Raw genomic sequence first — 72,089 nt, 5'->3', positions numbered from 1 at the left:
TAGAAGGCAAGGTGCCTTGGGCGCTAGGTGTGTGAGTTCTCCGTCCAGGGTTACCGAGGCGCGCCTGCAGACTCTCAACCAGGGTGGCTACCTGGGTGAATTGGACTGCTACATTCCGGCCCACAATAATCGTGCCACAAACCCTGGCAAGGGGATGTGTGCTTGGTCGGGCGCTCATGCCCAGCAAGGGGCACTGATGCCTTTGCACCAATACTTTAAGGATGTGGCAGACTTCTTCGGCCTCTGTCCGGCCCAGTTCACTCCTAAGGGCATTAAGTATCTGTCTGCCCTTTTCGTCCTTTATGCCTCCCAGAAGTGGGATATGCCTTCTCCCCACGAGGTCAGTTGGTTCTTTGATTTGAAGTCCACCCCAAGCAAGGCAGGTCGGGGTACTTCTATTTCTCTCAACCAGACTTCTAGTGGTTGACGGGCACCGATGATTCGACCATCAGCAAAATTGGGCGTTTTATTGATGAGTACTTCTTGGTGGATGGCGCGGGCATCACCCGTACTCGGTTCCAGCAGATTCCAACATATCACCACCCTCCCCTCACACTTGCTCTTAGGGATAGAGCTCAAAAGCTTGCTCAACTTCTGGGGGAAGACCGGAATATCATCCAGTTGACCTTTGAGGATAACTTTGTGAAGTACGGGCTCTATCCAAAGGATTTCATTCCTAAGCCAGTGAGGGAGAAGAAGAGGAAATCTAGTGCTGGACGGGCTGAACGTGCTCATAAGGAGAATGAACTCATTCAACTCAAGCGTGAAGCTAAGTTGAAGGGAGGTGCAAGGGCCAAGCAATATGCTCAAGAGCTCTTGAATCCTAAAGATGAAGCTGAGGAAGAGCAGGTGACTCCGCTCAAAATGAGGAAGAAACTTCCGGCCCAGCCCAAGCCTATTGAACATGCAATTCGCATTAGAAAGCCCATCTCTCCTGCTCGGCCGCCTTCTCCTGTGCTCGGAAAAGGGAAAGCTATTATGTCTGAAATAAGAGGCATGTCAGGTGATGATGGACTTCGAGGCCTGCCCGGGCAATCATCTTGCATACTACTCCATCTTGTTTTTAAGCTTCTTGACTATTATGCTTTATGTTTTTGGTGTCTGTTTTCTCTAACCATGTTGTTTTTGTTCCGTGCAGACATGTCTCAGAAGATGCATGATGCTCTGAAGAAGAGGATTGGCGGAAGCTCCAGCGCATCTCCTCCAGCCAAGAAGTCTAAAGGCAGTGAGGGGACCTCTTCTAAGGAAAAGACACCTGCCGGGGAGGTCATCGATCTTTCTGAGGATCTAACGGTTGCAAACCCCTCTACTCCAAAAGTTGCCAAGTCTAAGGAGACTCGAAGAGGGAGTTCGGACAGGTCTGACCAACCGAGAGGTGGGTCTGAGCTGGTGCGGACCCCTACTCCACCTTTGCCAGTGCTTCCAAAGGCCAAGAAAGGCAAGGAGATGCTCGCCCACTATATGAACCGGTTGGTTCCTGAGGTTAGTGAGCAGTTGGCCGGTGCTTACAATGACTCTTCTCTTGAGCTGTTGATGGGGGGGAGTCTTGAAGAAATTCACAAGGGTAAGTCTTTCTTGACGATTTCATTTAATCCTCTTTACTTTGCTCAAATACAAAAGTTTTTTCTCTGTGTAGGCCGGTCTGAAGTTGGCCTACACTTACTCCCGGGCTAAGTCTGCTTCTTCCAAGAACATGACTTTGTCAAACACCATGAGGGCGGAGGTGGACTTGGCCAGGAAGGATGCTGAAGATGCCAAGGCGGAACTCGGAGCTCTTCGGATGGAGTTGGGTGAAGCCAACTAGAAACTTTTTTACTGCCCAGAAGAAAATAGCTTAGCTGACTAAGGATCTCGAGGCTTCTGACCGACTTGAGGAGACCATTGAGACTTTATCTGTTGAAGTGAACAGCCTTCAAGATGAAAGGACATCTCTTCGAGCGGTCCTTCGTCGGGTGGAGGAGGAGAAGAAGTCTAAGGAGGAGGAGCTTACGGCTGAGGTGACGAGGCTGGGAGAGAAAGTTCATGCCTTGGAGACAGCTGGTCTTGAGCTCTTCTACGATTTTTGGAAGGCTAATCCTCAGGCAAACTTCGACTACTTAGGTGAAGCCAAGGACATGTACCTTGAGTTCTGTGCTTCCCAATTAGTGGCTTATGGTGAAACTGAGGCGGCTGCTTCTACCTCTAGCCAGAATGCTGATGTACCTCCCGTTTAAACAACAGATCCTCCAGCTCCTGCCGGCCCACAGGACCCGAACCAAGAGCCTGGGACTCCAGCTGTTTAAATACTACCTCTTTTTATCCTTTTATTTTTATCTTATCCTTTTCTAAGACATCATGACCGGCCAAGCGGTCTTTAAACTTGGAATTATTTTTTCAGTTTACAGACAACGGGCTGACCGGGTAGCTTTTAATCCCAGTATTACGTACTTTTGTTATCTTTAATGAATTTCATTCTCTGTTTATAATCATCGTGCAATTGTGACTGTTTTATCTTTACCAAATGCTTTGTACAGGTATAGGTGCCCCCAAGTGACCGAGCAGACTTATGACTCTTGATCACTTGTTTCTTACAAGTACATTTTTTATTTGTTCGGTGCTTTGTGTTTGACCAAACCTTTTGTACGCACTGGATGGTAAATTAGAAACATGCTGATAATTTTGACTCAATTTGAATTTTTAAATAACTATCTTTATTATTGATCGAAAAATGTATTTGTTTCCGTAGTAACTTACATCAGAGCTATTTGATCTAATCTGATCTTTTAGCTTAACATGAAATAAAACAAATTGCAGAAATAGAAATTGTACTTTAAATGGTGGTCACCTGACCTGAGTACTTTTTTCCTTTTGTCCAAACCTTTGAGCGTAGTTTGCCCAGCAGGCCATTCACTTAAGAGAAAATGTTCATTAAGTACTTATCGTGGTCATCCGACCTGGTACTTTATTGGTAGTATTTTCTTAAATGTTCCCCACTACAATATCGTGGTACTAGAACGAGTTGCATTTTTTCATCATACTTACCTAATTTGTATGCTCCGGATTCGAGAACTTCGACCACTTGATATGGTCCCTCCCAGTTAGGTCCAAGTAGACCTACCGTACTATCTTTGGTGTTTAAGAATACCCTTCTTAGGACCATATCTCCCACGAAGAATTTCTGAGCCTTCACTTGTTTATTGAAATATCGAGCTACTTTTTGTTGATGGGCCATCAACTTCAAGTTTTTAGTGGCTCGTCTCTCTTCGATTTCATTAAGTGATTCGACCAGGAGTACGTGATTGGTATCTTGGTTGTACATCAATCTTTTGTGGGATGGTGGTTCGAGTTCTACAGGCAGCATAGCTTCATATCCGTACGCCATAGCAAACGGTGTCTGTCCGGTTTCTATTTTCTCAGTTGTCCGATATGACCATAGAACTTCAGGAAGCTCTTCTGGCCAATTTCCTTTGGCATGTTCGAGTTTTTTCTTCAGTGTATCCTTCAAGGTCTTGTTGACTGCTTTAACTTGACCATTTGCTTGAGGATGGGCCACTGCGGAGAAACTTTTGATGATACCATGGTTCGCACAAAAGTCAGTGAAGGATTGGTTGTCGAACTGCTTGCCATTGTCTGAAACTATCTTGTACGACAGTCCAAACCGGCAGATTATGTTCTTCACAATAAAGTCTTGAACTTTCTTTGATGTAATGGTTACGAGTGGTTCGGCTTCTATCCACTTAGTGAAGTAATCAACCGCTACCACTGCATACTGCACTCCTCCTTTGCCTTTGGGTAATTGTCCGATCAGGTCAATTCCCTAAATGGCAAAGGGCCACGGACTTTGCATCTGAGTCAACTCGTTAGGTGGAGCTCGAGGTATCTTTGAAAATCTCTATCATTTGTAACATTTCTTAACATAGGCTTTTGAATCTTCAATCATCGTTGGCCAGAAGTAACCTTGCCTTAGAATTTTCTTAGATAAACTTTGCCCGGCGGCATGATTTCCACAAAATCTGTCGTGCACTTCAGATAGGAGTCGTGCAACTTCTTCTTGAGTAACACATCTGAGCAATGGCATTGACAATCCTCTTATGTACATAATTCCCTCTACTATGATATACCGTGTAGCTTTCCTTCTTATTTTTTGAGCTTCACTCCGATTATCTGGGAGTTTCCCAGAGTTGAGGTAGGGTGCTATTGGTGTCATCCAGTTTGGGGAAGTATTAATCATTTCGATTTCTTCTGTGCCAGTGATGCTAGGCTCTTCGAGGAACTGAATAGGAACCAAGTTTGCCTTGTCACTTACATTGCTGCTTGCCAATCGAGCTAACACGTCTGCAGTTGTGTCTTCTTCCCTTGGAATTTGTCTGAGACCGTAGCTTTTGAACTGTGCGAGAAGATCATGTATTTTGCTCAAATATGCTATCATATTTTCTTCCCAAGCCTCGTATTCTCCGGATACATGATTTACCACCAGTTGTGAATTTCTGCAGATTTCAATGTGTTCGGCTTTCATCTCCCGGGCTAGTTTTAGTCCAGCAATTAGGGCTTCATACTCGGCCTCATTATTAGATGCTTTAAATCCAAACTTGACTGTAGCGTGCAGGTGTTGTCCCCCAAGTGTGACAAGGGAAATTCCTGCACTAGATAGCTGATCTGTAGCTGACCCATCTACATGTAGTTTCCAGGTCGGCTTATCTTCATTATTACTTGGCTGAGGTGTTTGTACTGGCTCGGGGTTGCTTTCTGGTATGCTTTCTTTCTTGCCTGTGCATTCTACCACAAATTCTACTAAGGCTTGGCCTTTGATTGCTGTTCGGGGTTGGAAAGTAATTTCGTATTGGCCCAACTCCACCGCCCACTTGAGTAGCCGTCCAGAGGCATCTGTCTTTTGCAGTATTTGGCGCAATGGTTGGTTAGTGTACACCCGAACAGGATGAGCTTGAAAATAAGGCCTTAACTTTTTTGTTGCTAGAATATGGCAGTAAGTGAGTTTCTCTATCAATGGGTGGCCTTTGGCCTCAATGAGTCTTTTACTGATGTAATAGACTGGGTGCTGTATGCTGTTCTCTTCTCTGATTAGCACGGCACTTACAGCATGTTCCGTGACAACAAAGTATATTCCAAGTTCTTCTCTGTCCAGAGGTTTTGAGAGTACGGGAGGTTTTGCAAGTTGTGCTTTTAGCTCCTGGAAAGCTTTTTCACATTCCTCCATCCACTCAAACTGCTTGTTTCCTCGCAGGATATTGAAGAATGGGACACACTTATCTGTTGATTTTGAAACAAACCTGCTGAGTGCGGCGATCCGACCTGTCAAACTTTGCACTTCCTTGGTTTTAGTTGGCGACTTCATATCCAGGAGGGCTTGAATCTTCTCTGGATTGGCTTCAATTCCTCGGGCATTGATGATGAAGCACAGAAACTTTCCCGAGTTGACTCCAAAGGAACACTTTGAGGGATTTAGTTTCATATTGTATTTTTTGAGGACTTTGAAGCATTCGTCCAGGTCATCTATGTGCCCCCCAGCCTTCCTGGATTTGACGAGCATGTCATCCACATACACTTCCATATTTCGTCCGATCTGGTCTTTAAACATTTTGTTTACCGATCTTTGGTATGTCACTCCATCATTTTTTAGACCAAACAGCATTACTTTGTAGCAATATAGACCCATATCTGTTCGAAAACTTTGTATGTTCTTGGTTTGGTGGATGCATTTTGATTTGACTGTAGCCTGAATAAGCGTCCATGAAGCTTAATATTTCATGCCCTGCTTTGCATCTACGAGCTGGTCGATCCTTAGAAGTGGAAATCAGTCTTTGGGGCATGCTTTGTTGAGGTCTCTAAAATCAATACAAACTGGCCATTTCTTGTTCGACTTGGGCACCAATACGGGATTTGCGACCTAAGCTGGGTAGAAAGCTTCAATTATAAAATTGTTGTTGTGCAGCTATTCTACTTCTTCCTTCAGGGCTAGCTCGTTCTTTGTCAAGTAGCCTTCGTTTTTGTTGGACTGGTCGGAAGTTGGGATCAATATTCAGAACGTGCGAAATGATAGAAGGATCAATTCCAACCATATCCGCATGTGACCAGGCAAAAACGTCTAGGTTTGCTCTTAGAAATTTTATCAATTCTAATTTTAATTCGAGCAACGAACCCTTTCTGATCTTTAGCTTTCCGGTTGGGATATTTGGATCGATCTCAATCTCTTCTAACTCTTCCACAGGTTCAACATTGATGCGTGGGTCACCAAGTCGAGGATCCACATCTTCATCCTCGCCTTGGGAAGTTCCCTACTTGGAAATGTTTTTTCCCTTGTCTGTGCTCTGGCTGGAGGATACTTCCTTCTTAGCCTTGGCCACTGCAAGGTTATAACATTCCCGAGCAGGCTACTGGTTTCCTCTTAGACACCCTACCCTATTCTTTGTTGGAAACTTTAGGCATGAGTGGAATATTGACGTGACAACCTTTAAGTCATACAAGGCCGGCCGGCCTAGCATCACGTTAAAAGCTGAAGGAACATCTAATATAAGGAACTGTGCCTTGATAGTCATGCTCTTCGAAGCTTGTCCAACAGTGAGGGGTAAACGAATTTGTCCTAGAGGTGCGACTCCTTGACCAGAGAAACCATAGATAGGCACGAGACACGGGGTTAGATCCTTGAGCTGGAGTCCCATCTTTTCATAAGTAGTTTTGAACAAGATATTGGAAGGGGCTCCATTATCAATCATGATTCTGGCCACCATTTTATTGGCTATCTGGACTTCCACGACCAGTGGGTCGTTGTGCAGAAATCTAACTTTGACAGCGGCTTCATCATTGAAAGTTATGGTAGGCCCTCTTGCTCGTGGAACTTTGGGCTTCCTTTCTTCCATGGCCAGGATAACTTCTTTTTATTCGTGCTGCACTGTTTGGGCATACCTCTCCTGAGCTTTGCCTGAATCTCCAGCAATATGCGGGCCTCCAATGATGACTTGCAGATGTCCATCTACCGGTGGAGGTAGTAAGTCTTGGTTATTGTCAATTCTCTAACCCTGATCGGTCTTGACATACTTCTGCAAGTGTGAGTTGTTTTTCCTTATCAGGAATTCAATTTCCCGCTTCAGGCTATTGCATTCATTAGTGTCATGGTCATATTCTCCGTCGAATCGACAAAACTTTTTCATGTCCCTCTTGCAGACATCTTTCTTCGTAGGCCCGGGCTTCTTATATAGGGCCAGTGACCGAGTTGCCATGTAAACACTTTCTACGTCTTCAGCCAAGATAGCGAATGCGGTGTACTTTGCTTGATTCTCCTGGGGAGCTTGTTCGGATTTGTCAGTGAACCTTCCCTTCTTCCCATTCCCTTGCCTGTGGCTGTTGTTGGAACGTTTACCACTTGAGTTTGAATTATTTGGGTATGGGAGAGTTGGGCGGATGTTCCAGTATAAGGAGCTTTCGACTTGCCAGGCTTTTGCTCACCTTCTGCTCGTTGAATGGCTTCTTCGAGCTTGATGAAGCCTTCAGCACGGTCAAGAAAATCACTCATTGAGTCTACCGGCCCGTTCTTCCTTATGTCCTTCCAAAGTTCACCGAGGACTTCAATGCCCCCAGTATCGCGGATAACTTTCCATCTTCAGTTACCCGTGAAACTTTGGTCGCCTTTGTCATGAGTCTGCTGATGTATGCTCGGAGAGGTTTTCCTGGTCTTTGCTTGACTTCAACCAGGTCTCCTAGATGCAACGGAAGTTGGCGAGAGGAGGAGAAATGTGCATGGAATTCTGAAGAGAAGGCTTTCCATGAATAAAACTTTCCAGGGGTCAACTTGAAATACCATTGTTGGGCGGCTTCTGACAGGGTAGCTGGAAAGATTCTGCAACACACATCCCCTCGTACCCCTGGAAAATCCATTTGTATTTCGAAATACTTGAGGTGGGAAAGAGGATCTTCTCTTCCTGTGTACATTTTCCATGTTGGCATTTTAAACTTGTGGGGCCACGCCAGAAGATTAATTTCGGGGGAGAGAAAGGAGTTCCGCGTGCTCGGTCCAGCTCGAGAGCATTATTTCTCTGTCCAGCCATGCCTTGGAACATATTTTTCAGTTCGTCTAGCTGTGCCTGTACGGCTGGGCTAACCTGCTCGGCATTCTAGTCAATTTAAATCACGTCAGTATCCTTCTGAGCAGGAATTTGAGAACGGGCTCTGGGCTGCACGATCGTCATGACAATCTGATCGTCTATTCCTCTTCTTTTGTTCAGATCACTCCTTAGGTCCTGAGTCGTCCCAAACCTTTCGAATACAGAAGCGCCTGGCTGTCTTAGTGATTGATTTGCTTGATAACAGGCGGAATGGCACCGTTAACCTGGTTGGAACAATCGGGTATGACCTCTCCTGATGAATTACTAGACAAGGTCTGCCCGCCTACCGCTAGGCCAACAAGTGGAACTCGTGACCGGGGATTTGGCGGCTGACCATTTGTTGTCTGGGAAGTATTCATCGTTGGATCTTCGTCCCTCTCGCCCAGGGGGATGACACTTGGAGGTTGCTGACCTACAGTTTGGTAGGCTTTTCGTATCAGCACAGTAGCTTGCCGACTACGGTTTTCAATCTCTGTATGATGAGCCATTAACGCTTCCATCTCTTTGTCTCTCCACTCGGTAAACATACGCCTTTGTTCCTCGAACGCGAGGTTTACCACAGCGCGAAGATCTTCCTGATCATGATGTAGGGTATTGGCATGACCCTGCATGAGCCCAAGAGCAGAACTGAGGTTTTGTAACTTAGTATCATCTCTAATGGTCATTTGGGTGTTGGTAACAGGTGGAACGACTGTTTTATGAATGCCCTGGTTGGGTGCTGAACTGTTATTCCCAGTCTCTTGCACACCATGCACGATTTCATCTATCAAAGTTGTTACACTGTGACCCACGTTTGCTGGCTGTTAAGGATTAACAGCTGGCGAAACCCTTGCGTTTCCTGGGTTCGGCAATGTAGGATCCACCGTCTATGGATTGGCTGGATCAACCAAGCCCCTACAAGTTTGCACCACCATCGTACTTGTGGTTAGGTTTTGAATGAAGAGAGATTTTTGATTCTATCTCTCAATGAAAGCACCAAAATGTTGACCTCTCGCTTTTAGCCAACGACAGTGAGTCTTATTTATTAAGCGATAAGTGGTTTATAGCGATTGATATATAGTAAAGAAATGTAAAGACACAAGAATTTTATAGAAGTTCAGCCACGAGCAGTTCGGTGATAGCCTAATCCTCGTTATTTGTATTGACTCAAGAACAAGGAGAAAGGTTCCCTTTCTTATAGCTCTTACAACAATATCTCTGAATAGGAATTCTTAGATAATCTCTTTAGGGTAAAATCTCTCGTCCTTTGCCCAGTGAACATGCATCACTATTTATAGGGCTATAAACATGGAGAAGAAGTATTTCCCTTCTCGTTACAATGGATATAAGCAAAAAGATTGCATGATAAATGCAGAATACACTGATCATGGGATTTGGACAGCTTGCCATATCTCTGTGATCTGATCCCCAAGTTATAGGGATTTCTTTGATGACTCACGATGCGGAAGCTGAACTCACTAAGTGTTGATTGCTCTGCGCAGATTGCTAATCGCTTTGCTCCAGACATGCCTATGAGGCATCCTATTCAGACTATACCCTCCGAGCAGATACTCAAAGTTGATTCCACGTGTCACCATCATGTGATGCCACGTCAGAGTGCAAAAATTGGGATAACAGTTAACAAATTTTGAAATTTGAACTAGATTATTTTTAAAGATAATATTTTAATATCAAAATAAGATCATTCAAATTTTAATAATAAAAAAAATGTAATATCTGATCTTATAATTAAAATAAATAAAATAATCTAAAATTTCAAAATTAACCGTAAGGCTATTTTTGTGAAAAATAAAATTTTCAAAAATCAAAGCCTACTAACATCTAAAACTAATTTTAATTAATTGAAAAATTAATAAAAATTAATTTTATTCCGATAATTAGATTTTTAATTGAAAATTTAGATTCTACACAAAATTCTACCAAAATTTGAACTTTATTTTAATGAAAAACGATTTTTGAATCAAAAGATATCACCAAAACAAGATTGCACTAGGGGAGTACGCATTGCATACTCCCCATGCGCACAATACATTGCAAATGGGCGACAGAAGGGCTGCTAACAGCGTCATGGGGAACAAAACTCACTCAGGAGGGGCTTAGGACAGCCTTGTCGAATTCAGACATGGGCCTGTCTAAAGCCGCGTCAAACCCTATCCGTGCACGCACAGCGTATTGCTCGGTTTCAAATACTTTCATCCAAATTCAAAAAATTATAACTAACTCATAAAAAATCCAAATTGAGTTCTGTAAAAGCCTAAATTCATTAATTTTTTGTCTACTTTTCAGTAAAAATATTTCCAGAACAAAAAAAAATATTTTACAACATACATTGTGATTTCCACACAATCATCAAATACGCACATAAACCATCATGAAACCATCCAAATTGTTGACTTCGCTTTTAGCCAACGACAATGAGTCTTTTTTATAAGAGATAAATGATATGTCGTAACAAATATATAATAAAGCAATAGTAAGACACAGTAATTTTATAGAGGTTCAGCCCCGAGCAGTTCGGTAATAGCCTAATCCTCGTTATTTGTATTGACTCAAGAACAAGGAAGAAGATTCATTTTCTTATAGCTCTTACAACAGTATCTCTGAATATATAATTCTTAGATAATAATATATACTTAGCTTAGCTGCGTATCGACTTTCAATCTCTCGGTCCCTTTGCCCAGTGAACATACCTAACAATTTATAGGGCTGGGAAACTTGAGGAGGAAGAGTTTGCTCTCTCGTTATAATGCGCATAACAGAAAGATCGTGTGATCAATGCTGAATGCAAGGATCATGAGATTGAGTTTGAATACACTGATAGTGAGATCGTGTGTATGACGTATCCACGTAAGTTGATCCCTGAGTTATAGGGATTCAGCTGATGACTCATGATGCGAAAGCTGAATTCACTAAGTGTTGATTGATTTGCACGGGTCGCTGAATATCTTATTGAGGATGTGCCAACGAGGCATCCTGCTCGGTCTATCTTCCCGAGCAGACGCTCCAAGCTGACTCTACGTGTCACCATTCTCGTAATGCCACGTCAGAGTGCAAGATTTGGGATAACATTTGCCCCCAAGTCTGTACGGGACCTCTGAGGTTGCGTGTAGACTTCTTCTGAGTTGGTTCTACCTTTGGATGGGGACACGTGTCGAGCGTGACCGTTCAAGACTCGATGTGAAGCTGACTGTCGTCTCTTCAGTTTTTGGCTAATAAATGCTCTGACAATTAATATTTCGAAATCTGATTTTCTCTCTCCACGGCGGACGGTTGCACTCAATTACTTTTGATTTCCCATATTCATTTTTGAGGCGGGAAGGTGAGGCCTCTGAGGTTCCTTTGAGACAGTTACCTCTTTTCGTGACTTGCCTATAAATGCCCACAGCATTGGCACATAAACTCATTTCATCACCCTTCTTTGGTAAGTAAGCTCCAGAGCGAAAAGAAGGTTTTGTGGCTTCAAAGTCCCCTAAGTGCCTTCATACAACTACTGGTTGGCTTGACGTTGTTCGAACCCAGATACTCGGATCTTGAGTAAGTTTCTGATTTCCTTTATGCTTATCTTTGCATGTTTACATTTCGAATGCAACTTAACTGTGCTGTAGAAAAATTCTTAGGAAACCCTAGGGTTAGAAACTTCTCCGATTTTTCTTTATCATGTCTTCATGTGGGTTTACAGCCATAGAGCTTGTCGCTGAACCGCATTGTGTCCACCTTTCATCTTGCTTATTCTAAGCTTCATGAACTTTTTTTCCCTAACTCAAGAAATTTTTTTGACTTCTTGAGTTTTGACCTTTCTTTAGACATAGCCGTTCTTTAATCTGTTGAGTACTCCTAGTCGACATATTTGCTTGTTTATCGTTTGATATTCCGTCCAACACTCGTCTCGTGTGTTGTCTTTTGTAGATGAACTCAGGTGAGTCTTGGGAACTTGGACATCAGATCAACCAGGATTTGCTTCAACTTCTGCACGAGGATCACCCTCGTCTTTGTTTTAGCCCTCCTTCTAGTGAAGGACATTCTTCTGACCTTGTACCCAACCATAGGATGATGGCTCGTACAAATAAAACCACTCGTCTGGCTGACGCTAGTGATCCTCAAGTGGCTCATCTTGCCACTCTGCCCATCGCCGAACAAGATTCGACCGTCCTGATGGAGGAGGATCACGAGGGGGACGCTGAGGTCTAGGAGGTTGAGGAACTAGACGATGCGTGTCAGGGCAGTCCTTCTGAGGCGGAGGGAGAGGAAGAGGTTGAACCCCCAAATTACGGGGAGTGCAATGAGGCTGGGCAGCCAGTCGATGCTGACGAAGATGTCCTGGTCGAGGGTGTTAACTACGTCAGTGAGGAGCTTGTTGCGGTGGTTCCTCAGAGGAGGCAGGGTGCCTTGGGCGCTAGGTGGGTAAGTCCTCCGTCCAAAATTACGGAGGCGCGCCTTCGAACTCTTGACTAGGACGGGTACCTGGGCGAGCTGGACTGCTACATTCTGGCCAACACTAATCGTGCCACAAACCCTGACAAGGGGATGTGCGCCTGGTCAGAGGCCCATGGCCAACAAGGGGCATTGATGCCCTTGCACAAGTACTTCAAGGATGTGGCTCACTTCTTTGGTCTCTGCCCGGGCCAAATCACTCCTAAGGGCATTAAGTATTTATCCGCCCTCTTCGTCCTCTACGCTTCCCAAGGATGGGGTACTCCTTCTCCCCACAAGGTTGCCTGGTTCTTTGATCTGAAGTCTACCCCCAAACAAGGCAGGTCGGGGTACTTTTATTTCTCTCAGCCAGGTTTCAAGTGGTTGACCGGCACGGATGCCAAGGCCATCAGCAAAATAGGGCATTTTGTTGATGAGTACTTCATGATGAAGGATCCGAGCATTACCCGAACTCGGTTTCAGCAGATTCTGACATATCACCGTCCTCCCCTCACTCTTGCTCTTAGGGATAGAGCTCAGAAACTTGCCCGGTTGCCGGGGGAAGACATGAATATTATCCAGTTGACCTCCGATGAAAATCTTGTGAAGTACAGGCTCTATCCCGAGGAGTTTTCTCCTAAGTCCGTGGCGGAGAAGAAGAGGAAGTCTGGTGCTGGCCGGCCTGAACGAGCTCATCCAGAGAATGAGTTGATTCAACTGAAGCGTGAAGCTAAGTTGAAAGGAGGTGTCAGGGCCAAACATTATGCTTAGGAGTCTTTGAATCATGAAGATGAGGCCGAGGACGAGTAGGTGACCCCACTAAAGAGGAAGAAGAAACTCCTGGCCTCGCCCAGGCCTGTTGAACATGCAATTCGCATAAGGGAGCCCATTTCACCTGTTCAGCCATCTCCCCCCTTTGCGGAAAAGGGAAAGCTGTCATGTCTGAGATAAGATTGATGTGAGGTGATGATGGACTTCTGAGTCTTGTGCGGGCGATCACCTTGCATTTCACTTTATTTTATTCTTGAGCTTCATGATTTTCATGCCATGTGTTTCTGAATGCTGTTTTCTAACCATATGTTTTTGTTCTGTGCAGACATGTCTCGGCAGATGCTCAATGCTCTGAGGAAGAGAATGGGCGGAAGCTCTTGCGCCTCTCCTTCTGCCAAGAAGTCCAAGCGCGGTGAGGGGTCCTCTTTTACGGAAAAGAGACCTTCTGGAGAGGTCATTGATCTTTCTGAGGAGCTGATTGCTGCAAAACCCTTTACCCCCATGTCTGCCAAGGAGTCTGGACCACCAACGGTTGGGTCTAAGATGGTCAGGAGTGATCCTGAGCGGGTGCAGGCACCAGCTCCACCTTTGCCTGTGCTTCCAGAGACCCAAAAGGGCAAGGAGATCCTGGCCCACTACATGAACTGGCTGGTTCCTGAGGTCAGTGAGCATCTGGCTGGTGCTGATAATGACTCATCTCTGGATTTGTTGGTAGGCGGAGTCTTGAAGGAGTTCACCAGGGTAAGTCTTTTTTGATACTTCCCTTTAACTTGCCACACTTAGCTCTATATGTTGAAGTTTATTCTTTGTGCAGGCCGCTCTGAAGTTGGCCTACACTTACTCCCGGGCTATGTCTGTTGCTTCCAAGAGCGCAGCTCTGTCCGACACCTTGAAGGCGGAGGCGGACTTTGCCAGGAAGGAAGCTGAGGAAGCCAGGGCAGAAGCTGGAGTTGTTTGGTTGGAGTTGGGCGAGGCCAACAAGAAGCTGTTCGCTGCTGAGAAGAAGATCTCCGTGCTGACAAAGGATCTCGACGCTGCTGACTGTTTTGAGGAGACCATCGAGATCTTATCTTCTAAGGTAAACAGTCTTCAGGATGAGAGGACTTCTCTGCGAGCAATTCTTCTTCGAATGAAGGAGGAGAAGGACGCCAAGGAGGGGGAGCTTACGGCCGAGGCGGATAGGTTGAAGGAGAAGGTTAATGCCTTGGAGACAGCTGGTCTCAAGCTCTTCTTTGATTTCTGGAAGGCTAATCCCCGGGCCAACTTTGACTACTTGGGCGAGGCTAAGGACATGTACCTTGAGTACTACGCGGCCCAAGTGGCTTACGGTGGGAATGAGGCAGCTCCTTCAACCTCCGGCGAAGCTGCTTCAACCTCCAGTCAAGCTACTGATGCTTCTTCTGTTCAAACAATAGATCCTCCTACTCCAGTTGGCCTAGAAGGACCGAACCAATAGCCTGGGACTCCAGCTGTTTAAACATCTTTTTATCTCTTTTTTTATATATCTTATTCGGCCTCTGGGCCTTTTCTAAGACATCTCGACCGGCCAAACGGTCTTTAAACTTGGAATTATTTTTCATTTTTTGGACAACGGGCTGACCGGGCAGCTTCTAATCCCGGTACTATGTGCTTTTGTCATCCTTAATGAATTTCATTCTGTGTTTACAATTGACGTGCAATTGTGATTGTTTTATTTTTACCAAATGCTTTGTACAGGTATAGGTGCCCCCCAAGTGACCGAGCAGACGTATGACTCTTGGTCACTTGTCTTTCGCAAATATATTGCTTATCTGTTCGGTGTTTTGGGTTTGACCAAGCCTTTTGTACGCACTATAGGTAAATTATAATCATGCTCATTTTTTTTGACTCAATTGAATTTTGAAATACTACCTTTATTCATTTATTGATCGAAAGTGTATTTGTTACCGTAGTAACTTACATCAGAGCTATTTGATCTAATCTTATCTTTTAGCTTAACATGAAATAAAACAAATTGCAGACATAAGAAACTGTACTTTAAAGTGGTCAGCCCGACCTGAGTACTTTGTTTTTGAAACCTTTGTGCGTAGTCCGCCCAGAAGGCCATTCACTTAGAAGTGAATGTTCATTTAGTACTTTAAAATGGTCAACCGGACCTGAGTACTTTCAGGTGGTCAACCCCACCTGTGTACTTAAAATGGTCAATCCGACCTGGTACTTTATTGGTAGTATTTCCTTAAATGTTCTCCATTCCAGTACCGTGGTACTAGAATGAGTTACATTTTTTCGTCATACTTACCTAATGTGTATGCTCTGCAGTTGAGAACTTCGACCACTTGGTATGGTCCTTCCTATGTTGCTGGAATTGGAATGGCCCCCTTCTCTGCTAGAAACTCCATTCCCAATACCACATCAAAGTCATCCATGCAAACATATACAAGGTCAAGTTGCCCCTCCCATCCGTCATACTTAACATTCACTTTTCTGGCCACTCCAATCGTGGCCATGGCCTTCGAATTGACTGCTTTCATGTGGCCTGCATCTTTCTCCAATTTTAGGCCCACCCTCTTGGCTTCAATTTTGGAAATGAAGTTGTATGTTTGTATGTGTAAGTGTTTTTATTATTGATGCAAATTCTATAATATTTACAACTCTTTATAGAGTTATATTATATAAACACTAGAAATTATTTCTATGTTTATCAATAATTGTTAATTCTCATACAATTATTAAGAATTTGTTTAATAAAAGGATCTTATGATCTGATAGTGGTGGAGAAAAGTTAAGAAAACTATGCAGTTCAACGATCTTTTATATCTAATGAACTCTGGATAGTATTCAACTCCACATAAACTCTATCACACTAAGAGAATCATGATCTTTACAACCTTTAGGGGTGGATCATAATCTCTATATACTTAGGGGTGGAGGTTATCCATAGTACCCTACATGTATATTCTTAGGGGTGGAGTATATTCCACAATTCCCTATGTAACACATATCTTGTTTAAACATAGAAGTAATATAATGAGTCAGCTATTGTCAATATAAATTCTTGATCTTGATTGTATGTTCCATTTCGATTTTACTATTGTAAGTAAAAGTTTGATACCTTTGAAAGTTCTTTATTAAAGTTTCACACTACCTTAATTGAGTGGGAGAATTTTAAAGTTCTATACCCATCTTCATTAGGTTGATACTTGTGATAGGTACTTAAGAACATTACTGAAAAGCAAATCTAACCATTCACATGGATAGGTATAGCTTATCAGAATTATGAGAATAAGATAAAGAACTCTAGTTCAGTCCATTCGAATGACTTGAACCAAGAATTCTTAATCCTCATAAAATTTTATGGTATCTTAATTTTGATTACTTTATCTCTGGCATGTATTTTTCACTTCAAATACTAGTATGTTATGTTGATGACTTAGTATTAACTTAAAGTTTTAGACTAATACAAAAGTCCCAACTAGGTAACTCTCTAAACAATCAGAGGTTAAAAGTATTATTTAACCAGACATCTGCTATTGAGTGGGAGCTATCTGAGATGTAATCAAATAGGGAACATTAGAAGATATTCAAGAAGGATTTATGAAAGTGATCTATATGTTGTTGGGTTTTATGCCCTAAATAAAACTCATTTCAATATAATCAGATTTACTTATTAATATAGATCAGAAATAACATTTAATGTTGCATGGTTCACATGATTTATTTCATGATTATATGTACATAATGTATAGATTCATCTGAAACCCTTTTCACATACTTGATCATGTTTATTGTGCCGTCAACACATTGGAAAGTAAACATGACTATGTGAATAAAGTTTCCTAGATTTATCAGACATAGGGTTTTACTGATATGATAATCTACAACAGAGTTTACTTGCATTTGGAGAAGTGCTATGTTCTTTCCAAAACATTGGTTAAAGTAAAGCTCAGGTTGGATGCATGGAGTATGCATCGGAAGGGACCGATATTGAACTTTGACTTAGATTTATTAAACTTACCGTAATATCTATTCAAGTCAATATCGCCTAGTTGATCCTAGATCAAATGATCTTAATCCCGATATGATTAGGCTCAATCTCGAGAGGCTATTCGTGTTCTTTGATTTGTTAGTTAAGCCTACTTTTAGGTCAGGGTGATACGTACATTTTGGGAACACGGTAGTGTAATTGAGTGGGAGCGCTAGCATAAACATGGAATCTATAGCTTCTATCTGGCGAATAGTAAGCAAAGGATGATCTCCTTCGAGCTTGACCAAACGAACATAAATGGTGGAGTACTCATTTCACATAAGCTGAAATATCATTTATACGGGGTCAAGTGTTTTAAGGAATAAATACATTGTAGGGTGTAACGGTAATTTAATCCCTTTACAGTGTAGATCATTCATATAGAGGATCATTGATCACATTAGGATTATAACAATGGATAACTAATGATGTGTCTATATGGTGGAACATATAGAGCATTCTATATACTGAGAGTGCAATTCTAAGTTCTATGCGTGGATTCAACGAAGAATTAATAAGTTAGTGAATTTTAGTGCTAAATTCTTGATCTACTTATTGGAAGCTCGGTTATATAGACCCATGGTCCCCCCACTAGTTGAGATAATATTGCTTGTAAGACTCATGTAAATGGTTTTGATTAATCAATTATAATTCTCAAATTAGACTATGTCTATTTGTGAATTTTTCACTAAGTAAGGGCGAAATTGTAAAGAAAGAGTTTTAGGGGCATATTTGTTAATTATGATACTTTGTATGGTTCAATTAATAAATATGATAAATGACAATATTATTTAATAATTATTTATAGTTATTAAATAGTTAGAATTGGCATTTAAATGGTTGAATTTAAAAATTTGCGTTTTTGAGAAAATCAGATGCAGAAAAGATAAAACTACAAAATTGCAAAAAGTGAGGCCCAAATCCACTTGTATAGTGCCATCCACTTTTGTAGGAAATTTAAACTGATTTTTTTTCATTATTTTAATGCCAAATAATTCAAACCTAACCCTAGTGGAATGCTATAAATAGATAGTGAAGGCTTCAGGAAAATTACACTAAAATTTCACACTTAAATTTTCTATTTTTCCTTCAGAGAAAAACCTGAGCCTTCTCTCTCCCTATCTTTGGCTGAACCCACTCTCTCTCTCTTCCTCTTGAATTTCGAAATCCTTAGTGTATGAGTAGTGCCCACACACAGCAAGTGATACCTCAATCATAGTGAGGAAGATCGTGAAGAAAGATCATCAGCAAAGGAGTTTCAGCATAAAAGATTCAGAGAAAGAGATCCAGGTTCAGATATTGATAATGCTCTGCTACAGAAAGGAATCAAGGGCTAGATATCTGAACGGAAGGAGTCATTATATTCCGCTGCACCCAATGTAAGGTTTCTTAAACTTTATATGTGTTTAATTTATCGTTTTAGAAAGTTCTTATTTAGGGTGTTAATAAACATATTGTGAGTAGATCTAAGATCCTGGTAAAATAATTTCCAACAACTGGCCTCAGAGCCATGGTAATTGATTTACTTGCAAGAAATTTGGACTTTAAAACGATTGTTTGTATGTTCTTTGGATGGTATCATGTTGTATTGAGTGTTATTTGATGATTGATTGATGTTTGTGAAATTTTCGTGAAAAATAATTGTGATTTCGTTTCTGAAATTATTTTTATTGGATAGTATGGAAAAAATTAAGCAAGTTAGCCTTTTACAGAACTCAATTTGGATTTTATTTGAATTAGTTATGATTTTTTGAAGATTTGACAAAATCGGGGCTGTGCTGATATTTTCCTGCGATCGCAGAACTGTCCGTACAGTTTCGAATTTTTTCTTTTTTCTTCAATTTTTCATACTTTTTCATGGAATTAACTTCCAATTTTTTGTATGGTTTTGTATATATACTATTACTATTCCTAATTCAATTCTAATTATCATTTTGAATTAATTTAATTTTTTTTTTAATTTAATTCAAGATATTAGTGTAATTTGAATTTGAATAGAATTAGTATTTATCTTTTTGATTAAAAATCTATCTTATTTTTAAATTTGATTATTTTTTTTTTTTAAATTTAAGGTCATATTTTATAAGATATTTATAATATCTTTTAAGATATTTTAAAAATATCTTATCTTTTAAGATATTTTAAAAATATCTTATCTTTTAAGATTTTTTAATTAAATCTTTTTAGATATTTTGACCATATTTAAATTTAAAATAAGATATTTATAATCATGTAATTTTAAATAGATATAAGATATTTTGCTAACTTTTAAATTTTGTTATTTTATTTATTTGAATTAAATTTAAAAATCTGAAAAGATATTTTATTTATCTTTTCTAATTTTTATTTAATTTTTATTTTTAAAATAACATTTAATTTTTAAAAGTAGTTAGCCAATTTTGAAATGATATTTAGGTTGGTTGAAACCTAATTTTTCAAAAAGTAGGTTTAATTTTAAATATTTTTTTTAAAAATTTCGAAATTTAATTTTTTTTTATTATTATTTCCGAAATTAAATTTTTTTTAATTTTATTTTATTTTTCGAAAATTAATTTTTTTTTTCGAAATTATTTATTTAAAATTAAATAAATCCTACTTCCAACTATCCAGCTAACCTTGTTGCAGGAGTATGTGGTTTTAGCTTGTATGTAAGTTTTCAAAACCTATTATTACTTGATTGCAAATAGCCATGGTTACTTTTTGCCAGATCTAATGATCTGATGGCTCCCTTGGTCAAGATAATAATTTGTAACAGGTATATTTACAATCTTCTTTCATCTGTGTATGACCTAGCAACATGATAGGACCCATCCAAAGTGTGCCTGTGTGAGCCTATGTGTTTAACTTTATTATAGATGCATATAGGTTAATGTTGCTAAATAAAATGTCATAGTCATTGATAGATTTTATTTAGGCCCATTTAGTTTTGGGCTTATTCAATTAATAACAGTTGTTCTTATTAAGGTTAAATTCCTCTCTTTTGGGCCTTGTGTGAGAGTTGGGAGCCATAGAAGTGGGTACGACATACTGAACCCAGCACCCCCTCACACAAACCACCCCAATTGTGAAGGCCCATTTGCCTGATTTGAATGACTGTACTAGGTTAATTACACTAGTTTAACCTAATAAAATTGATTAGCAACATAATTAATTTCATTTATTTTGAAATTAATTTAAGAAAATTATAGTTTAAAGAATTCTTTATTCTAAGCTAAACTATATGTATTTTCTTGTATTTAATTAAATATAGAATTATAACCATCTAGATTCTTTCTGGAACTTAATTTAAATTTTTCATTAAATATTCCTATTTAAGTTGATATTTAGTTATCTTCAACTAACCAACTTAAATCTGAATATCTTTTGAATTTCAAATTTCAAAATTAAGTTGAGGAATTTTAGGCATTGGTTATTAAGATTCTTTAGATATTTTTTAAGTTAATATCTTTTCGAATATTAACTTAAAATGGAATATTTTCAAATTAAGTGGTTACAACTTAATTTTGATATTTAATTAAATTTAAATTTAAAAAATATTTAAGTTCTAGATTTTTTCTAATACAACTTAAATTAGATATTTTTTCAAATTTTGTGGAAAAGATACTTAGTCAAGTAAGATATTTTCTAGATAGTTATTTCTAGACTACTTATTATTTCTAATATTAAATAGGAAAATATTATAAATTGTGAAATTAATTATTTAATTAATTTTGGTACAATTTATTTTAAGTATATTTTTCCTAGTATTAAACTAGAAATTAATAATTAAGCCTTCTCTATACTTAATTATTTATTTCTTGAATTTAATACATTTAATTAATTTGAAAATTAAATATCTAAGTTGATTTTTATCATCATACGTAAATATTTCTTTTTCATGACATTTAATTAAATAGAAAATTATTTTTAGTTGAAATTTAATTTTTCAACTAAATTTAAATAATTTTCAAAATATATTTTTTCTTTATTTTATTAATCAATTTTCGAAATTGCATTTCTTAAATGCTAGAATTTCGAATTTTATCTTGAAAAATAGATTAAGATGTAAATTAATTATTTTAATTAATTCTTGGATCAACTTAAATCAATGATTTTTTCATTTATTGATTAATTTAAAATAAATTGAATTAAAGTATATTATTAGAAATTGAATTAATTAGTCAAAGGAAAATCTAGATAGATGATATTTTTGTTTGAAGTATTTTTCTAGTGTATTTAATTAAATAGAAAATTAATATTTAAGTTGATTTTCATCATCATACTTAAATATTTGAAATTTTTCTTATATATTTAATTAAATAGGAAAATTAAATTTTTTGTTGTAAATTAATTTTATTAATTAATTTTGGGCCAACATTAAATTAGAATAATTTTTCCAAGATTAATTTTTTATTTTAACATGCATTTTCGAAAATTGTATTCTTAAATACTTTAATTTTTCGAAATGCAATATATATTTATAGAAAATTAAATTTGAGTTGTAAATTAATTTATATTAATTTTGTAACAACTTAAATTGAATATTTTTCTAAATATTTATTGGAAATTATTACTAAGATGGAAATAATTCATGTTATTTTCATATCCATCTAAGTAAAATTTATAAATATTAAATTAAAATTTATATTTAGAATTTTTCATTCTAAATTGGAAATTTTAAATAAATATATATTTAAAATAAATAAATTAAATAAAGAGAATCAAAGAAAATACAACTCACTTTAAATAATGAGCTTGATTATTATTAAGATATTCGATCTCCATTGTTGGTCTTACAAAAGTTAAATGTTTTCAATATAACCTCGAGACGCTAGACTTCGTCCCCCTATGGATGGTTATTCGTTGAACGCATTTAACACCGTAAGATTTCATTTGATAAGTGTTTTGTAAGTTTTCGTCTCTATTTAGACTCTCCCCTACGGTGACTACTTAGAGATAAACTCATAAAACATGAAACAATGGTGGAAGCTCATAAAATGAGAATAACCTTGACTCTCGCCTACCGGGACAACGTTGGATTCTTATTTTGATCGAATAAAAGGTTGCTAGAATGGTTTCTATTTTAGATGAGCTGACAACTCTATTCGATAAATGATGCTTTGACTCTCGCCTACCGGGACCGTATCGGTTGTTGAAAACCTTGGAAATTATTTAGGATTGTATGTTTTAGTATTTTCACTAGTCATTCCTACTTGCTATATGCTTATAATTTCTGAATTGTGTATGAATTTATATTGAACCATGTTATTTTCTGTTATTAAGTTGTAGTTTAATTTCGAATCTTCATTGTTGGTCCAACATGTTTGTTTATCTAATGAGATAAATCCCTAGTGGATTTTCACCATTAGACATACATAATAGTGTAAGATCTCGAAAGATAAGTATTGTATATTCGACATCTAACTGTTCATCAATTGATGACACCTTAGACTAGTATTTTTACAATATGAAACAAGAAGATTACATAAATAAGATTACTTTGTCTTTCGCTAATCGAAGCATCGTTGGATTCTTATTTTAAACGAAATTATCCTAATTCCTCTTAGCTTATTCATTTCGAATTAGCTTTATAATATATCATTGGATGAATGGTCTATAAATCATTTCATGTCATTCTATATTTTCTCTTAAGAAATTAAATGACGCATATGATTATAATCCTGAAATTCTATTCCCAATTGATATAAATCCTCAATCTTAGAAATCTCCTACTTGTATGGGCAAATCTGACTTAGAGTTTGTATTAGTAGTGGTGGTCCAAGAAAGAATTACTCATTATATTTGGTTGAATTTAAGTCTTTGACTTTAATTTTAGAATCCAAACAAAAATCTTCTTATATTTCTAATTCCAGATACAATACAGTTACACTTTCTCAAGTGTTTAATATCCATCTTTTATTAATGGATTCAAACTGTATGGAATATGAGTTAGGTATTCTGTGACCAGGATCCACTTGCACTATTCGAAGAACTCTTTGATGTAACTAAACCTATGTCATCAAAAGGCACTACCACATTTTTTTTAATCTATGGCATTTGTATCTTGTTCATAGTGGATTTGACAAGATCAATCTTTGCAAAGAGTTAATATGCCTATATCCACTGAAAGTAGTTCATCTCATTCGCAGATGGATGTACATTCAGGGGTGGATATGAGTTTTTCGTTGCATTCTTAAAACGATAACTCTAGATTATACCTTTTAGCAAAGAAATTTGAAATGTTTGAAAAATTTCATTAATTTCTAGCAATGGTTAAAACCATTAAGGTAAGTGGTTAAAGATCTTGCGAACTGACAGGGGTGGAGAAATAGTTAGTAGATATGCAGTTCAAAGATCATTAAATTGATTTTTGAATTATATCCAAACTTACCTCCCCAGAAATTTCGAGTTGCATATTGATGATTAGTTACTAGTCGTTGCCTAAATCCTTCTATGGTAATACAATTTCAGAATGATGTAATGGTTGTATACTTAATGTAAATCATTACTAGATTCATGGATGACCTAATCAAAATCTTAAGAAAAGCTAGAACTGTTAACCATGGTTTGTTAGCTATTCTAAGTGATTAGGGGTGGACCATCCCATTGTCAATAGATAAGAAAGTGTTTGTTCAAACAAATACTACTTTTCTAAGAAAATGACTAAGTCTGAAAAACAAGTAGCAAATAAAGGAGATATTTAATTCTTGATTCCAAAAGTGTTCTATCATCTTATATAACATATGATGATCCCACTGCCTCTGTTGTCTTGTCACAACCAAAGAGGTTAATACCATTTAGTTTTCTTCGACATAATTCACGGTACCTTGTCGTAGTGGGAGAGTTTCTAGGAACTCACCTTCTTATGACTTGGGAGATACTAGTGATTAAAATCCATTGTAAGTTTAAACAAGTAATGGATTGTCAAGATAAGAAACTAAGAAGAAAAGCCAATAGAACTATGGTTTAATCCATTCACATGGAATAACCTAAAGTTTTCTATTACAAGGACATAAAAGGAAATTTTCGTTTATAAGTCCATTCAATTGACTTAACAAAACTTCCTGTTCCTAGTATTATAGGTTTGAGTTTATCTAAACCTATGGCTTGTGGTATACCTGGTAATTACTTACTCTTATGCAAGCAACTTACTTTAGTAAGATGCTGAAGCATTTTCTTTCTAATGGCAATCAATAGAAGTTTCACAACTTCTTAGGCATAGATTTTATCTAAGGAAAAGTCTTAACTATTCCAGAAAAGATAAAGCCATGAAAGAATTTCTTATATCAACAGTGAGAGGTCTTAGATATGCTTTTGTATGCCTTAGACCAGACACCTGCTGTTGAGTGGGAGTAATGAGTAGGTATCAGATTAATCCAGGAGAAGAACATTGGAAGACAATCAAGTAAATCCTAAGATAAAGAAGAGGAACTATATGTTAGTCTATAAGGGTGTGTTTAAAACTCTTAGACTACACCATATCAGATTTCGAAATTTGCCTTTGTGCTAGTAAATCTTTCTGATAAGATGGTGATTACTCTAGGGGTGGAATAGTGATTTTGGAGAAGTGTAAAAACCTATCTGAAGTCTCTAGGTCTACCAGAGAGGGACTGAATGTTAAAGCTGCAGGAAAGGTACTTATTCAGTCTAAGGAAAGTTCTATACATCTTTGGCACCATTCCAAATTGCCTTAAACTACTAGTGTTAATTTCCTGATTAACCAAAAGTAGTTGCCAAAGGTATAGAATCCAGTATCCCAAGAGAGTAGACATATAGAGAGGAATTTCACATTATCAATGATTTTGTGATTAAAGGAAGAGTAATAGTGGAGAAAAGGTTGTGGTTAATTCAACCTTTCAGATCCTATTACGAGGAGTTTACTACTACTACACTTGATTTGTATATCAAGGTGTTGAGATTATTTGAAACGCACTTTTTATTTTATATTAGTGCAAGTGGGAGTTTGTTGGGTTTTATGCCCTAAATAAAACTCATTTCAATATAATCAGATTTACTTATTAATATAGATCAGAAATAACATTTAATGTTGCATGGTTCACATGATTTATTTCATGATTATATGTACATAATGTATAGATTCATCTGAAACCCTTTTCACATACTTGATCATGTTTATTGTGCCGTCAACACATTGGAAAGTAAACATGACTATGTGAATAAAGTTTCCTAGATTTATCAGACATAGGGTTTTACTGATATGATAATCTACAACAGAGTTTACTTGCATTTGGAGAAGTGCTATGTTCTTTCCAGAACATTGGTTAAAGTAAAGCTCAGGTTGGATGCATGGAGTATGCATCGGAAGGGACCGATATTGAACTTTGACTTAGATTTATTAAACTTACCGTAATATCTATTCAAGTCAATATCGCCTAGTTGATCCTAGATCAAATGATCTTAATCCTGATATGATTAGGCTCAATCTCGAGAGGCTATTCGTGTTCTTTAATTTGTTAGTTAAGCCTACTTTTAGGTCAGGGTGATACGTACATTTTGGGAACACGGTAGTGCAATTGAGTGGGAGCGCTAGCATAAACATGGAATCTATAGCTTCTATCTGGCGAATAGTAAGCAAAGGATGATCTCCTTCGAGCTTGACCAAACGAACATAAATGGTGGAGTACTCATTTCACATAAGCTGAAATATCATTTATACGGGGTCAAGTGTTTTAAGGAATAAATACATTGTAGGGTGTAACGGTAATTTAATCCCTTTACAGTGTAGATCATTCATATAGAGGATCATTGATCACATTAGGATTATAACAATGGATAACTAATGATGTGTCTATATGGTGGAACATATAGAGCATTCTATATACTGAGAGTGCAATTCTAAGTTCTATGCGTGGATTCAACGAAGAATTAATAAGTTAGTGAATTTTAGTGCTAAATTCTTGATCTACTTATTGGAAGCTCGGTTATATAGACCCATGGTCCCCCCACTAGTTGAGATAATATTGCTTGTAAGACTCATGTAATTGGTTTTGATTAATCAATTATAATTCTCAAATTAGACTATGTCTATTTGTGAATTTTTCACTAAGTAAGGGCGAAATTGTAAAGAAAGAGTTTTAGGGGCATATTTGTTAATTATGATACTTTGTATGGTTCAATTAATAAATATGATAAATGACAATATTATTTAATAATTATTTATAGTTATTAAATAGTTAGAATTGGCATTTAAATGGTTGAATTTGAAAATTTGCGTTTTTGAGAAAATCAGATGCAGAAAAGATAAAACTGCAAAATTGCAAAAAGTGAGGCCCAAATCCACTTGTATAGGGCCAGCCACTTTTGTAGGAAATTTAAACTGATTTTTTTTCATTATTTTAATGCCAAATAATTCAAACCTAACCCTATTGGAATGCTATAAATAGATAGTGAAGGCTTCAGGAAAATTACACTAAAATTTCACACTTAAATTTTCTATTTTTCCTTCAGAGAAAAACCTGAGCCTTCTCTCTCCCTATCTTTGGCTGAACCCACTCTCTCTCTCTTCCTCTTGAATTTCGAAATCCTTAGTGTATGAGTAGTGCCCCCACACACAGCAAGTGATACCTCAATCATAGTGAGGAAGATCGTGAAGAAAGATCATCAGCAAAGGAGTTTCAGCATAAAAGATTCAGAGAAAGAGATCCAGGTTCAGATATTGATAATGCTCTGCTACAGAAAGGAATCAAGGGCTAGATATCTGAACGGAAGGAGTCATTATATTCCGCTGCACCCAATGTAAGGTTTCCTAAACTTTATATGTGTTTATTTCATCGTTTTAGAAAGTTCATATTTAGGGTGTTAATAAACATACTTGTGAGTAGATCTAAGATTTTGGACTAAACTTTGTTTATTTGTTTTCTTCTTCTTATAGGCCAAGCTACTTGAACTCAATTAAGTTGGATCAGAAAGCTGGACCAAAGGGTGAAATCGTCCAGATGAAGATGAAGCTCTTCAATTTGAATTAATTGTTTTAGTTTCAAGACAATTTGGATTTCAAATTTTAGTTAGGGATATTTATCCCTGTTTTTCTCATATTGTTGCAATATTTTTTTAATATTAATAAAGTTTTATTTTCGAAATTCCCTATTGCAATTTATGAGATTGAGCTTCATTTAATTTATCTTCATCAATTATTACCACATTATATTTGTATGTTTGTATGTGTAAGTGATTTTATTATTGATGTAAATTCTATAATATTTACAACTCTTCATAGAGTTATATTATATAAACATTAGAAATTATTTCTATGTTTATCAATAATTGTTAATTCTCATACAATTACTAAGAATTTGTTTAATAAAAGGATCTTATGATCTGATAGGGGTGGAGAAAAGTTAAGAAAACTATGCAGTTCAACGATCTTTTATATCTAATGAACTCTGGATAGTATTCAACTCCACATAAACTCTATCACACTAAGAGAATCATGATCTTTACAACCTTTAGGGGTGGATCATAATCTCTATATACTTAGGGTGGAGGGTATCCATAGTACCCTACATGTATATTCTTAGGGGTGGAGTATATTCCACAATTCCCTATGTAACACATATCTTGTTTAAACATAGAAGTAATATAATGAGTCAGCTATTGTCAATATAAATTCTTGATCTTGATTGTATGTTCCATTTCGATTTTACTATTGTAAGTAAAAGTTTGATACCTTAGAAAGTTCTTTGTTAAAGTTTCACACTACCTTAATTGAGTGGGAGAATTTTAAAGTTCTATACCCATCTTCATTAGGTTGATACTTGTGATAGGTACTTAAGAACATTACTGAAAAGCAAATCTAACCATTCACATGGATAGGTATAGCTTATCAGAATTATGAGAATAAGATAAAGAACTCTAGTTCAGTCCATTCGAATGACTTGAACCAAGAATTCTTAATCCTCATAAAATTTTATGGTATCTTAATTTTGATTACTTTATCTCTGGCATGTATTTTTCACTTCAAATACTAGTATGTTATGTTGATGACTTAGTATTAACTTAAAGTTTTAGACTAATACAAAAGTCACAACTAGGTAACTCTCTAAACAATCAGAGGTTAAAAGTATTATTTAACCAGACATCTGCTATTGAGTGGGAGCTATCTGAGATGTAATCAAATAGGGAACATTAGAAGATATTCAAGAAGGATTTATGAAAGTGATCTATATGTCAGATATTAAGGAACTGTGTATCAGTTGTCTTTGTATCTCACCATCTAATTTCGATTTATATGAGATGGTGCTTACTTTGGGGGTGGAGGAATTATTGTATAATAATTCAAGCTCTTTCAGAGAAGAACTATAACTTGGTCTATTCGAAAATACCAGAAAGTTATATCACTGAAGAAAAGTCTACACTGTATTATCTCAATTACATATTTTAAAATATGAGAGATATGTCTTCTGTTAATTCAGATGTACTTTTAAAACAGTAAAGATTTCAGTATCCCTTGATGAGTAAAGCATATAGTAAAGGATGTTTCATAAGAGTTTTTATGAACTAGTTTCCAGAAGTTTGGGTGGATTCAAATATACTACACTTGATCTGAAGATCAAGACATCAGATTGACCTATTTGCGCAGTTTGTTTTATATTAGTGCAAGTGGGAGTTTGTTAGGTTTTATGCCCTAAATACAACTCTTTACAATCTGATTAGTTATCAATATAAGAAATTTGAAGTGATTGATGTTTGCATGAATTTTTCATGCTAATGGTTTAATATGTTTAATATGTTTATTACATTCATACACACAAAATCAGTTAAATCCAGATCATATGTTTATTCACAATTACACTATTGTCAACACAGTGGAATGTGATTGTGATCATATGAATCAAAAGTTTTGGTCCCTGTTTCATCAGTGTTATTGGATTTACACTAATGTGATAATCAGCGATGATGTGTACTTACACTTGGAGTAAGTGTTATGTTCTTTCCAGGACATTAGTAAAGTATACTAGTTTCGAATGTATGGAGTATACATTGGACTGGACCGATATTGCAACTAAGTTAAGATATTACAAACTTACCGTTATACATATCTTTCCAAGTCAATATCAGTAGTTGATCTTAAGATTAAAAGAATCTAAATCCTGATATGCTTAGGCTCAACTCAGGAGTGCTATTCATGTTCTTAGATTTATTAGTTAAGCCTACTTTCGGGTCAGGGTGATACGTATATTTTGGGAACATGATAGTATGATTGAGTGGGAGTGCTGAACATAAATATGGAATCTATAGCTTCTACTGGTGTATAGAAGTCAAGTGATGATTCCCTTCGAGCTTAGCAAATAGAAGTAAATGGATGAGCTCTTGTTTAACTGACTAATTATTAGATCACTAAACACCATTTACAGGTAGCTAAGTGTTTTAAGGGGCAAAATACATTGAGGGGTGAGAACGGTAAAGAAATCCCATCTCGATGTAAATCATCTATATAGAGGATCTTTAAATCACAATAAGATTATAACAATGGTTAAATGAGATAGTATATTGGTATCGTGAAACATACAATATGCTCTATATAAGTCTGAGAGTGCAATTCTAAGTTCTAAGATTGGATTCAACGAAGAATTAATAAGTAGGAATTTACTTGGTAAATTTGGTTCACTTATTGGAAGCTTAGCATATAGATCCATGGTCCCCATTCTAGTTGAGAACATTCTGCTTGTAAGACTCATTAATTGATTCGTGATTGATCAATTATAATTTTAAAGTTAGACTATGTCTAATTTTATGAATTTTCACTAAGCAGGGGTGAAATTGTAAGGAAAAGAGTTTTCTAGGTTTATTTATTTATTAATAGACTTTATATGTCTAATTAATAATTAAATTAAATGACAATATTATTTAATAATCTATTTTAGTTATTAAATAATTAGTTTTGGCATTTAAAAGGTTAGAATTGGAAAATTGGTATTTTTGAGAAAATAGAGATAAATTTGATAAAATTGCAAAATTAAGTGAGGCCCATTACAACACCTAGGCCGGCCACTTAATTAGCTTTTTCAAATTAATATTTTCATTATTTTAATGCCAAATAATTCTAAACCTAGACCTAGTAGTTGCCTATAAATAGAAAGTGATGGCTCAGTCAAAACACAAGTTTTCAGATCATCTTTCTGACAGAAATTTCTCTCTTCAGAAAACTGAGCCTTCCCTCACTCTCTACCTTGGCTGAAATACCTCTCTCTCTTTTCCCTTCATCTTTTTCGTGACCCTAGTGAAAGAGTAAGTGCCCACACACAGCAAGCAGTAACTCAATCATAGATTGGAAGACTGTGATGGATCAAAACTTGAAGAAGAAGGACATTCGGGCTCAGATCTTGATTATACTCTGCTACAGAAAGGAATCAAGGGTTAGAGATCTGAGTGGAAGGAGACATTTATTCCACTGCATCAATGTAAGGTTTTCTTAACTTTATATGTGTTTATTTTATCGTTTTAGAAAGTTCATATTTAGGATGTTAATAAACATACTTGTGAGTAGATCTAAGATCCTGGTAAAATAATTCCCAACACTAGATTTATTGCCATGTATGTTATTTAACATCCTAAATATGAATTTCTAAAACAATGTAATTAAACACATATAAAGTTTGAGAAACCTTACATTGGATGCAGCAGAATTAAATGACTCCTTCTGCTCAGATCTCTAACCCTTGTATCCTTTCTGTAGAATAGTATCACCAAGATCTGAGCCCGGTTCTCCTTCTCTTGAATTGGATTCTTCACAGCCTTACACATTATGATTGAGTACCACTTGATGTGTGTGGGCACTTACTCTATCACTATAGGGTTCGAAATATTGAAGATAGAAAGAGAGATGAAGTATTCGAATGGCATAAAGAAGATGGCTCAAATTTTTGACTGAAGGCAAGTGTTTTCATCATCTTTTAATTTGAGGCCATCACTACATATTTATAGGAATCCAACTATGTTTAGGTTTGAATTATTTGGCATTAAAAAATGATAAAATAAATGGTAAAATAAGCCATAAGTGGTCGGCCATGGATGTGGGCCCCACTTTGCAATTTTGCCATTTTTTAACTATTTATCTTATTTTTTGAAAAATGCCATTTTTCCAGTTCAACCATTTAAATGCCAAAACTATTTATTTAATAATTAAAATTAATTATTAAATAAAATTGTCATTTAACATATTTATTAATTAGACTTAATAAAGTCTATTAATTAACAAATAAACCCTAGAATCTCTTTCTTCACAATTAAGCCCTAGCTTAGTGAAAACTCATAAACTAGACATAGTCTAATTTTAAAATTATAATTGATTAATTAAAATCAATTAACTAAGTCTTACAAGTATTGTCTCAACTAGTATGGGGACCATGGGCCTATATGTTAGCCCAAGATATGTTTTCAAGAGGGGGGTGAATTGGAAATATAAACTAATTTCTGAAATTTAAAAACCCCAAAGACAATTCCTGCAAATATTCAAGTTTAATGCAATAACAATGATAATCACAAGTATAAACAAATAATAAACTTGAAATGTAAAGACTTTAGGGATAGAAATTGCAAATTCTTGATTTTTACAAGGTTCGGTAGAACTAAGCCACCTACATCCTTGGTCTTCAAAGCTATGGACCTAGCTTTGAGTTCCACTATCGAGCCAAGTTAACGGGCTTGATTAACCCTTACAACCGAGGAATTTTTCACCAAGGTTTTTCCCAAACCTCTCACAATAGTTTTCTTCCAAGGACTATCAACCTCACTGAATTGTTGAAGTGCCAATCTCACTATCGGATTGTTGTAGTGACAATCTCACTCTTCTCGGGTTGTTTACAAAACTAGTGTCAACCTCACCTACAACCGAGTTGTTTTTCTACCGGTGCCAACCTCACCTCTCAATACAATGAATATGTAATTTTGAAATACAAAGCAAACTCTCTCTAACAAGATAAAAAACAATGTAAAATCCTAGAGAGAATTGCAAGCACACTAGAGAAGATAAGAACAAGTTTGGCTCAAGTGTGTGCGGTCGGTGTGTTTATGAAAAGGTAATAATGCTCTAGCTTAGAACACTTAGAATGATGTTATATGATGAATAGAAGCTCAACCAACCTTAATTTTTGAGTGAAAAACAAGTTTATATATTGTAGGAACAAAAACTAGCCGTTTATAGCCGTTAGCACATTTTTCAAAAAGAATCTTGGGAAAAACAGACTACCTATTTTTCAACGGACTACCTACTTTCAATAGGTTGGCCGAAAATCAGGCATGTTCAAAACTTGCATTTTTCGGCACTAAAACGCGCATAACTCTTTACTCGATTATTCGATTTCAAAAATTCAAATTTTGTTCTCTTAGTTAAACAAAATGTGATTTAGAAATTCAATCAAAAAAAATTTGGACTATCGGGTGAGAAAACTTGTTGCACAAGTTAGTGAGTGGGCCAAAATTTGTACTTATAAACCCTAGTATACTATGCAAATCACTTTAACAAGACTAAAATAAATTTATACCATTTGATTATTTGTATTCTTGATGTAGATGAGCTTCCTAACTTGATTTGCATGTTTTGATCTAAAGTTGACTTTTTCCTGGGAGTTGACTTTGACTTTCGGGTTGACTTTTGACTTTTAGCTTTTGAAGTCCTCTTTTAAATAGGGTCTTGAATTCTTGATCTCTTGATAAAACTTTTGATCTTATGAAGTATGAAGTAGTTGGTATACTTGTTGAATCCACTTCTTTGATTATATTTGACTTTACCGAGCAAATATTGATACTTTGTGAATATGCTTACAAAATGGTCAAGAAAAGATTAGTAACAAATAATAATCAAATATTTGTTTATCATCAAAATAAGTGAGTGATTGACTTTTGGTCAACACTATACAACTGAGCTTCCAATAAGCAGAACTAGAATAAACCAAGTAAATTCCCTAACTTATTAATTCCTTATTACATCCACTATAGAACTTATAATTGCACTCTCAGTTATATAGAATGCTCTATATGTTTCACGGTATAGATATGCTATAAACATTTAACCATCGTTCTAATCCCAATAATCAAAGATCCTCTATATATGATTTCCACTGAGTAGAGATAAATTTACCGTTTCACCCCTCAATGTATTTTATCCTTAAAACACTTAGCTTCCTATAAATGATATTTTAGTAAACTAATATAATCACTGAAATAAGAGCTCTTCCATTTATCTCTATTAAGCCAAGCTCAAAGGAAATCATCATTTCACTACTATGTCAAGATAGAAGCTATAGAAGTCCATATCTATGTTTAGCGCTCTCACTCAATTGTACTATCATGTTCCCAAAATGTATGTATCACCCAGACCAAAAGGTAGGATTAACTAACAAATCAAAGAACACAAATAACACTCTGTAGATAGAACCTAAGCATGTCATGATTAAGATCTTTTGATCTAAGATCAACCAGCGATATTGACTTAGAAAGATACGACAGTAAGATTATAATATCTTCGCCAAGATCAATATCGGTCACAGTCCAATGTATACTTCATACATTCGAAACTAGCATACTTTTCCAATGTCTTAGAAAGAACATAACACTTATCCAAAGTGTAAGTATACTTTATCACTGATTATCACATCAGTGTAAATCCAGTGCACTGATGAATCAAGGGACATTATCTTTTGAAGCATATAATCACAAGTACATTCCACTATGTTGACATCACTATTATTGTGAATAACTATATGTTTTGGGCTTAACAGATTTTGTACACATTAAACCATAAACATGAAAACTACATGTAAACATAAATGACTTCTAATCTTCTATTGATAACAAATCATATTGTATTGAAATGGGTTTTATTTAGGGCATAAAATCCCAACAATAGATAGCATGAAAATACCCTAAATATTGAGAAAATACTCTGTTAGAGTCTCAAGATATGACCCAAAATGGACGGTCCATTTTTAAAAATGGATATCCCGATTTTTACGTAAATTGGACAGTTTGAAACACCAATGCTCGATTTTAAAACTTGCATAATTCATTATATTCCAAGATAAACATACCAAAATTTTCAAGTTACCTAAAATCATCATAATGAACATTTTTCATGAAGAAACCTTAATCTAATTCGCAACAGAATTCATGTTATCACAAACAAGTCAAGTTTGAGTTCTTTGAACTCAAACTTGCATAACTTTTACTACAACCACCCAAAACACTTCAAACTAATTCTAAACAATCTTAAATAACCTTAAAAATTATTTCCTAACCTACTTGAACTTCCTAGGATCACCTAGCAGCTCCCTAGCAAAATAGTCATTAAAAACTGAACTTAACCCTTGAAAAACCATAAAATGAGCTAGGGTTTATGTTAGTTGCCTTGGGAGGATGAAAGAGTTGATTCCTTTGGGTTATTCTTCACTTGGATGATATTCAAAAGGGTGGATTACCTCCTAGTTTTTGAGTGCTCGTGAGTGAGAAGAAGAGAACGATGAAATGATGGTGATAAATCTTTTGATTTTTGACTTTTTCTTTTAATTGATTATAGGCTAAGCAAACCCTTCCCAAAGGGTTTTCTCCTACTATCCACCTCACACACAAGTCACTAGCCACCTAACCACTAAAGGTGACTAAGCTTTTTTTTGGAAAAATTACTATTTTACCCATTACTTCACTCTTAAGTAAGCTTTTAACTATGAGGGTAAAATTGTCTAAATCTATTACCTCGCTAAACCCTAATATTTTAAAGGGAGATTATATTTACACTCCAAAAACATTTAACTACACCCTATTACTAAATTTATCCCAATTAAATATTATTTTTCATAGCCACACCTCACTTTATGTATCAAAAGAATATGTCTCTAATACAATCTGAATGTTAATAACTTAGATTTGTGTTGCACTATTTTTCTTTTCAATATATATAATTATAATTGGGCTTGATTCATATTACAATTAAATTTCTTTAAAAATTAAAAATTGAGAATGATGTTGAAACGATAAATTACAATGTAAAGATCAAATTAACACAATATATAATAACAATAACAATAAATATCAAATACATATATAATAAATTTAATATTATTATTGAGTGATCTCTGTTGATAAAATTTTACTTCATTAAATGACTTTAGGGTTTCAAATCTTATAATGAACAATTTTTTTACTTAATGTATTTATATTAAATTGAAGTGGTAGAGTATACTTAATTATTAAAAAATAAATTAATAAATAAAATAAAAAATAAAGATATTTATTTAGGTCATTTCATAAAAGGTTAAATATGTAATTATATTTTTAGGGTGTAGTTATAATTTGGTGGGGTGTAAATATAACTACCCTATTCTAAATTGTTTAATAATATTGCCCCGTAAAATACTTGATACAACTCTGTATTTGTGTGACTAAAATTACCATCCGACCCATTTCTACTATTACTCAATATAAAAAATATGAAAAATCGTAAAATTCATATATATCATCTATGATACACCTAGAATCCAATTCAAGAATTGATAAATTATGAATCAAATGCATACCTCTTGAAAATAGTGTTAGAATTATTATTGTGGACTAATATAATCATAAGCTTAATGCCATAAACACAATCATTAAATATGTGTCCAATATTTATCAACAGCCATAATTGGATGATTAATAATTATTTATTATGTTAGAGGCACATGAGAGCACCCTCATAACTATAATCGGCTAATTAAATTATAGTATACCAGTATTGAACCACTTAAGCCCAATTAGTAACTAGCCTATTAGGGTTAGAGGGGTGTGACATATATATATATGTGTGTGTCTTAAGTGAAAAGGATTAATGGTAATATGAAGAGAATAGGGGATAGCTCCACATTGTGCTCTTCTCCAATCTTGAATTTGTGTTGTTTTATTAGTGATTCTTGGATTCGAATGGCTCACATGGATGGCTTAATGGGAGGTATGTGTATATTATTTTGGATGTTCTAAATAAAGTATTGATGTTAGATTTAATGGTTATGAGCAATGATGATTAATGTTTAATGTGTGTATGGATAGTTCATAATCTATGTGATAGTTTAACAATTGGTATCAGAGCTAGTATATTTAATTTAAGAACTGAACTAACCCATTTTGTTTTCAAATATGAAATTCATTATTTTTTTCTTTTTTGGATTAAAATGTTTATTGTTGTGTAAATATGAGATATACTATTTTAAATGGGTTTATATATGTTATGGATAGTTATTTTTAATTTCCATCATTGTGGAGATATTCATCAATGGTGAAATCTATTTTTGGATTTATGTTTTATGGGTAATGTTTTTTTTTTTGTGAAAATGGATGAATGGATGTTGGAAATTGACAAAGGATTGAAACTGGAACAAAACCCTTCAAACGACATCGGATTTGGTGGACAAAGATGGTATATCCGATTGGGTCACGAAGCGGGTGCACCGATCTGAATAGCAAACCCGCAGACCTGCGAGTTGGGTTTTTTAGGTGACAAGGACGACAAAAACGACATGTCATTTGCCTCTATCGGGCAAAACGACATGTCGTAGCACATAAGGTCCAGCCCCCTTTGTAGCACAAAATGACGGGTCGTTTTATGACCCTGCTACATGTTGTTTTCACCAAATGACAAGTCATTTTTCTAAAATAACATGTCGTACGACAGTTTAAAAAAAACTAAAATAGGCACATGGGGGCGCATGCAAGGTCATTTTTTGGGCCACTTTTCACCAATTTATTATATTTTTAGCATTCTATCATTTCTACATCTTATTTTTTTGTATAATATTAATTCATGAATCTATTCATAATCTTAGTAATTAATATTATATTGTTATGGCATAAATTTATGCTTTATTTAAACAATTAGTGCTTATATTCTTACCTATCGTAAGATTAAGCATGGAAAATTATTTCGAAATGAGGAGCATGTAAAATATTAATTTTTTTTAAATATTGTGTCTTCCTCCAATATTAGATTAAGATCCTTATAAGTATTAATTATTCTATCAATAATAATTGCTTGCTAAGGATGCTTAATATGGTGAAGAAAAGTTATTAAATATTATGAATCATAATTTATGTATCCTTTCGATAGTAAATTAATGTATTTGATTATAATATTTAATAGATTGTTCTTACCTATGTATGAGTTCTACTTTATTAATTTGGCTAAGAACTCTAGCATACATGATGTTCATTTGTTATTTTGCGATCATTTATTTATGAGATAAAGAGCACAAATGACATGATTTTTTTATAACATGCATTTAATTGTTATTGCTCTTGTTTCTCATTCAGCTTTAAGCATTCTAAGAACCTCTGCCATGTTGACACTGAATGGAACTAACCACAAAAAGTGGGTAGAATCTCTCATGTTGAATTTGACTCTTATGAGAGTGGATTTGGCCTTGAGAATAGATGCACTGCCTAAACCTGCTGACGATGCCACTGAAAAGGATAAGAAATTCTATGAGGATTGGGAGCATTTCAATCGCTATTGTTTGATGCTTATGAGGTATCACATGGATGAATCCATTCGTTATAGTATACCTCAAATTGAAAATGCAAAGTATTTTCTTGCTGCCATTAAGGAAAAGTACAAGAAGTTCTCAAAGAATGAGAAAAATGAGTGCTCAACTTTGTTCTATCGCACTAATTATGCCGATACATGTGATATTAGAGCCCACATTGACAAGCTCATGGGTTGTTACCAAAATCTCAAGGGCATAGGATTGGATCTTGGTGAGGATTACATGGTATAATTTGTGATGAAAATCATTCCTTCTCAATTTTATTTGATTAGATCAAGCTCTAATGCTCAAAAGGAGCAGTGGACCATTGAGGAGATGACTGCTATTCTTGCCAAAGAAGAAGAGGACATAAAAAAGGGGAGAGCAAGAAGTATCTCCATGATGACCAATCCAAACAATTCTCACAAGAGAAAGTTCACTCCCAAGAACTCTAGTGACCAAAGGTTTCATAAGAAGAAAGCCACCAATCCTAAGGGAAATGGACAAGCAAGCTCTTCTTCAACTGGTCATAGAATGAGTTTTTCAAAGGGAAGTGTAACTTTTGTCAGTGCTTTGGGCATAAGAAAGCTGATTGTCGAAAGCTCAAAGCTCACTTAGAGAAGAAATGTAATTGTCTTGTGATGGTTTGTTTAGAATCCAATATTATTGATGTGCCTTCAAATACTTGGTGGTTAGATACTTGTGCTACAATTCATGTTACGAATTCTTTGCAGGCAGTGACAAGTCAAAGAAGACCGAGTACGTTGGAGGAGTATGTGTACATGGGAGATGATACTAAAGTCAGAGTTGATTTTTTTGGGAGTGTCGAACTGCAGTTGAATACTGTGCATTTTTTGGAGTTGCATGATGTTGCTTATTTACCCTCTATTAGGAGGAATTTTATCTCTGTATCCATTTTGGATAGACTAGGTTATAACCTTCTTTTTAGAACTAAAAAACTGACTTTGTATCGTGACTCTATGTTGATTGGAAATGGAACTTAATGTGGAAACTTATATAAGCTTGATTTACATGATGTTGTTCCGTTACTCCTCCCTCTCATTCTTCTTCTTCTTCTCTTAATGTGATTGTTGGTTCTAAATGTGCAAGATCATATTTGAAATCTTCCATGCTTTGGCACAAACGTTTGGGCCATATTTCTAGAGATAGAATGGAGAAATTTGTGAAAGATGGTGTGCTTCAAGATCTTGATTTCTCTGATTTTACTGCCTGTGTTGATTATATAAAAGGAAAGTTGACTTCCAAGGTTAGAAAGAGTAAGTCAGACAGATGCACATATGTGTTAGAGCTTATTCATACTGATATTTGAAAGCCTTTTGTTCCACCTGCTATGGGTGGTTATAAATACTTCATCACCTTCATTGATGATTTTTCCCAATATGGCCACGTTGAGCTCATTCGTGAAAAATCTGAATCTTTAGATGCCTTAAAGATTTTCAAGACAAATGTTGAGCTTCAAAAGTGAAAGAAGATTAAAGTTCTCAATTCTGATATAAGTGGAGAGTATTATGGGCATTATGATGAAACTGGAAGGAATCCCGGCTTTTTGCAAAATACTTGCTGGAATGTGGTATTGATGCAAGATATACAATGCCATGGACACTTCTTGACATGGTACGTTGTATGTTGATTCATTCTAGCTTGCCAGAATTTTTATGGGGTGAGGCATTAAGGACTGCTGCTTATATCTTGAATCAAGTGCCTAGCAAGTCTATCCCAAAGACACCATACGAGTTGTGGTCAGGCAGGAAAGCAAGTTTGCGTTATTTTTATGTTTGGGTATATAAAGCTGAAGCAAGGACCTATAACCCACAATCTAAGAAGCTTGATCCGAAGACTATTAGTGGCTATTTTGTAGGCTACACTATTGGTTCGAGGGGTTCTAGATTCTATTGTCCTTCTCACACCACCTAAGTGATAGAATCAGATAGAGTTGTCTATTTTGAAGATGACTTTGGTTCAAGTCAAGGGTCAAGAGAAATTTTATTCAGGGAAGAACGTATTTATGTCTATGTACTTGTTGCTTCCGCTTCCGCTCCTACTAATGATCCTGTGATTGAACAAATTCCAACAAAAGCTCCTGATGAACCTCGAAATCATATGCAAGATGAAAATCCTGATATTGAGGGTGGTGAAGTTGTGTTGAGAAGATCACAGAGAGCTCACAAACCTGCTATTCATGATGACTACCTTGTCTATTTGCAAGAATATGATTATGATGTGGGAGATGCTTCTGAGCCAGTTTCTTATCAAGAAGCCATGAGGAGTCCTCAATCTAAGCTATGGTTGAATGCAATGACAGATGAGTTAAGTTCCATGTCACGAAACAAAGTTTGGAATTTAGTTGTCCTACCGAAAGGTTGCAGACCCATTGGGTACAAATGGCTTTACAAGATTAAACGTGACTCAAGTGGTTAGTAAGGTATAAGGCTAGACTTGTTGCTAAAGAGTATAGCCAGAGAGAAGGTATTGATTTCAAAGTAACATTCTCATCTGTGTCTACCAAAGATTCTTTGTGAATCATCATGGCTATGGTTGCTCATTTTGATTTGGAACTTGAACAAATGGATGTGAAAACTACTTTTCTAAATGGAGATTTGTATGAAGATGTCTACATGACTCAACATGTTGGTTTTGAGAAGCCTGGCAAAGAACATATGGTTTGCAAGCTCAATAAGTCTTTTTATGGACTTAAATAAGCATCAAGACAGTGGTATCTCAAGTTTGATACAATTGTCCCTGCAATGGAGAATAAAGTTGATCAATGTATATATATGAAGGTCAGTGGGAGCAGCTTCATTTTCTTAGTACTGTATGTTAGTGATATTTTGCTTGCTTCTAATGATAAAAATCTATTATCTAAGACAACGCGATTGTTATCTGACCATTTTGATATGAAAGACCTTGGTGAGGCTTCATATGTACTTGCAATATAGATTCTCCGGGATAGAGCTAAAGGTATTCTTCCGTTGTCTTAACGAACTTACATTGATCGGATCTTGAAAAGATTCAATATGCATGTTTGTTCACCTGGAAAGGCACCAATAGTAAAAAGTGAAAAATTCTCAAAGGGCCAATGTCCACAAAATGATAGAGAGAGAGAGAGAGAGAGAGAGAGAGAGAGAGAGAGAGAGAGAGAGAGAGAGAGAGAGAGAGATGAAATGAAAGTGGTTCCTTATGCATCACTTGTGAGTAGCCTGATGTATTCTCAAGTATGCACGTGCCTTGATATTGCTTTTGTTGTTGGCGTGTTAGGTAGATACTTGAGTGATCCTAGACTTAGCCATTGAAAGCGGTTAAGAAAGTCATGCAATATCTTTAGGGTACCAAGGATCATATGTTGACTTATCAGCGAGCTGACACTCTTGATATATAGTTGGGTTTAGTGACGCCGATTATGCAGGATGTGTGGATGATAAGAAATCCACACCAAGCTACATTTTCATGATGGTTGGAGGAGTTGTTTCGTGAAAAAGTGTCAAACACACACTCACATCATCCTCAACAATGGAGGCAGAGTACATGGCGTGTTATGAGGCTATATGTCAAGCAATATGGTTGCAGAACTTCATTTCAGCATTGGGTGTTATGGACTCTATCTCGAGGCCGCTGAAATTGTATTGTGATAATTCCGCAGCAGTAGCTTTCTCTAAAAAATGTTAGAAGTGCTTCCTGCTCTAAACACATTGACATAAAGTACTATTTTATTAAAAAGAAATTTACAGAGTCTCTTATTTCCATTGAATACACGCCTAGCACTGGCATGTTAGCAGACCCACTAACGAAAGGCTTACCCATATGTGTATTTTTGGAGCATGTTGCTCGAATGAGATTGTTAGGAGCCTAGCTTGTTGAGCTCAGTGGGAGTTTTATTATTATGTATCAGACATGCTGGTATCTTGTATGAAATGCTTATGACTTGTGTTTTGAACATGCATAATGATATTATAGTCACTTCTAGTTATTGTTGACATATGTATGCATGTATGTGTTGTTTACTGAAGTGGCAGGTACAAAAGGAGATGAATGCGCATAGTCTCAATTTTGTTGTACCTCATGTATGTTTGGTTTGATTATTAATGATTGTTGTTGGATTAAATGTCTTCAAGGCCAATTCGTACATAATATATGCATCCTGTCGATATGATATTATGTACGTTTTAATTGATTACCTTATGTGTGGTAGATAATGTTATGGTAGTTGATTATATTGTCCAAGTGGGAAAAGTTAGAATTATTATTGTGGACTAATATAATCATAAGCTTAATACCATAAATACAATCATTAACTATGTGCTCAATATTTGTCAACAACCATAATGGGATGGTTAATAATTATTTATTATGTTAGAGGCACATGAGAGCGTTCTCATAACTATAATTGGCCCATTAAATTATAGTATACCATTATTGAACCACTTAAGCCCAATTAGTAAATAAACCATTAGGGTTAGAGAAGTGTGACATATATATATATGTGTGTCTTAAATGAAAAGGGTTAATGGTAATAGGAAGAGAAGAGGGGATAGCTCCACATTGTGCTCTTCTCTAATCTTAAGTTTGTGTTGTTTTGTTGGTGATTCTTGGATTCAAATGGCTCACATGGATGGCTCAATGGGAGGTATGTGTGTATTATTTTGGATGTTCTAAAAAAAGTATTGATCTTGGATTTAATAGTTATGAGCAATGATTAATTTTTAATGTGTTTATGGATAGCTTATAATCTATGTGATAGTTTAGCAAATAGATCTTATATGACAAAATACTCATATAATCGTAATGTGAAAATAATTAATATTAATTGTCTACTAATTTCATATCTTAAGTATGAGATCATTACACCCAGTACTAATCCAAGGGTTACGCTATGTTAAGGATGCGGCGAACACGTTCCTCCCTTGGCCTAAATATTTTTTTTAGCATCGGAGGTAAATTTTTTTATTATAAATTATCATTATAAATCATACATACATACAAATTTTGATCTATTATGGTATTTTGTATAAGATACTCTCCTTGCCCAAGTATCATAACAACGTATTATGTCGAATGAAAAAGGTCCTATATTTTATCGAAAAGTAGGTGGAGATCATGCTCACCTATTATTCACTCCAGAAATTATTAATTAGGCCTGAACTCATGTGTAAAGACTAATCACTTATAATGAGATACACAGAATAATAAAGTCGAAAATTTCTTTCTTTTGTCTAAGTGTTATTCGATTTCGGTGTGTGTGTGTTTTTTGAGTGTAGCGTAATTATATTTTATAATCAATTAATAGTTTTAATAGTTTAAAGGTCTTGGGTTCGAACCTATAATCTCCATCTTTTTTCCATCCCTCTCTCACCACTAAGCTAGCTTTAATGACTTTGTTGTGTGTGAGTTCGTGTAAGTTGAATTGGTTCTTAACCCTTTTTTCTTAAGTTTAATGAATTGGTGCGTGGTGGCAGGATGGCACAATCCTTTCGCTAGAAAAAATATTTATATATAGAATTTTTTTTATGGTAGGACCAGAAAAAGCCTCCACCTATAGGGCCTTTTTCAGCCAATAAAAATTGCTACGTCAGCAATTCTTTTAAGGTGGTAAACATCTGAATTTTACACATTCTGGTGACTTTTTTAATTTTTTTTATTCAAACCTGACTCAACCCTCCCCCTCTCGTTTCTCACGGCAAGGCCAAAAAGGGCTAATTCCGATCGCCGTAAGACCAGATGGAGGTATTTGACATAAAATAAACACCTCAAGTTAACCATTGCTAGGGTCTGATAAAGATCAATGAACCAAAAAAAAAAACAATTGACCCAGTAAAAGTTTGCATGAGATACGAAATAAAGAAACAATTTTTACACAAATGTCCCATTTTCCTTATACAATCAAACAAGATAGAGATTACGGTTGTGGGTTTCAAACTTTACCGCTGACAATCTTGCTAAAGAGTACGATTATGTCGCTATTGTTCTTGTTTCATACTGCTTTCTTAATTTTCTGTATAGGTTTTCAAGTCGGCAAAGCTCGCAAGAAGTAAGTTCATTTTTCAATTTTTATTTTTCTTTTGCTTCTTCAATTTTTATTAAATTAATTAAATGGTCATTTTATTTTTGTTTAAATCTTTTATGAGGCATGTATAAAGTGCCCTACCCAACTCTTTATGCCTCATAATCTAATAACAAAGAGGCTAATCTCTTCAAATTGTATTAAGAGGGGACCGGAACTCTGTGAAATGGATGCCTGTTTTTCATGATAATGATATTGGGAGGAATGAAGCATCCTTGTGGTGTGCTCTATCCATGACTCTCTGTATATAGTCACTCATTTTTTCTACTTCCATGGGTACGCCACCAGTAATCCTCAGAATCGCCTCTCTGACAATATGGATTCTTGACTATGTTTGGACTTATGGTTTGCACAATCTCATTTGGGAATACTCGTGTGCTTTCCTAAACTCATCTTATTAATCATCATCTCTTTTTGTGTTTTTTTTTCCTTTGTTTTATATCTCAATGTCAGCAACAAGAAACCCCAAGATCGTGGCCCCTGACCCATCTCCGGTGATCGTGCCAATGAAACACTTCATTAGAGTCAAAGCTTCTTGGCTTCGCTCCGGCCACGTCGACTCCCAACGGGCCAAACGAGTTTCAGAAAATGTTCCTCTCGTAGTGATCTTCCAGATTCCGTCGCCAGATTCTCAATGCACTGCCATTGCCCAGCGCCGGCAGCCGTCCACCGTGGAGTCTAGTGAGCTTGGGCAGCTGCTGTGGTGTAATAAAAATGAGCATAATCCGGTGTTTCTCACCTAAAATTAAAAATATGCATATGCTGACGTGGTAAAGTCGTTTTTCTAAAAGAGGCCCTACTAGACTACTAGTGGAGTTTTTCTCTTGAGACCTACATTCTATATATATATATTTGATAGACTTATCTTTACTTCATATATATAAATGTGTCTCCTTGCAATTATTTTTTGTTCCATTAATGTTGCTGAAGTTTGATAAAAATATGGATGTGAGCATTTACTCTCATCTCTACACATAGAAGTTCTTATTAAAATCTAGAATGACTTGTCCCCCATTTTTTTTTTAATAAAAGTTAAAGTTTTCTTTATTTTTTTTTTCTTTTCTTAATTGTTTTTTTAGGAAGAAAATTTAAGTATTTATTATGAAGGAGATATTTATACTTGTATTAGTTACATGTTAAAGGAATTGAGGATAGCTCAAGTAGTCATAAATCGTGTGTTGGAGGTCTGAGTTCGAGTCCCAAATTATACATTCTATAATATAATTAACGCTTAAATTAAAAAAAAAAAAAAGTTACATGCTGAAGACTAGAAGGTCTTAATATTATTAAGAGTGGTTAAATTAGGGCACCCACTAAGTTTATGACAATACATGATGAAATTTGGAACATTATATTGCTTTACTGCATTTATTGCAATGCTTTCTAGTGGTACCTACTACCTACCCTGGTTCATATTCAGTCCATTATTTTGGAAAAGAATCACTATCTAATTTCATCATAGTATAAAAATCGTTAGCAAAAAGAAAAAATAATATAAATACATTATAAATATATATTTATAAATGAAAATTCATGTTTTAGGATCATATGTTACTTCTTCAAGCTCTCATTTGTATCAAACATTAAATTTCTGGACCATGCCACAATAGACATCATCTACAACAATAATGATATCAGTGATATGCACATGTTTATACTATATTCACATCGCTTAATTAGAGAGGTAAGTTTTTGAAATGAAAACTCATTGTGTCCCACATTATTATATTGTTCTAGGTTAGGTACTCAAACTCATGCATATGCTTTAATGAAACCCAACTGTGAAACCAAAGAGGTTGTTGAAACTTGAATTATATGAGAGTATAAACAGTGCTGATATCATTGATCAAGCTAAGAACTTTTCCTCTGTTATTCTTTTTAGGTGCATTTCAGCTATGGAGTGTCAAAAAAATCTGCAGGGTGATCTTGAGTCTATGAGGGTTTTCTACAGAAGTGGAGCAACTAAGGAAATATCTTGGAGAAAGTCACAGCTGAAAGGATTGCTTACTTTTCTTGAGGAAAATGAGGCTGATATTATGAATGCTCTTAAACAAGACTTGGGAAAGCATTATAATGAGGCTTTCAGAGATGAGGTATATATATATATACATATAATTGATATAAAATAGTAGTAAAGACAAGAAGTTGTCAGTGCTGTTACACATTATCCTTTTAGAAAGAAAGAAACGTACTTTTTTTATAATTGAAACAAGAGTGAAAAAAGTTTGTTCTTTATTGTAGGTTGGAACATTGATAAAGTCTCTAAACTTGGCTTTGAAGTCTTTGAAAACATGGATGTCACCAAAAAAGGTACTCTATGATAAATTTTTTTCTTATCAGTCTTTGACTAAACTTCTTGTAATTTTTATCAAATTTATACTAATAATTCCTATATTTGTTACTGCTTCGTGAATAGGCTAGACTACCTGCAATTGCATTACTGACCACCGCAGAATTGGTTCCTGAGCCTCTTGGTCTGGTTCTCATATTCTCTTCATGGAATTTTCCATTTGGTGGGTGAAAAAGAAAAAATGTAGCAAGACAAAACTAGATAGAAACCTTATTATTGAAAGCTCTTATTAATTCTTCTTTCTAAAACATTAATTTATTTCATTTGTTAGGACTGTCCTTGGAACCTCTCATAGGAGCACTAGCTGCTGGAAACACAGCTGTTCTGAAACCTTCAGAATTGTCCCCTACTTGCTCTTTTATTCTAGCAAATACCATGCCCAGCTACCTCGACGGTAAAGCTGTCAAAGTTATCCAAGGCGGCTCAGATGTTGGAGAACAGCTCTTGCAACATCGATGGGACAAAATATTCTTTACTGGTATACACACAAACACCCATCTATGCATGATCATTTTGAGGTCTAGATGTACTTTCCCATTCATGTCTTCTCTGTTAAGTAGGAATTTTGATAGAACCTCCTTGGTTAGTTGATTCTATTCTTATCAAATAACAAAGGTGAGAACCAAATGGTTGCTGTTTTATTGAATTTCAGAAGAAAACAATTACAAACTGGGTTGAGCTTGTTCGAGAGGCTCTACTCTCCTAATTCACCTTTCGAGAGGGTGTTACTCTCCAATAATTCCTTTCTACTTTTCTGACCCCCTTTACAATGATTATCCCTCTCTAATTTATAGTTTCCCCTCCCAAATAAATGTGCCAGCTGTCTCTGTAATATTATGACAGCTGGACTATGTAAAAGTAAATAATAATAAAATATGACAGCAACCTTACCTAGACCAAAATATATAGATTAACTAATACAGATTATATACTTCGTATAAAATAATTATTTATCTAAGTAGTTGGTTTTTCCTCCTCTTATACACGTGATGTATAGGTGGTGTATCATTTCCTCCCCCTTTTAGATTCACCTTGTCCTCAAGGTGGAAGTGTGGGAATTGTTCGGTGATGGTCTCAAAGTCTTCCCAAGTCGCTTCAAATGCTGGAAGTGATTTCCACTGAATGAGGACTTCAATTTTGGTTGGATTTGTGGTCTTTTGTCGCTGCTGCAACACCATCTCAGGTTCCACGCGAAGCTCTAATTCCGAGGTGAGCTGCGGAGGAATATCTGGAGAGAAATCAGCATTACCAACGGCCCTTCTAAGCTGTGATATATGAAAAACGGGGTGAATGGTGGAATGAGATGGTAGTTGGAGCTTGTAAGCTACTTTGCCGATGCGTTGGATTACACTAAACGGACCATAGTATCTAGGAGAGAGTTTCTCATTAAGTCGTTTAGCTAGAGATTGCTGGCGGTAGGGACGTAGCTTGACATAGACTTGATCACCCAGCTGGAATTCCTCATCGTGCCTCTTCAAGTTTGCTTGGCGCTGCATTTGTTGTTGTGCTCGGAGTAGGTGCATGCGTAAGTCATCCAATATAGCGTCGCGGTTGTCCAATAAACTGTCCACTTCAGCCACCATTGTGGCACCTTTTTTGTATGGCAGTAGGGGTGGTGGTTCTCGACCATAGAGTGCTTTGAAAGGAGAATATTTGGTGGCCGAGTGGTACGAAGTATTGTACCAAAATTCTGCCCACGCTAACCATTGCGACCATCTCTTAGGGTTATCATATGTGAAGCACCGTAAATATGTTTCCAAACATCTGTTAAGGACCTCCGATTGACCATCCGTTTGGGGGTGATAAGCCGTGCTCCGTTTAAGTGTGGTCCCTTGTAGGCTAAATAGGTGTTGCCAAAATTTGCTAAGGAAAATGCGGTCGCGGTCTGTAATGATGGACAAAGGTAATCCATGAAGGCGCACTATTTCTTGCATGAAATTCTCAGCCACGATTTTAGCGGTGAAGGGGTGTCGAAGTTTCAAAAAATGAGCATATTTAGACAGCCGGTCAATTACTACAAGTATAGTGTCCCAACCATTGGATTTAGGGAGGCCTTCAATGAAATCCATTGTGATGTCATCCCAAACTTGGGCGGGTAGGGGAATGGGTTGAAGGAGACCTGCTGGAGTAGTAGTGAGGTACTTGTTTTGTTGACAAATGGCACACCTTTTGATGAACTGTGTGATGTCGTTTTTCATGCCTTCCCAAAATAATTCTGCCTGTATTTTTTTATAAGTTTTCAGCTCACCCGCATGACCTCCTAAAGGGCTGCAATGAAATTCCTGGAGGATCTGGTTGATTATGCTAGATTTTTTGGGAACCACTAATCGATTTTTGTAGTGTAGGATCCCTTGATGGAGTGTAAAGCCGTGGTGGTGCCTTCCCATTTCTATGTCCTCTTTTATTTTCTGCAGCAAGGGGTCTGCCGCTATGTCTTTTTCTAGCTGGGGCCATAGCTTCCATTCGGCAGTCATCATTAAATGGGAGAAGTCGGCTGGCTGTTGTCTAGAAAGGGCGTCAGCCACTCGGTTGCTTGCTCCACTTCTATACTCAATGTCGAAATTAAGCCCCATAAGTTTTGAAACCCACTTTTGGTATTCTGAGCCAATAACTCGTTGTTCCATTAAAAATTTCAGGCTGTGTTGATCTGTCCGTACTATAAATTTACTACCCATTAAATACGGTCGCCATTTAGCTATTGCAAAAACGATGGCCATCAATTCTTTTTCATAGATAGATTTCTTTCGAGCTTGATGTTTGACTGAAGAAGGCAATCGGGTGTTGATCTTGCATGAGGACTGCGCCTAAACCAAACCCGGAAGCATCGGTTTCCACAATAAATTTTTTTGAGAAATCGGGTAACTTGAGTGTGGGAACTAAGGTCATGGCAGTTTTGAGAGCTTGAAATGCCTTTTCTGCTGATGTTGTCCACCCAAATTGATCCTTCCGTAACTGATCAGTAAGGGGTTGTGCTATGCTGGCGTAGTTGGCTACAAACTTTCGATAGTAACCAGTAAGACCAAGAAAACCGCGCAGTTGTTTCAAGGTGGCTGGTGTTGGCCAATCTGTCATTGCTTGTATCTTTGCGGGATCGGCTGATACTCCTTGGCTAGAAATGATGTGTCCCAAGTAAGAAATTTCTCTCTGTCCAAAAGCGCACTTCTTCTTGTTTAGAAATAATTTCTGAGTTCCCAATATGCTGAATATTTGTTTCAGGTGCTGAATGTGATCCTCTTCTGTTTTGCTGTATATTAGAATGTCATCAAAGAACACCAAAATGGACTTTCGGAGATATGGTCGGAATATGTCATTCATGAGAGATTGGAAGGTAGCTGGGGCGTTTGTCAACCCAAACGGCATGACTAAGAATTCGTAATGGCCGTCATGAGTTCTGAATGCAGTTTTGTGAACATCCTCTTTTTTGACCAAGATTTGATGGTATCCAGATTTTAAATCCAACTTTGAAAATATGGCAGCACCATGTAATTCGTCTAGTAGCTCGTCTATGACTGGAATTGGGTATTTGTCGGGGATGGTAGTTCGATTTAGGGCCCTATAGTCAACACAAAATCGCCACGACCCATCTTTCTTTTTAACTAGAAGTACGGGGCTTGAGAAGGGACTGTTGCTTGGCTGAATAATTCCTGCTGCCAACATTTCTTTGATGAGTTTCTCAATCTCAGCTTTTTGGCAGTGAGGGTAACGATAGGGGCGCACGCTAATTGGCATAGTTCCTGGTTGTAAGTTGATGGAATGCTCGTGTTGCCGTGAAGGTGGTAAGCCGACAGGTTCTGCAAATATTTCTGGGCTCTCCTCAAGTATTCTCTCTAAAAATCTGGGCAGTTTAACTGTACTAAATGGCTGTTCTATTCTTGCTTCATTTAATTCCACCCAAAAACCATTCTTTTCTGCCAATAATGTTTTGTAGATATTTTTCAAAGACACCAAACTCCTTCCAAGAGATGGATCTCCTCTTATAGTTACATCTTGGTTACCAAATTTAAATGTCATTGTTTGGAGTTTCCAATCGGTATGCGTCATTCCTAGAGTAGTCAGCCACTGTAGGCCCAAGATAATGTCTGCACTACCCAACTTGATAGGTAGAAAATCCTCCCAAATATCTATTCCTTGAAAATGCACATGTACTGTCTTGCATATTCCTTTATTTGGCATGGAATCCCCATTTCCCATGGTGACCCCGTAGGTTCCTGTTGACACAATAGGAATCCGTAACTTGGCCACCAATGTTTGCGAAATGAAGTTATGTGTGGCCCCGGGATCGATAAGTATGATCACCTCCTGCTCCTCTATGTTTCCCTTTAACTTCATGGTCGTATTGGATGACAGACCGGCCACAGATTGCAGGGATACTTCCACAGTTTCTGTTTCTAGTTCTGCTGGCAGCTCCTCCGCCAGTGGTTCCTGGAAGTCTTCGGGCTGTTCCTCAGGAATGAGAAGAACATTAATCTCCCTTTGTTTGCAGCGATGTCCCGGAGACCATTTATCCTCACATCTGAAGCATAATCCCTTTTCCCTCTTGGCCTGCACTTGAGCATCTGTCAAACGTTTTACCTCCCCTGTTTGGCGCACGTTTCCGCTTCGATTCAGGTGGTTGAGTGGCTGGTAAGTGTGGCTGTTGCTGGATGGTGTCATGCGTCCATATCCTAATCCTCTTTGACGGAAAAGACCTGCAACACGGTTCTTTTCTTCGATGTCCAATGCTATTTCCATTGCTTCATCTGTATTTCTTGGTCTCTGCACCCGTAGTTCGGCTCTTATTGCTGGAGTGAGTCCGTTTAAAAATGTACTCAGTTGTACTTCAGCTGTGATGTTGTCCAAGGGTGCCAATAATCTTATAAAATTTCTGGAGTATTCCCCTACGGAACCTTCTTGTTTGATAGACAGGAACTGGTCATAGAGTGAACCTGCCTGTGTATCTCTGAAATGTCTCAACAGGAGCCTTTTCATTTCTTCCCAACTGAGAATGGCCCGTTTCTTGACTTCATACTGATACCATAACAGAGCGTCGCCGGTGAGGGAAATAAAAGCTGCCTCAATTTTCTCTGATTCATCGTACTGGAAACAAGAAAAATATCTTTCTGCTTGCATGATCCACCCATCAGGATTTGTTCCATCAAATGTTGGCATCTTGAGTTTCCGCAGTCGCTGTTCTTGTCGATATTGGACATGACCCAGCGAACGTTCTGATTGAGTTTCTCCCAATCGAGGGCTGCCCCGGCGTGTATCGAATGAAGTTCCCCTATAATTTCCATCGTTCGGACTCTCGGCTGGCATCTTGGACGTATCTTTTATGCTGAAATCCTTGGCTGAGTTCTCCCCCGCATCTTGGTCCTTTCTTGAATTTTCTTGCATCTCAAAAAAGCTTTTCAGTTGCTGCTGGAGTTGTTGTTGCATTTGTCGCCCCACTTCTTGGATGGATTCTTTGACTGCCGCCAGTTCAATCTTCATTGTCTCCATCTCTTCTTCCATGTTTTCCGACCGTTCGACAGCTTTCTTGGGTGCCATCCGCAGCTCACCGCACCAAAATGATAGAACCTCCTTGGTTAGTTGATTCTATTCTTATCAAATAACAAAGGTGAGAACCAAATGGTTGCTGTTTTATTGAATTTCAGAAGAAAACAATTACAAACTGGGTTGAGCTTGTTCGAGAGGCTCTACTCTCCTAATTCACCTTTCGAGAGGGTGTTACTCTCCAATAATTCCTTTCTATTTTTCTGACCCCCTTTACAATGATTATCCCTCTCTAATTTATAGTTTTCCCTCCCAAATTAATGTGCCAGCTGTCTCTGTAATATTATGACAGCTGGACTATGTAAAAGTAAATAATAATAAAATATGACAGCAACCTTACCTAGACCAAAATATATAGATTAACTAATACAGATTATATACTTCGTATAAAATAATTATTTATCTAAGTAGTTGGTTTTTCCTCCTCTTATACACGTGATGTATAGGTGGTGTATCAAATTTCCTTGTGAATGGCTTACATTTAAATCAAGGTGGAGCTACACTATGTTAGAGAGTCTCACATTGATAATGTGTGGAAACTTAATACCATTTATAAGATCGTAAGGCTACTCCTATCATAGCCAATTAGTTTGGAGATGTATCCCCATACTTCTTACCATACAACTCACTATCCTATTCTCTAACATCATACTAGCAGCTGTCAAACTTGTTTTCCTTATTAATATCCCTCACCTAACTTAAATTTTTGGCTTCGCCCTCATTTCAATATTGAATCAATGATATAGGTAGTCCTCGAGTGGCACAGATAGTCATGTCTGCAGCTGCTAAGTTTTTAACACCAGTTGTGCTGGAGCTGGGTGGAAAATGCCCTGCTGTTTTTGATTCCTTGTCATATTCTTGGGACAGAGAGGTAATTAAAGGCATAAACTTTATTGTTTAGGAAAAATAGTTAAAAGTTTTTCTTTAACTATTTTGTTCATGTAATGACAAGGCGGCTGTAAGACGAATCCTTGTGGGGAAATTTGGGACTTGTGCTGGACAAGCTTGCATAACAATTGATCATGTTCTTGTGGAAAAGAATTTCCTGCCCGTATTGGTAAGAAAACAAGAGCTTTCTCACATTTTCTGATATAACAAACAAGAACTCAAGCATGGTTAAAAAAAATCACGTGTTCTTGTTGTTTAGGTGGACTTACTGAAGACCAACACTAGGAAAATGTTTGGAGAAAACCCCCAACTGTCAAACTCCATGGCCAGGATAGTAAACAAGCATAATTTCTTGAGACTGAAAAATCTTTTGGATGATCCTGCTGTTAAGTCTTCAATTGTTTATGGTGGCAAAATTGATGAGGAAAACTTGTAAAAGACAACTTTTTAAGTTTCTCTGGTGAATAAAATTAGCATTTGTTTAGTGACAAAATCATAACTTTTGTCAACTTTTATGCAGGTTCATCGAGCCAACGATCTTGGTAGACCCTCCGTTTGAGTCTGAAATCATGACAGAAGAGATCTTTGGACCATTGCTTCCAATCATCACGGTGAAGATCATTAAAAGACTGTTTTTCTCTTTTGTTTTCGGAACAATAACTTACATAACTACTCTTTTTCTTTGCTTGGACAGTTGGAGAAGATTGAAGATAGCATAGAATTCATAAAGCTAAGGCCTAAACCACTTGCTATATATGCCTTCACCAAGAGCAAAACACTAGAGAGAAGAATCATATCAGAGACATCTTCAGGGAGTGTGACAATGAATGATGCCATAATTCAAGTACTTCTTTTTAGCATTTTCATTATTTTTCTTTACACTGAAAAAGAAGGGTTTTATAACAACAATTTTTGGTGCATCTGTTTTTTTAATACTAATTTGGACCCTTATTATCATCATTACATTGCTTGACTTAACACTGGATTTTTCTTCTCATGACTGTTGAAAAATGCAGTACGCTGCAGATGCAGTCCCTTTTGGAGGGGTTGGAGAAAGTGGGATTGGAAGGTACCATGGAAAGTTCTCCTTTGATACATTCAGCCATGAAAAAACAGTGGTAAGAAGAAGCTTCTTCACTGATTTTTGGTTCAGATATCCTCCATGGAATGACCACCAGCTTCAACTCTTTCGTGTTGCTTACAACTATGATTACTTGGGTATTGCCCTTGTCATGCTTGGCTTGAAGAGAGCCAAAAAGAATTCATACTCTATCTAAATATATAAAAATAAATTTGGATACATTATGTACAAGTATATTGTTTTCATATCTAAGTTGTATTCTTTGTGCTTTTCTTCTAATTATATATTGAGTCAGATAAATGGCAATATTATAAGTAAGGAGTGGATGAGATGAGTGTATTAGTTTGTACTAGTGGGAGCTGCCATATTTTGATGCTTTACTAAAAGGTCAAATTAAATTGTTCATATGAAATTCTAGCTTTTTATTTTTAAAATCTTTCCAATATAAAATCTAATGCAAGGATTTTATTTTGGAATGTGTTCACGTGGTTTTTGTCAAATGATCTAAGAAAATCGTAAAAGATAGAGGACTATGCTGATTAAATTTTAGCAAAATAAAATCGCAAAAAAGTAAATTAAAGAAGACACCGGGATTTATAGTAGTTTGCTCTTGTGTCGCGACAATAATGGGCTACGTCTACTTTATAATTTATTAATTTTGTTCGACACACCAGAATTATATTCTCAAGAGTGTGGACAATGATGCAAAAAGAATTTCTAGGCAAAATCTATGTCAAGGCGTATGAACAGGAACTCATGGGAGATCAACTATCTATAAACTCAACAATAATGGTGGTGATAATCAATGTTCTTGGGAAAAGTGAAAAAAGAAAAGTCAAGGATAGAGAATGGTTCGCTTATCCTTGGAGGAATCGTGTATATGTTGTTAGACTATAATATGTAGGGGTGTTTATTGGATCACATCCAATGTTTTTAGGTCTATCCAGATCCGATCCAATCATATATTGGATGTTAGATTTTACCATCCAATCCGATCCAATCAATTTCAGTCATCCAATCGATCCAACATCCATTGGATGTTGGATTGGATTGGTTCTATCTATTGGATGTATTTCATATATATATTTATTGATTTAATTTGAGTTTATCCAATATTTTACACCTAATATTTTTTGGATCGGATCGAATCTATCCAATATTTTAGGTCAAGTGTGTATTGGATTGGACTGGATCTATCCAATCCAAGAAAAAAAGAGTAAAATTTTAATGTTAATTTTCATATATACATATAGATTTGACGTATAACAATATAAAATTTAATTACTCATTCAAACTAAATGTAAATACAAATTAGTTTGATTGGATGTTGGATGTATTGGATTTTTAGACACCCATCCACCATCCAATCTGATCCAATTTGATATTTAAAAGTAACATCCAATCCGATCCGATCATAATTGGATATCCAATGTTTGGCGGTCGGTTGTAATTGGATCGGTCGGTTCTCATTGGATTGGATCAATTTATGCACACCCCTAATAATATGTATAAAAATGAAATATATGTATGTGTATATAACATGCGGAATAAACGAATACATACACTATATAACTGTTGCTCCAGAATTCGCCCAAAATACGTGGACCAGTCGAGAGGGGACACGTGGATCAGATAACTTGTAAACATTTACTAAGTCTTTGTGCGCCACAAGGAAGCGCTGTTAGCATGGGTCCCGGAGGAGGCACCCGGAGTACAAGGTACTCCAGGAAGCTAGTATGGCGTGAAGGCTCTCTGGGATATGTCAGGTCTCTCCCGAGCAATCAAGTCGCATTTAATGCTGCATGGGAGGAAGCGTGTTGAGACTGTAACACGCAATAAAGTCTGACGGCACAACCCCCAAACAGCAGCGCTACAGTAATGATCTTTTAAGTCTAGCGACAGTTACTCTGCGAAGAGTCACGTCAATCACAAGGCAAAAAGGACATTCTTCATAAAAGCCCTACAGCACCTAGGGATTTGACCATGCATCACCCATGGTATATTCATTGGAAATGCCCAACTTTATGGATACTTACAGATACATGTGTAAGAACAATTCTAGGGATTACCCCACCAAAACACTATAAATACCCCCTCAAAGCTCATTTAATGGGGTCGAGAATCTTGGTTTGCAAAAGAGCAAGGAGAGAAAATACTCACCAAGAACATTCTCTGTATTTAAGAGAAAGACATTCTCTCAAGTGTAGAATCTGTATTAAATACATCCATTAATAACAGAGACTCGTGGACTAAGGCTCATTAACGCCCCAACCACGTAAAAAATCTTCATCTCACTTTCTTACAGCTCTTCATTACAATCATATTTTAATAGTTGCCGAAAATCTCGGTCAACATTTTGGTGCTTTCATTGAGAGCTGAGGAAAGCTGCTACATAACAAGCATTTGACTTCACAACAATGGTGGAGACCAGAAGTACACGTCATCCTCGCCCTCTGGAAGACGCTCAAGATCCCAATGAGGAAGATGTAGCCTCAAGAGCAGCAGAGGAGTCCGAGGAAGAAGAAGAAGAGATAGTTCCCGACGAGAACTACGAGGAACACCTCGACGAGTATGCCTATGACGAAGGAAGCTACTCGGAGTTGGTGCTCCTTAGACAAAAAGCTATCGATCATGAAACTGAGATCGAAGCTCAGAAAGTGCAAAATCAAAAAATGCAGGAAGTGATGCTAGCCATGCAGAAAGCCATGGAGGCAGCTGGTATTCACGTACACCCCAAGGCGATGGCAGCTGGGCTCGACGGGGAGCCAGCGACGTCTTCGCCTAACTCCCAGCAGCAAAGACCTAGGGAACCTAGCCCTATAAGGCACCCTGCTGAGGAAAACCAAACAAAAAACCCTACTTCTACCCCTGGGCGAAAGAAAAAGGTGCAGGATCCGCGAAGGGTCCGCTCAGATTTCCCTAAAGGGAAAGGTCCGCAGAGGGGCAAGCCCCAAAGAGGGAGTCTTGGCCCTCAGGATTGAGGGGACCGAAAAAGCGTTTCCGTGCACCAGGAACCAGGGAGTAGAGGAAGAAGAGGACAGAGATGTCCTCCCATTGATCTGAGAAATCAAATCAATGGGAATCAAGGTGACCTCCGGGATCACCTTGACCAAAAAAGATACAGGCCCGTAGTCTCCTCGGGCACTGTAAACGAAGGGATTATGGCGGAACTTGCCATACTTCGAAAAGATATTGCTCGAGTCTCCCGGAGGCAGAAGGGAGACGACTCCGACTCGGACAGTGAGGATCGGGAGCCTTGTGCCAAACATATCCTGGAGGCGGAGCTCCCTAAAAACTTCAAGATGCCCGAAATGGCGGCCTATACTGGGAACTCCGACCCCAGTGATCACTTGTCACGGTTCAACCGTGTCATGACAGTCATGCGGGTCAGCAATGACGCCAAATGCTTGTGCTTCCCCCTCACTCTGAGCGGATCAGCAGAGGAATGGTTCAAAAAATTGGAACCAGGATCGGTGGGTTGCTGGAACAAACTCCAAACCAACTTCCGGAGACAATTTGTCGCTGCCAGGAAGGTCAACTTGGAGGTTAGTGCCTTGACCAACATCAAGCAACTGCCCACCGAGACCTTGAAGAATTACATCAAGAGGTTCCGAGAGGAAGCCTCGAAGACCAAGAAGGTCGACGACGGACAACAGCTTGCGCTTCTCCAAGCAGGAATCCGCACTGGGACTCCCTTCTGGAACGAGTTGCAGCAAGAAGGCGCTGCTAGCCTTCAGGACTTCCAGAAGCGAGTCCAAAAATATATTAACCTCGAAGAAGCCCAGATCGTGGCTTACGGAGGCTACTATCCCACCGGGATAGCAGGATACATGCCAGGAGTGTCGCCCTCGGGTACTGTCCCGACCGCAACTCCACCAGTAAGTGGCATACAGTTCTCCGCTACTCCCGGATACAGCCAGGGTCAAGCTTTGGCACCGGCATCTTCCCATTACGGCAACCCGTCCGGGGTGAATGGACGAACTCCTTCACAGGCCGCCCCGACTGCTAGCTTAACAGGCCCTACTCAGGGGTCGAGGAGCAAAAGGTCCTCCAAGGGCAGCACCCGAACGGGAGAGAAGCGCCAAAAGAAGGGATACACACCCCAATATACTCAGTACACAAAGCTCACGGACTCTCAGGAACGTGTATATTTTGCCACTAGGCAAAATACGCACTACCGGAGGCCCCAGCCGTTGTACAAAGATAGCTCCCGGAGAGATCCGAGTAAAAGATGCGAGTACCACAACGACATTGGTCATAGCACCAATGAGTGTAAAAATCTCAAAGACGAGATTGAAAATTTGATCCGTTTGGGCCACCTCTATGAGTGGATCAAAAATAGGTTGCCCCACCTTAATCCAGGGCAGGTGGCCGGGGGTATGCCTCCGGGAACGCCAGGGGGTACAGCAGGAGTATTGCCTCCAGCTGCTCCCGCAGGTGACACCCAGCATATCCCCGGACTACCGCCCCGGCCTAATGGACGGGTAGCCATGATCTCCGGAGGTCCCCATATCGGAGGAAACACTCGCAAGGAGCGAAAAAGATATGCCGAGGCCGCAAGACACAGTGAGGTGTGGGAGGTTACTCAACTCCCGGCTCAAAGGCCCCGGCTAATGGACCAGCCCATAACGTTCACAGAGGAAGACGCCAAGACGGTGCGTTTTCCTCACCACGACCCGCTGGTCATAGAGACCCCCATCGCAAATAAGGTGGTGGCTAGGGTCCTGATTGACAATGGGAGTTCCGTGAACTTGCTCTTCAAAGAAGCCTTCACTGCGATAGGATTGACCGACCGGGACCTCTCGCCTAGTGGATCACAGCTCACAGGGTTTAACGGGACGACGCTAATCCCGATGGGAAAAGTCAGGCTCCGGTTACTCCTATGCCCGGATACCCCCAGAGCACATTTAAGTATTGCACCTTCGTGGTGGTAGACTGTCCAACAGCCTACAACGCAATCCTAGGCCGACCGGCCCTCGTCGACTTTGGTGCAATTACTTCAATCCGACATCTATGCCTAAAATTCCCTACCCAGGAAGCCGGAGTCGGAACGGTGAGGGGAAATCAGGGAGAGGCCAGGCAATGTTACAATGTTGCCACCCACTTACCAGTACTCATGGTCCGGGGGCCCCCTGAGATAGAGAAGGCTGAAGAGGATGAGTTGGATCCTCGCATAGGGTCCGAAAGGGTCGTGGAACCAATGGAGGACGTCGAAGAAATACCAGTGTGCGACGACGACTCCACCAAAGTACTCCGGATAGGGAAGAGCCTGGATCCGGAGGAAAAAGATAAAATAATAAAAACACTGAAGGGCGCCATCGACATCTTTGCATGGCGCCAAGAAGACATGACCGGCATCAGCCCTCATGTCATCACCCATGTACTCAATGTCAACCCGGACATGCCCCCTATACAGCAAAAGAGACGCCCGCTCGACTCGGTGAAAGCCGAGGCCTTAGAGAAAGAGGTGGACAAACTCTTGTCCAATGGCATGATCCGCGACGTGTATTATCCGGAATGGCTGGCCAAATCCGGTCCTGGTGCCCAAGCCGAACGGGACTTGGCGGGTTTGTATAGATTTCACAGATCTAAACAAAGCCTGCCCAAAGGACTGCTTTCCGCTGCCCAGGATCGACCAGATGGTAGACGCCACGTCCGGATTTAAGCTGCTGTCTTTCATGGATGCCTATGCTGGGTACAACCAAATAAAAATGCATACGGCAGACCAGGAGTGCACTAGCTTCAGGACCGATAAGGGGGTATACTGTTACCTAGTCATGCCTTTCGGATTGAAAAATGCCGGAGCAACCTATCAAAGAATGGTTAACCGGATGTTTAAAAGCCTCCTGGGACGAAACATGGAGGTATATGTAGACGACATGCTCGTCAAATCCAAAGCATGCAACAGCCATGCAAGCGACTTAGAAGAATGTTTCGAAGTCGTCCGGAGATACGGCATGAAGCTCAATCCGAAAAAATGCACCTTCGGGGTCAAGTCGGGAAAATTCCTGGGCTTCATAGTCAGCCAAAGGGGGATCGAAGCGAACCCGGAGAAAATCCAAGCTGTCCTGGACATGCCATCCCCCAAGAAACATAAGGACGTGCAGAGCTTGACCGGAAAGGTAGCCGCACTGAGCCGCTTTATCTCACGATCCACGGACAAGTGCATACCCTTCTTCAACATACTGAAGAAATGCCAAAAGTTCGAATGGTCGGATGAATGCGAGGAGGCATTCAAAAGGTTAAAAGACCACATGGCCAAACCTCCTATCCTATCAAAACCCGTCCTTGGAGAAGACTTGTTCCTTTACTTGGCCGTCTCCGAACATGCGGTCAGCGCTGCACTGGTCCGGGAGGTATATGTAGACGACATGCTCGTCAAATCCAAAGCATGCAACAGCCATGCAAGCGACTTAGAAGAATGTTTCGAAGTCGTCCGGAGATACGGCATGAAGCCCAATCCGAAAAAATGCACCTTCGGGGTCAAGTCGGGAAAATTCCTGGGCTTCATAGTCAGCCAAAGGGGGATCGAAGCGAACCCGGAGAAAATCCAAGCTCTCCTGGACATGCCATCCCCCAAGAAACATAAGGACGTGCAGAGCTTGACCGGAAAGGTAGCCGCACTGAGCCGCTTTATCTCACGATCCACGGACAAGTGCATACCCTTCTTCAACATACTGAAGAAATGCCAAAAGTTCGAATGGTCGGATGAATGCGAGGAGGCATTCAAAAGGTTAAAAGACCACATGGCCAAACCTCCTATCCTATCAAAACCCGTCCTTGGAGAAGACTTGTTCCTTTACTTGGCCGTCTCCGAACATGCGGTCAGCGCTGCACTGGTCCGGGAGGAAGAAAAAATTCAGCACCCCGTGTACTATGTTTGTAAGCGCATGGTAGGGGCTGAGACAAGGTACCCGGTCATTGAAAAATTAGTATTCTACCTCCTGATGGCATCAAGGAAGTTGAGACCATACTTCCAAGCCCATCCGATCAGAATCTTGACCAATCATCCGCTCCGGCAAGTTCTCCAGAAGCCTGAAGCATCTTGAAGACTCCTCAAGTGGGCGATGGAGCTGAGTCAGTTCGACTTACATTACGTGCCCCGGATTTCCATAAAAGGCCAAGCCTTGGCAGACTTCATCACCGAATGCAATGAAGCCGAGGCAACAGCCAATACACCGGAACCACCAATCCCCACTTGGAGAGTATTTGTGGACGGAGCTTCTAATGAGAACGGTTCAGGAGCCGGAGTGGCTATGATATCACCTACTGGATTGCGGCTCCAGGCGGCACTCCGATTCAACTTCACAGCTTCGAATAATGAAGCCGAATATGAGGCCCTGATAGCAGGGCTAAAATTGGCTAAAGCTGTAGGAGCCAAGAGAGTGGAAGTCTACAGTGATTCTCAGCTGGTCGTAAACCAAGTTTCCGGAGAATACCAAACTCGCGGCGAACGGATGGCCGCGTACGTAGCAATAGTCCGAGAACTGCTCCACGAGTTCACGGACTACAAAGTAGAAAGAATCCCCCGAGAGAAGAATGCTCATGCGGACTGTCTGGCTAAGTTAGCCTCGGACAGTGAAATCGAAGAACTGGGGGTAGTACCAGTGGAACGCTTGGCAGAGCCAAGCATCAAAATAAAAGAGACCACACAAACGGTTGGGCAAGAACCCAGCTGGATGGTCCCCATCATAAAGTACATAACCACAGGTGAGTTGCCCCAAGAGAGGGCACTGTCTCGAAAGATTCAGTATCAAGCTCATCGTTATGTAATGATGGACCACATTCTCTACCGGAGAGGACTCAGCATGCCTTATTTAAGGTGTGTATCGGACTCTGAAGCTAGACAAATCATGCTAGAGGTCCATGAAGGGTTCTGTGGAGATCATACGGGAGGACCCAGCCTCTCAAAGAAAATATTGAGGCAAGGGTACTTCTGGCCAACAATGAAAAGAGATTGTATAGACTATGTCCAAAAGTGTGACTCGTGCCAAAGGTACGCGAACATACCGAGAGCTCCTCCAAACGAGATCACCTTGATGACCAGCCCCTGGCCCTTCGCGGTCTGGGGAATAGATCTCATCGGGTCTCTACCTACGGGAAAAGGAGGGGTAAAGTATGCAATAGTAGCAGTGGACTACTTCACCAAGTGGACAGAGGCTGAGCCTATGAAGACAATAACTGCTAAGAAGGCATTGGACTTTGTTATCAAAAACATAGTGTGTCGATACGGCTTGCCTCACAAAATAGTCTCAGACAATGGAAAGCAATTTGATTGCGAGGAATTTACTGACTTTTGCAACCGACACGGAGTGGTAAAAAGCTTCTCCGCGGTAGCCCGGCCTCAAACAAACGGCCAGGCGGAAGCAGTCAATAAAATCCTAAAGGTCACCTTGAAAAAGAAGCTACTGGCCTGTAAAAATAACTGGCCTGAAGAATTGCCAAGGGTATTGTGGGCCTACCGGACGACCCCCAGAACCACAACCGGTCACTCGCCGTTCTCAATGGCGTACGGTTGTGAAGCAATGGTCCCGGTGGAAACATTATTCCCATCCCACAGGAGGACGACTTATGATCCGGCCACCAATCAGGCACTGCTCCAAGAGGCTTTGGATCAAGTCGAAGAACTCCGGGATGAGTCTCAAATACGGATGGCTGCTTATCAAAAGAAGGTGACCAAGTATTTTAACTCCAAGGTTAAAAACAGAAAATTCGCTATTGGGGATATGGTCCTAAGAAGGGTTTTTCCAGCCACCCAAGAACCCGGAGTGGGGGTACTTGGACCAAATTGGGAAGGACCATATGAGATCGAGGACGAAATCGGCTCTGGCACTTACAAACTAAAAGAATGGATTCGAACCACCGTCCCAAGAGCCTCGGAACGCCGATCACCTCGTAAAATATTACCAGTAGCGAATTAAACTTAGATTTTGTTCAAAGGGTTTGTACCGTCCAAATGTATACCTCCTCTATATTAAATAAAACTGAGTGCCTTAAAAACAAAGTTTCTATGCCACTCAGGGGGGTACTAGGGTATACCGCACGGACAAACAAAAACAAACTAAGTAAAATATCCTGACCCAAAGGGCAGGTCAAAAAGTATGCGCAAAAATAAAAAGCATAAGTATAAAAACCCTGAGCCAAAGGACAGGTTAAAATATATAAGTGTGACGAATAAAGATCGCATAAAAAATATCCTGGCCCAAAGGGCAGGTCATATACATATAAATGGCCCGGGGACAGGCCTTAAAATATAATTGTCTCCCTTTCAAACGAAAGCTGCCGCCTATATGTAAATTGTTCTAAGGTAGCAGCAAATATGAACAAAAAAAAAAAAGAGTTATAAAAGAAACGGGTAAAATCTGGGTCAATAATACGGCAGCTCGGTCGGCCGCGGAGGAAGACGAGGTCCAATCCGTGCCTCAAGCGCAGCATCAAGCTTCTTCTTCTTTTCCCGAAATCTGGCAATCATCTCCTCGGGTTTGGGATAAAAAGTAAGCTTGATACTCTGATCATTGGTGGCCCAAGCCATATAGACACCATCATCAAAGCGCTTCGGGCACCGAGCGCAGGAAACAGGAGAAAGGAGCTCGGCCCTCTTGGCCTTCCTGGTGGACTGTTCTTTGAAATCCCTAAGCTCCTTCAACTCCGCAGCTAGAGCGGCCTTGGATTCAATGTCCGACCGGGTGAGTCTCCTCTAGAGATCTCACCTTGGCGACCATTTCATCCAAAGCCTCCACGGCCTCCGGAGATCTCGCCCGGCCTTCTCGGCCAGCCTTCGGTTTGAGCCCTTAGTTCCTCCCGGTGCCGGGCCTCCATCCCGTCTCTCCGCCGAGCCTCGTCCCGATCATGGCCTCCGCCCGAGCCTCCCTCCGTTTGGCCTCCTCTTCCTTGGCCTTGGCCGCCGCCTCCCGGCGCCGCCAGCCTCCTGGTAGATCTGCCTCTCCGCTGTGAGGTCTTGGAGGACCTTCCTGACGTCATTCATGTCTCCAAAGTCGGACAGAGTGAAGCCATGGTTTATGATGTTCTTGGAGAGGCGGCCAGCCTCAGCAGCAAGCTGAGCCATAACAAAGTATAAGAAAAAATTTCTCAAAAGAGGAAAACAAAATACAAACAACAAAAGGAAACGCAAAAATTGCAAAGTACTTACCACCGTGAGAGAATGGCTGAGGTCCTGGACCTGGAAGATGGAGTTCAGGGAAGCGCAAGTGGCAAACCGCTTGGGCGCGCAACGTGTGAGCTGAGAAGCGAACTCGCCGGTCATCTCCGCGGCAAAGGGAGCCAAGGTAGGCCCTAGGAAGCGACGGAACCAGTCCGATAAGGGGTCCAGATTAAGGTCCCACGGATCCTGGCATTCCGGGTGGTTGATGCTCGCCTCAACCTCAGCTCGCAGAATCCTCCTAAGGGCCTCCACTTCGGCATGCCCCCGGGAGTACTCATCCATAGCATAGTTGTGTTTGGCTATGCGAAGCTCCTGCCTCACCTCGTCCCCCGGAATCGGGGTAAGCTCGATGTGGGGGGGAGCAGGATTTTCCTCCATCGGGGAGACCCCGCCGTCTAGGCCATGGGCAGGAGTGTCAGCTCTCCGAGGCCTCTTCGGCTCATCCTGGGCAACCATCTTGCCCTTACGCTTGCGAATCAGAGCCACTTCAGGCTCCTCCTCGTCCTCCTCTGCTACCTCCGGAAGGGCTTCGAGGCTCTCCCCGCACCCTCAACGGCTTCCTCCGAGAAGTCCCACCCTTTCCCTTGGCCTTCTCCCGGAAGCACCTCCTCGTCATCCACTAAGTCAATAGTGTCGGGGGGAGCGCTGGAAGAAACCTTCAAGGAAGGGGCTGGGGGAGAAGAGGTGAAGGCCGGAGGAGCCACGGGAGTATGAACCCCGGCAAGCTGTTCCAGGATGGCATCCATGGAGATATCTGTTTCAAAAAAAATAAGCAAGTGTTAGAAGTCCGCAAGGAACCGCTTATACAAGATACAGCAAATAAGCTACTCCTACCCGAACTTCCTAATTCGGTCCTAGCAAAGTCTTGTACTTTAATGCTGGCGGCGTCATCTCCGAGATAACTGTCCGAGGGCCGAAACCAGCTGGACGTTATGTAAGTTGATGGACCTAAGGGAATAGGTTCCGGAGGGCCGGAGCCCATCCGGGACCGACCTAGGTAATCTCCTAAGTTCGAAAAGTAAAACTCCTTCAAATGATCCCCCCACCGGGTCAACGGCATCTTAAATCTACGAAGACGCTCATCGAACCCTACGGGCCTATGACTGGTGTATTCATCAACGGAAGGAACATAGCGAATTATCAAGGGAGACTTACCGCCGGCACCGGAGGTGCTAGCACCGGGAGCACCCGAGTTTGGTTCGGGGGCCGAAGGCTGTGGCCGGGAAGTTTGCTTCTCGGAAGAATCTTCAATACGAAGGGGCCGCCTGGCAGAACGATCCCCAATCTCTTCTTGAAGTATCTTGTCAAAAAATTTAGCTTCGGACTTCCCAGCAATGGCTTGGCTCCTTCGCTCCACCGGACTCCCCACGCGAAGTCCTCTCCCCGAGGCAGCCTGGGCCTTAGAGTACGCTTTCTCCTGGGCCTTCCGGTAGAGATAATCTTGGTACTTCTTCTCTGCCGTGGCAATGAGCTCGTCCCGGAAGGCCTTCTCCGCAACCGGCGCCCTCACATTGGGGCAAATGACCCGTGAGAGGTTGGAGTCATCCACGGATTGATGAGAAAGGATAAGTTTGGCCTTTCTGCAATTCTCCGTGGTAACCAGGCCCCCGACATCAAGATCGGCGTGGTCATAGGAGGCGAAGGCTTGGGCCCTTCGAAGGAAAGCCTGAGTGGGAAGCGTCCGCTGGTAAGGTGGGATCCGCACCCACTCCGTGAGAAGCTCCGGGTGGTCCACGGCCCTGAACCCGGAAGAAAAGAAAAAGCGGTGGCGGTACTCCTTAACGTGAGTCTGCCTATTATACGGAACCACCCCCTCGTTAGCAGGGTGGATCCGGAATCCATAAAAACCATCCTTAAGTTTGTCCCCTTTCTTGGGGACGGATACAAGTTCATAAAAATATAAAATTTCCGCCGGGCTGGGAGACCCCGAGCCACGGGCGGTGTAAAAAATAAATAAGGCTGAGAGCAGGCGGTAAGCTTGAGGAATAAGTTGGTATGGCGCAAGGCCGACAAATACAAGAAAATTAACAAAGTAATCTTGGAGCGGGAGCATGGCACCGGTCATCAAATGGGTCTGACTCCAAGCCCCGAAGCCGTCATAGTTATGATTAGGCGTCTCCGAGTCACGAGGAGGCCGGTGGAAGGTCCCTGAGGTGGAGGGTTTGATCCCAGCCACATTAATAATGTTCTCCAGCTGGTGAGGACAAGTCAGGGTGGATCGAAGCTTGGCCGCTTCCCAAATCCGGGTTGCACGGGATTTATACCCCTCCTGGGCAACGGGTCCCAGAGAAACCTCTTCCAGCGTGGCCATACCTTTCCCTTTCTTCTTCGAAGATTCTGAGCCAGAAGCAGACATTTTGTGTTCTGAGAAAAACAAAAAGGGAAAAAGAAAAGTCCAGCAGTTAGGTCCCATACCAAACCCTAAATCAAGAAAAAGGGGGTGGGGGTCCCCTAACCGCTGGAAAGAGGCCCCCTCCGGACACGTGTCACATGAGAAACTCTGGAGAGAATCCCTGAACAAGTGTCGGGTGCAGTGAAATCGCAGAAAGTGGTTTTGCAAAAAGAAAAAGAAAAGAGAAAAGCCATCCTATGCCCTAAGCAACTGTTAAACGAAGAACACATGGCCCTCTTCAAACAAAGCTGTATGACTACAACAGGGGCATGATAATGGCGATTCCACAACTAACGCAGTAAACCTAAAGCAGAACTCAAAGAACTTAAACACTCACACACCCAGAAGCCTCTAAGTACGAACCCAGAAAACGAACGAAGTAAATATAAGCATGTTATTATCTAAGGATGCAAGAAACTTACAGTAGATCGTTGAACTGGGGGTACTGAATGTGGTTGAGTGAAAGTTGAGGAGAACTGGCGAAGTCAAACACTGGAAAACTGAATGAAGTGTCTAAGTATTAAGACAGTTCGTGCTACTTTGAGGAATTTTCTCTCTGGGAAATTCGAGCAGAAATGGCAAGGAATGGAAAGTAACCGAAATGAAGGAAAGGTGGTGGCTTTTATAGGCAAAAACGCATGAGGAGCAGGCGTCATCACCTACCAATGGCACGGTGGGGGAGACGTACGATTCGAATTCCCGAAAATCAACGGATCAGATCAATCTACCATTAAGGCGGTGGAAACGTTTGAGTATCCGTCTGACACCATTAATGTGCCGCATCAATCATGGGGCGTGAAACGAATCGACCTCTGCAAAAGCGAATCGCTGCATTTAATGCCATTATCAGACGCACCTCCACGCGCCCCAAGTTCGTATCAGAAGACCGAGGAGGCGGCTGGAGACATTCCTGCAAAAAGCAAATCGCTGCATTAAATGACATCATTAAATTTGCCCCCACGCGCTCGAGGCTTGAGCTAGGGAAACGAGGAGTCGACCGGAGACACTTGAACAAGCCTTGGTTTATTTTTACTAAGTAAACAAGGCTTGGGGGGTAGATGTTGCTCCAGAATTCGCCCAAAATACGTGGACCAGTCGAGAGGGGACACGTGGATCAGATAACTTGTAAACATTTACTAAGTCTTTGTGCGCCACAAGGAAGCGCTGTTAGCATGGGTCCCGGAGGAGGCACCCGGAGTATAAGGTACTCCAGGAAGCTAGTATGGCGTGAAGGCTCTCCGGGATATGTCAGGTCTCTCCCGAGCAATCAAGTCGCATTTAATGCTGCATGGGAGGAAGCGTGTTGAGACTGTAACACGCAATAAAGTCTGACGGCACAACCCCCAAACAACAGCGCTACAGTAATGATCTTTTAAGTCTAGCGACAGCTACTCTGCGAAGAGTCACGTCAATCAGAAGGCAAAAAGGACATTCTTCATAAAAGCCCTACAGCACCTAGGGATTTGACCATGCATCACCCATGGTATATTCATTGGAAATGCCCAACTTTATGGATACTTACAGATACATGTGTAAGAACAATTCTAGGGATTACCCCACCAAAACACTATAAATACCCCCTCAAAGCTCATTTAATGGGGTCGAGAATCTTGGTTTGCAAAAGAGCAAGGAGAGAAAATACTCACCAAGAACATTCTCTGTATTTAAGAGAAAGACATTCTCTCAAGTGTAGAATCTGTATTAAATACATCCATTAATAACAGAGACTCGTGGACTAAGGCTCATTAACGCCCCAACCACGTAAAAAATCTTCATCTCACTTTCTTACAGCTCTTCATTACAATCATATTTTAATAGTTGCCGAAAATCTCGGTCAACAATAACTATAGGATCGAAATACCTCCAGTCATTAATTTTGGAGCTTCAAACACACACAAGTTTTGATCTGCAAAGGAAATTGGTTGATGTGGGTAATCGAGCTTCCTCGCTCTCTCAACTCTCTTTAGATGGAATTTTGCTGTTATGAAGAGAATGAGTGAGGAGCTCTGGGACCGAGACCCTATATTTATAGGTGAGATACTCCATCAGTATCTGCGCCACATTAATTGTCAGAATATTTTGACAATTAATTCAGGATATCAAATCAGGTAATAAATATTGAAATCTGACCATATATAGAATATTACGTAATTAATTTTGTCCATATTCAATGAATATAAAAATATTCATTTATCACAAAATCAATTATTTATTTCATTTCCTTAAATAGAAATATTCTAATATTCTTCCACTTGGTCAGCATTTAAACTAAAGCATTCAAACTCAAACGTTCCTCATTATATAATAAACATATGAATCATAGCGATATGTCCACATTATGAGTCGAGTATTATCTTCCATGTATTATGATATATTTACTATATAACAATGTACTTAATGTGACAATGTACTTAAGCAAATAAACCATAAGCCTTATGTTTATTCTGGTCCTCTTATGATAATTTTCTCAAATAAAATTAAGGTGCACATAAATATGAGAAAATATCAAAATTAAAGTTTCATTGAATAATTTTAGTTGTACAAATAAAAACTTCATATGGGGTAACTGAATACCATATTTACTTAATGACCACTTATCACGCCTTTTTATGGCTAAATACTTAATGTCGATATGCTAGCTTTGACCAGTACTCTTATAGTTATAAGCCATATATGTTGTAGCTAAATTTTTCGTAAAATTTTCTTAATGGCCTAATGAAACTGTAATTCTAAACTCTAGGCCTACTATGAAACTCTATGATACATCATATAAGATGTATCCTCAAAACAATAAATGAATCTGACTTCTATAGTAGAAATAATAATCAAGATTCTCCACAATATAACTTACTGGTAATCTTAACGACGTAATAAAATATTGATTTACGTGAATCAATATAACCACTGAAGTACGTTAGAATCTAATTGGTTAACTATATTTCCAGAAGGTTAATTCATCTTAACAAAATATGTATGAATATAATTTTTAGTATCTTAAAGACACCTCATCACTTTGTGAAAAATAAAGTGGTCTTCACTTTATTTATTCTGATACTACTTAACGATCTTGAAACAAATACAATACAAAGTCTTATTCAGACTCTTAGGCATACATTAGACTTCTAAAAATAGAACCAAAGGAATGTTCTTAATTTATTCTCATTCTAAATCATTTTTCAAATGCTGGTTTGAGTTGAATATATCACACTTAAAGATTAAAGTTATATTAGATGAATAATATATAATTTTATTTAATCAGAGATGTTGTGGCTATTCTCTAATTAAAAATTGTATATGTTATTTATCTTAAAATAGTAATTCGAGATATGAATTATTTTCACCTTATATATATGAAACTTTATCATCATTTGCATGTAATATATTATCTATATATAAAACAAATATTACTCCCACTAACCTTCTGGTATATAATTATTTTCATAATTCTTTTTTCAAACCTAAAGGAAAAGAATAATGAAAATACCAATTTTTGAGATGTTTGTCTTCATCCACATGTAGACTTTTAAAGCTTGCATATGCTCACTACTATTAGAGGAAAATCTTTATGACAGTCTGTATACCTTCTCCTCTAGTTAACTGTTTGGAATTTATTAATGAATTGAAACGAGCAATAAATGTCAAGGTCTATAATAGAATCTTTTATAAAGACAAGTGAGAATGTAAATCTCATTTGTTATTGATTCTTAGTTCAAAATAAACTTCTTAGCAATGAATATTCTTTTATATCTTTATGTTTCTCAATGTTTTCTAATGAGTATTATTAGTGAAAAGCCTATGCTTAATTAATGTTCTCCACCCCATAAGGCAACTTTACTAAAGATAAACTTCATTTCTCTTTAAGATATTCATTTCTTCATTCATGGCATATTGTACTACGATTTCAATTCTTTGCATTCCACGGTTTAATTTGCGTCTCAAATGAATATTGTAGTTGAACTCTTATTGTACAAAATGTAATCACTAGAAAATATTGATCTTATTGTTCTAATAAGTCATCTTAAGGATCAACCAAAATACTCTTTAAAGAGCAAATTGTTCAACATGTATGTTTTTTTAGAAATTTTAAGTAATTACTAAATAATATGACTTATTAGAATTTTATCAATGACTTGTGGATTATTAATTATGGATTCTCAATGTTGACCTCGCTTTTAGCCAACGACTGTGAGTATAATTTAGTAAGCGACAAGTAGTTTATAACGATTGAAATAAAATAAAACAATATAAAAACATAGGAATTCTATAGAGGTTCAGCCCCGAGCAGTTCGGTAATAGCCTAATCCTCGTTATTTGTATTAACTCAAGAACAAGGAGAAATGCTCCTTTTCTTATAGCTCTTACAACAGTATCTCTGAATATAAATTCTTAGACAATATCTCTCAAGTAAAATCCTTCGACCCTTTGCCTAGTGAATATGCATCACTATTTATAGGGCTATGAGCTTGGAGAGGAAGTATTTTCCTTCTCGTTACAATGGATATAAGCAGAAAGATTGCATAGTAAATACAAAATACACCGATCGTGGGATTTGGACAACTTGCCCTATCTTTACAATCTGAGCCCCAAGTTATTGTTGGGTTTTATGCCCTAAATAAAACTCTTTACAATCTGATTAGTAATTAATATAAGAAACTTGAAGTGATTGATGTTTGCATGAATTTTACATGCTAATGGTTTAATATGTTTGTTACTTTTATACACAAAATCAGTTAAATCCAGATCATATGTTTAATCACAATTACAGTATCGTCAACACAGTGAAATGTGATTGTGATCATATGAATCAAAATAATTGGTCCCTGTTTCATCAGTGTTATTGGATTTACACTAATGTGATAATCAGCGAAGATGTGTACTTACACTTGGAGTAAGTGTTATGTTCTTTCCAGGACATTAGTAAAGTATACTAGTTTCGAATGTATGGAGTATACATTGGACTGGACCGATATTGCAACTAAGTTAAGATATTACAAACTTACCGTTATATATATCTTTCCAAGTCAATATCAGTAGTTGATCTTAAGATTAAAAGAATCTAAATCCTGATATGATTAGGCTCAACTCAGGAGTACTATTCATGTTCTTTGATTTATTAGTTAAGCCTACTTTTGGGTCAGGGTGATACGTATATTATGAGAACATGATAGTATGATTGAGTGGGAGTGCTGAACATAAATATGGAATCTATAGCTTTTACTGGTGTATAGAAGTCAAGTGATGATTCCCTTCGAGCTTAGCATATAGAAGTAAATGGATGAGCTCTTGTTTAACTGACTAATTATTAGATCACTAAACACCATTTACAGGTAGCTAAGTGTTTTAAGGGGCAAAATACATTGAGGGGTGAGAACGGTAAAGAAATCCCATCTTGATGTAGATCATCTATATAGAGAGGATCTTTAAATCACAATAAGATTATAACAATGGTTAAATGAGATAGCATATTGATATCGTGGAAGATATAATATGCTCTATATAAGTCTGAGAGTGCAATTCTAAGTTCTAAGAGTGGATTCAACGAAGGATTAATAAGTAGGAATTTACTTGGTAAATTTGGTTCACTTATTGGAAGCTCAGCATATAGATCCATGGTCCCCATTCTAGTTGAGAACATTCTGCTTGTAAGACTCATTAATTGATTCATGATTGATCAATTATAATTCTAAAGTTAGACTATGTCTAATTTTATGAATTTTCACTAAGCAGGGGTGAAATTGTAAAGAAAAGAGATTCTAGGTTTATTTATTTTTTAATGGACTTTATATGTCTAGTTAATAATTAAATTAAATGACAATATTATTTAATAATCTATTTTAGTTAT

The 72,089-nt window shown here is 38.4% G+C and overlaps 2 protein-coding genes across 6 annotated transcripts; one reads left to right on the top strand and one right to left on the bottom strand.

Annotated features, from left to right (window-relative positions):
- The first annotated feature begins 43,394 nt into the window (after window positions 1–43,394).
- Window positions 43,395–54,098, top strand: LOC115695191 (aldehyde dehydrogenase family 3 member F1-like). 5 transcript variants are annotated; one of them, XM_061110563.1, is made up of 12 exons: window positions 43,400–43,809; window positions 44,296–44,612; window positions 45,725–45,935; window positions 46,084–46,152; window positions 46,259–46,355; window positions 46,464–46,670; window positions 52,471–52,595; window positions 52,677–52,781; window positions 52,872–53,044; window positions 53,133–53,223; window positions 53,307–53,456; window positions 53,629–54,098. In XM_061110563.1, the coding sequence occupies exons 2-12, from the start codon at window positions 44,557–44,559 to the stop codon at window positions 53,887–53,889; spliced, it is 1,545 nt and encodes a 514-aa protein (XP_060966546.1). In that variant the 5' UTR covers window positions 43,400–43,809; window positions 44,296–44,556; the 3' UTR covers window positions 53,890–54,098. The 5 variants fall into 5 exon arrangements, with proteins under 5 accessions (XP_060966547.1, XP_060966544.1, XP_060966546.1 ...); XM_061110562.1 differs by having other exon boundaries at window positions 43,400–44,118; XM_061110564.1 differs by having other exon boundaries at window positions 43,395–45,526.
- Window positions 54,099–62,961: 8,863 nt separating this feature from the next.
- On the bottom strand, window positions 62,962–64,370 carry LOC133034327 (uncharacterized). The gene is made up of 3 exons (XM_061109389.1): window positions 63,844–64,370; window positions 63,619–63,750; window positions 62,962–62,979 (listed from the first exon to the last, which is right to left on the bottom strand). Exons 1-3 carry the CDS (start codon window positions 64,309–64,311, stop codon window positions 62,962–62,964), a joined length of 618 nt encoding a protein of 205 aa, XP_060965372.1. The 5' UTR covers window positions 64,312–64,370.
- Between the last annotated feature and the right edge of the window lie 7,719 nt (window positions 64,371–72,089).

Source organism: Cannabis sativa, chromosome 2 (assembly GCF_029168945.1).
Source record: "Cannabis sativa cultivar Pink pepper isolate KNU-18-1 chromosome 2, ASM2916894v1, whole genome shotgun sequence".
Lineage (NCBI taxonomy): Eukaryota > Viridiplantae > Streptophyta > Magnoliopsida > Rosales > Cannabaceae > Cannabis > Cannabis sativa.
This window is presented reverse-complemented; position numbering and strand designations above follow the sequence as displayed.

Excerpts from the sequence above, each read along its gene's own strand:
- LOC115695191 (XM_061110561.1), top strand. The coding sequence starts at position 44,557 with ATGAGCATAATCCGGTGTTTCTCACCTAAAATTAAAAATATGCATATG. Across the intron at positions 44,613-45,724 it reads AATATGCATATGCTGACGTG|GTGCATTTCAGCTATGGAGT; the intron begins GTAAAGTCGTTT and ends TATTCTTTTTAG. Across the intron at positions 52,596-52,676 it reads CATATTCTTGGGACAGAGAG|GCGGCTGTAAGACGAATCCT; the intron begins GTAATTAAAGGC and ends TGTAATGACAAG.
- LOC133034327 (XM_061109389.1), bottom strand. The coding sequence starts at position 64,311 with ATGGTTGCCCAGGATGAGCCGAAGAGGCCTCGGAGAGCTGACACTCCT. Across the intron at positions 63,751-63,843 it reads TCAGCCATTCTCTCACGGTG|CTTGCTGCTGAGGCTGGCCG; the intron begins GTAAGTACTTTG and ends GTTATGGCTCAG.